The sequence below is a fragment of the Mesoplodon densirostris genome, chromosome 14 (assembly GCF_025265405.1).
Source record: "Mesoplodon densirostris isolate mMesDen1 chromosome 14, mMesDen1 primary haplotype, whole genome shotgun sequence".
In the NCBI taxonomy this organism is placed as follows: Eukaryota; Metazoa; Chordata; class Mammalia; order Artiodactyla; family Ziphiidae; genus Mesoplodon; species Mesoplodon densirostris.
This window is the reverse complement of record NC_082674.1, coordinates 49,208,922-49,281,010: the sequence shown is the minus strand read 5'-3', so window position 1 is coordinate 49,281,010 and position 72,089 is coordinate 49,208,922.

The window sequence follows — 72,089 nt, the reverse complement described above, 5'->3', positions numbered from 1 at the left end:
AATATCAATTAAGAGGCCATGTGGTCAAGGGGAAGAGATCATGGTAGCTTCATCTAGAACAATGAGACTGTCGGAGGAAAGAAGTGGAGAGCCAAAAGAAATTTAGGAGGTAAGACCACCAGGAAGTGGTAAACACTTGGAGATGGGAGGTGAGAGACAGAATGCACGGTTGCCCTAGGGAAAAGTAGAAGATTCTGTTTGGGGTGGGAGGGATGATGAGTTCAGCTTTTGAGAAATAGACTTTGCCTGTGAAATTTGAGGGGGGTTGGGGTGAGGGTGTCCCATATGAGTCTGAAGGGGCTTCCACGCTAGAGAAATACAATTACAAGTCATCACTGTAGTCATTCTATAATGCAGACCGTACTTAAAGCCAGGGGCGTAAGTAACATTTCCTGGGGGAAGAAACATAGCCTGCGAAGAGAAGAGGGATAGGACAAAGCTTTGAAACTCAAACATCTAAAGATTAGGGGGAAAAGAGTGAGTTGATAAAGGCAATTGAATAGAAGTATCCAGACTCATAGAAAAAAAAAAATCCAGAAGATATCGTGTCATAAACCAAGGGAAGAATATGTTGTTCATTTAGGAGAGAGGAATACCATGTCAGAAGAGGCTGAGGGGGTCACAAAAAATGAAGACCAAGAATTCATGTAGGTTATTGTCGGCCCTTCTGAGAGCTGAATTGATTCAATGATGAAACTCAGGTAGAGTGGGTTGAAGGGTAAGGAAATAAAGACAATGTCAAAAAACTTTTAGAGAGATGAGTAACTAACCTTCCCATAATATTCTGGCCATGTCTGGGAGTGTCCTAAGCTCCGAATCCTCAGGGAAAAACAAAAGTACCATTTCACACACTGTCATAGCCACCTAGTCCCCCAGCCTCTGTCTCCCCCTCCATCCTCCATCACCTCTCCCACTCCGCAGAAATTCCTGTTCCAATCCTGCCTTCCAACTTCGTGCCCACTCACCTCTCTCGCCTACACTTTACTCCTTAGACTCTGAGCGTCTGAGTAAGAGTAGACTCCGTTGGCAATTTCATAGGCAGGGGACACTGTTATAATGTGATTGTTCAGACGTATTCTGCAGACACATTTAACTCATGAGCCTCACAGTTCAAACGACTGATGGCTGATAATTTCTTAAGAAAAGGCGGAAGGACTTGATTTTTTAATGTAATAGGGAGTTAAAGAAAAAATGTCACCGTTCACTTGTGCTACCTCAACCATAACTGTACTGCATTGAAATTGTCCTTATCTATTCAATAACTAACTGTATCTTGTCATGTAAAGGCTCTGACATGACAATTAACATCTCTGTTATTCTGCAAGTAAAATTAAATCGCTCACTAGTAAAATAGAATAAAGACAACCAGAAAAGGCAGATATGTCACCTATCTTTTTACCCCCATTCTATCCCCGTGTGCCTTTTTCCTCTATAACTTACAGAGAGAATGGGGGGAAAGACTTTAGACATTTGTCCCATGAGGTAATAGAGGATTCGCCCACCAAAGCATATTCAGACCTATCAAGTTACCCTGCTTATTGTAAGGAGAAAAGCGTAGGCAAAATGCTACACATGGAGCCCAACACAGTTCACCTTTCCAAAAGCCCCTCCTGTGTCCTTCCCAGTATGTCTTCAAGGATTAAGTAAAGTGTATTCAGGACCTACCTGTGCCAGGCACTATAATAGGTGTATTATGTACATTCCCTCCATGGGTGATCGGTTGGTATTTCTGTTCTCATTTTTCAGATATGGCTAAACTAAAGAAGTTAAACAATTTGCCCAGGGTCAGCCAACCGTTAAACAGATAATGGCTAAATGTCTCCAAAAGTGACAGTCTTTCTACCCCACCATGCTGCCTTCCTAAGGGAAAGTTATTTTCAAACTGAAGAACTAAATCAATGTGAATTATTAAATTATATATACATATATATATATATATATATATATATATATATATTCTAGGATATATATATCCTAGTATGTATATATACACATTAGTGTATAGTGTGTATATATACACACACATACACACACACTAGAATCCACGGGTAGGCTGTATAGTGTCAGGTTTAGGAGACTAGATTCTGGAACCATATTCCTTGGGTTCAAATCCCAGCTTTACTTCTTACTAGCTGTGTGACTGTGTGACCTTGACATTGAGTGAGTTACTCAACTTCTTTGTACCTCAATTTCTTCATCTGTTAAATGGTGATACCAATGTTCCAAACTCAAAGAGCTTCTGAGGATTTTATATATATCTTTAAATACAGCAAATTAATAGTAAATATCATAAAAGTATTTGCTAATATCACCATATTATGAACCCAAATTAGTAGTCAGTACCTCTAGCTCCAATGGTCATAGGTTAAGATTCCTAGAAAGGTCCATTAGATTTGCAAAAAGAAAACAAAAACAAAACTTTCCATTCTATGCAGGTAAAATAACCATGTAGGCCAGAAACCTGCAACTCCAGCTGTGCATCCAAATCACTTCCAAAGCTGGGAATGTTGGCCCTAATTCTAAAGTATCTGATTGAGTTGGTGTGAAGTAGGGCTTTGAAAGGTAGATTTTAGCACTCTCCACCTGCTGTACCACCATGGCTGAGAACTACCGATATAACATTGAAAAATATCCACTTTCATTGTAATCAGGAAAAAATCAGATTAAAATAGCATGCTTCCTTTCTTTTTTTAAAAAAATCAAGAATGTGATCCACTAAAATGTTAACAGCATTTACCTTAGGGTGGTAGAAGCATGGGCAATGTTTACCTTCTATTTTATTTTTTATGAAGTTTTAAAAATTTTACCATTCACTTATATATTCATTCCACATATCTGTTTTGGTACTACAAGCTTGGCACATTTTAGGCACTGAAGACGTGACCCAGAACAAAACAGTCTCTGCACTTGTGGGCTTACAATGTTGGGACGGGGGAACGGATTAAATAAAGAAAAATAGAATATAAGGTCAGCCTGTGGTATATGCAATGAAGGAACAGAGAAAGATGATTGAGAGTAACTCCTGGGCTATGATATTTAGGATGGCCAAAGATCTCTCAGAGAGGTGATATTTGAGCAGGGACCTGAATGAAACTAAGGCCCCAGCCATGAGCATCACAGGGAGAAGAGAATGAATATTCCAAGGCCTTGAGTGTTGTAAACATACATTTCTTTTATAATCAGATTTTAAAACATAGGTTATTTCATTTTGCTGAAAAAGGAAAAAAAAAATTTCAAGACCCTAGAATGTTCCCAAGCCCTGGATGGACCTCCATCATCAAACTGACCTCCCTGACACTCTGAGTATCAACTATGAAATAAGGGGGTGGCCCTGAACGTCCACCCTTGGTTTTATAGCACTAGTTTCAAAAGCAAATTATACAAGGGACTAGGGTGGTTTCCTTCACTCACCAACATCTAAGATGAAAACGTGAGTCTGCGCCATTACCTTTCCACGTCAAGGAATAGCTGCTGGATGCTTGCACGGTGCCCAGCAACTGAGGGGTGTGGGGTGTGTAAGAGAAGCACGAAACATATTGCTGGCTATTGTTTAAGCAATCCCAACAAAAATGCTACATGCCTGGAATTAGACATGTAGAGACTGCGAAACTGAGTGCAGTTCAGGTCTAAACTGCTACATGTGCAGATGACCGCGAGAGAAAGGGTACTCGGACGGTGGGCTCCAGAGGCCATGAACTGTGATGGACACTAAGGAGGAAGGACAGTCACTGACCAACCCCTCTAGCCCCCTTTTGCCTAAATACATTGTTTTTATTTAGTCCAGGAAAAGCAATAGAAGTGTCATGGTCATGAAAATCCCAACAAGGACAAGTATCAGGCATTTTCCATTGCTAGGAATAGAGAACCCTCTCAAGGTCATGAAAGGAGACTGATGTCATGGACATTAGGAATCCAAGGACAGGAAACACAGCAGAGCTGACCCTCGACTTGGAAACCAGGATGCAGTCACAAAGACCACTCCTTCAAACCTTTAGGGCCTGTAGGGTTTCATCTTTACTTCTCAGCTCATTTGACCTAGCCCCGTGGCTCAGCTGTTTCCTCAGCCCTTTATGACTTCAGTGTGGGTGTGATATTGGGAAAGCAGTCCCAGCACTAATTCTGTACAACCCTGACCTTTCCTCTCAAGAGTACATCCTAGATGGCAAATTCTTTCTGTTCCTGCTTCAATTCTCTAAGAGAAAAAGTATGATTGACTTGGCCAGGCCTTGTTGTAGACCACTAAGCTGCCCAGGGTCAGGAGGCCACCTGTGTTCTAGTCAGCTGTGACAGAGGGTGGGCCCTGAGTAGGGGTACCTGGGTGTGGCAGTCTAAGAATCCTGCCTAGTTCTGATTAAAACAGGACCACAGCTTTTAGAATGTGTGAAAAGATCCACTGGGCCTACCAGGTATTTCTAAGAAAGATGAAGAAGGTCATAGTTTATGCTGTCAGTCACCATCTGCTCTGGTCTAAAGGGGTACAGATTTGCTGGTCAAGGATTTTGAGGGACAGATTTTAGGGATTCAAGGGACTTGCATGGAGAAGTTAAAGAAACAATCTCAGAGTACTAAAAAGTTCCCTCACCAGAGTTTAAACCAAATTTCCTCTATCCAGATGGCTTCCAAGGCCAAGAGGGAGGGAAGTCCTGCTGGCTTTTTATGTTGGTCTTGATTGTTGTTAATGATCCCCAGCTGTAAGGCTCCCACATCTCTTTAACCTCTCTCTGGTTAGCCTCACATCTCTGCATCTCTTGCAGGGAAAATGGAACACAAAACATAGCACCCATTTCCCCAGCAGAGCATGTACTGTACAACACAGGAGGTCAGCTCCCAAATGGACCCCAAGTACTGCTCAGTTAGCATTGCCAGGACCTTTCATCCATCCTAGAAGAAGCCAGCCTCAGCATTCTCATTCCTGGAGGCAGCGTGGAGCCATGCCAACTGCCAGCAGGAGAGCAGGGGCATGCGGTCACCTGAGGCCCATGCAAAGAGCGTTCTCTTTTGGATGAATAGGAATCACTGCCAGGCAAGAGCAAAATTTTCAGGGATGAGCTATGCATCAGGGATTCTGCTTCTGAAATGGGACCCTTGGCCACATAAATTTTCTGCACAGGAGTGTGCAGCTAAAGTAGCAATGTATTCTCTTATTCACTCATAAAAAAACCTTTTCCTCAGTTGGCTATGGCCTGCCAACACTGTAGAGGCAGTGAACACAGAGCTGAAACAAGTCACTGTGTGAAGGAGTTCAGAGTCTGGTCAGGGACACACAGTTTGCCTTCACTGCACTGTATGGAAGGTATGCATAGGTGTGAGTGTAACATGGAAGAGGAACACTCTGCTCAGGCTGGGGGCAGCTCTCTGGGAAGGCTTCCTGGAGGAGGTGACATATAAAATGCATTTTGATAGATAAGTAGGATCCAACCAGATTATATATGCACAAACAATCAAAGGAATAAAGGAAAGGAGAGAGGAGACTTCCAGGCAGAGGGAGCATATATGCAAAGATGAGAGGCATGAGAAAATGTGGCACAGGAGAAGAACTGTGAACCCTTCTTAGGGCACATATGACGACCTGAGAAGGATGGGTCAAGAACTGTGGAGAGGCGCCATCATGTATGCCATCCTAGGGAGTAACGCTTTATCCTGGTGTGAAATCCACTTCCAAGAACCTGTTTCTGACTGTTCAAATAAGTGCTGGTCATTGACCTCTCTGACTACCCCCGTACCAGACTGTTTACTGAGACTTATAGGCTAGCTAATTATTAAGTGCTTTATTCTGTTTTGTTTTGTTTTTAACTGTTTCCCATGTAAGTTGGTTCTGCCTAACCACAACACCAAATCCAGGAGAGAAGGGAACCCTTTGCTCTCATCCCCGAATAGTAGGCAATGGACAAATAGTTGTTGAAATGAATTGAAAACGTCCCTGAGGGGAGACTGCTGCCTCCGTAGCAATGACCAGCAGAAGCTTTGAACTTCTTTATTGAAAACACTTCCTTCATCCTCCCAACACGTACACGCTTTATAACACATCCACTAAATCTGCACAGTAGCATTCCAGGGGTCTCTCTGAGGGTCTTAAGCCCAGTCCAAATGAAATGCCCCCAAGTCCAGGTGAATCTTTTATTCTAGGATTTTAAGAATGGACCCAATAAAGAAAATTTGATTTGCAGGCATGGAAGCAAGTTTCCTTTGTTCTTTCATCTTATTCTGGGCCAGAGGGAGCAAGATCCTCCTGGTGCATTTATTAGAGTTCTCAAGAGGAAGAGAAGAAGGGACGTGGATCTTAACTCTGAAGACCCCAGTCAAGAGGGAGCAGCCCTGGTGGCAACCAGGCCGTTGGAAAAGGAGGCCGGCTTGCAAGCAGGCAGTGATGTTTCCTTCCACCCGGTGTGACAACGGGTCTGTACTGCTTGCCAAAGCATCACCCACGTGGCCTTGCTCGTCTCTTCTCCCAGCCCAACACCTTGGTTCTTCTTCCCCTAATTTCCTACGTCCTGATACCTCTCCAGTATTCTATTTAACATAGTTTTTCTGTCCCTCTTTTGTTAGAGACATAAATATACCTTTAAGTACAAACAATAGAAAAAACAGGATATCTCTGACTGTAGGTACAGGGATGGTTATGTAACTAATATATCTTACTTTGGGCAGTGCTTGTGTCCTGATTCTTGTTTTTTCAGTCAAGCCCTCTATAAAAAGGAGAATGGATTTTGTGTCTATCTGATTCCAATGCCCTTTTTCTTCCCTATTTATCACAAAGAAATTTCAAAAGAAAGGTCATAAAATTCATGTAAAAGTTGTGGTGAGGTTGCTCTATATTTCTAGCATATCTAGCATTTATCTACCAAAAGGCAGAAGCAACTAAAAGAGGAAAGGTAACTAACCTATTTCAGGAACTTCATACATGCTAGCACTTTACACATAGGCTAATTCACTTCCTTCTAACACCTCTAGGAAGAAGGTCTTTCAATAACCAGGATAAAGATGAGGACACTGACATCAATTCAATAAGTGACATTCCGGATTGACACCCAGACCTGTCTGACTTCCAAAGTCTGCTCCTTTTCCTGTACCACACAGCAAATAAAAGGCAGATCCCACCCCCATATAAACATGTACCTCCTCTCGGAAAACACTGATTACAAACCTATTGTACCCACCACTATTTTAGAGGCCACAGATACAAAGTGGGGAAGACAAGAAAGGAAGAGGGAAAAGTCCCCATTTCCAGGCCTCAGGAAACAGACCATTTGTATACAAAAGCCAGAGCATATAAAGTAAAATAGGAGTACTATTTCAAGTCACACATCAGCCCTGCCGAATGGACAGTTATAAAAATTCTGTCCCAAGAGTTGCTGAGATTTTCCTCAAATGCCAGAAGTCAGTCTGTTAAAAAATCACACCCCTGAGACAGATCTACAATCCCTCCCTGACTCCATGTCATGTTTCCTCAGTTTACTTCCAGTCAAAATGCATATTTTTTCCCCACTGCTCCCAGGGCTGGGGGTCAGCCCAACTAATGAACATCAAGCTGTCTTTTTTCCCTGCCATCAACAATGGACAGATAACAAAATGCAGGTTCTGATCCTGGCATGTTTATTGTTGGTGATGATGTATAAACTGATGGCCGACAGCTTCATTTTCTCTAACCTGGGAAGGCCCTGCTGGGAGAATTGGGGAAGAAAAAAACTTTTGATTTTGACTAGGAGTAAAACAGTTGGATAAACATGACATGACATGGGTGTCAGAGTGCATAATGTAACCGCGTGAGCCCAGATGGGACTAGAGAACACACAGGCAGGGATAGAATGCATGGAACAGAGATTCAGGCATGGATTTATAACCCTCTGTATTCTTACGAGATTGTGACATATTAGAATGGAGTTTTGACTGAAAGGCAAAAGTGGGAAAAGCCTTGAAAATGAACAGTCTTTCAAACTTTACTATGTTTTGATAAAATAAAGCGAGATAAAAACTAAAAATGACTAAGTAATTTTGGCTCTAAGGGCGTAAGCCAAGGACATGTAGCACTCAGGGTCATGACGGAAGATGTGGACTTGAAAGAGGAAACTGGGCTAGTGCGTGTTTTTGACACAGTGACAGCTGAATTAGAACATGAGGTGAAGTGCAAATGGACACTGGATTAAGGCTTTCACTGTAGTTCTGCCAGAACACGTGGGTGAGTTACTTCAACTGTTCTAGGCTTCAGTTTCCTTTAGATGTAAGTGGTCCTTCCTCACACTTAGCTCAGATGGCTCATCCCAGGCAAGCAAACCAGTGTCAGCCTTAGCTCTTGCTATTGGAGGAGCTGGGTTCCACCTTCTTCATTTATTATAAAGTAATTTCTGATCAAGTTTGGAATATAGAGTAAAGTACTAGATAGCACAGGCTATAGCCAAAATTTTCTTCTCGCCACAGTTCCTTAGAGCAGTGTTTTTATTTAGCCTTTTATAGATTGCAAACAACTTTGATATCCTGATCAAAGAAAGGGAACTTATTCCAGGGGGAAAAAAATGCTCCTATGTACAAAATGCCAGATATAATTACGAAGTTCAAGGATTCCTGGAAACTAAGGGAATATAGGACCTAGAAGCAGTAAAAATTCACTGAGTTTCATGGGTACCATCAGCTAATAGCTTCCTCTTAGCCCCATATACCTGTTACTGAATTTATTTCCATATTCTACATTACTACTACTTAGAACAGGATTCCATGGCTTTGGTTGTTGCTTTGCAACCTCTAATAAACATAGTGAATGAGGAAGGCTCCTTTCCTCCTCCCATTTTGGAGTCCTTGTGTTTCTGCTGGCTACAGCCTTTATACTCCATGAGGGAAATGTACACATTAGGAGAGGTTTCAAATATTCTCAAACCCGCAGTGACTATTTTCTTCTGTTTGTTCATTCTCTGGCCTTCACCAGTCCTTGTTCTTCACTCTCTGACCAGACATCCTAGTCCCATCTGCCTTCACCTAAGGTCTACCCACCTTAATCAATACCCATCTCACCCCTCCTCTGTCGTGCAGTGGTCCCAAACCATTGGCCAGCAGCATCAATGAAGACAGAGAAGAAAGAAGAGGGCTGCAGCACCTCTGCAGGAGAGCGAGGCTCTCCCTCAGGAATGTGAAGCTGTGGCCAGTGGAATAGTTTGAGACCAATTAAATCAATGTTGCTTTGGCTCCAAGACAGCATTTATTGCTGGAAGAAACTGTCAGCTTAATTTGTGGATGAAGTCAGCTGGCTCAGAGCCAGAAATACTAGCTCCCCAAGTGGAGGGTCAATACGGAAAGAGGTGAAATTAATCCCCTTTGCTGGGTGGTTTTCCTGCAGTTATGGCTCAGGGTTCAGGATGTGCTGAAGCCTTTCATTTAGGGATGAAGTGTGACCCTCAAGGCTGGTTAGATCAATAATGAGGCTCAGTACCTGTTAATGGAAATAAGAAGGACACATGCTACAGTAAACAGTTTTCTAACTGGAATCTGAACAGCCCTGGACTCCTCAGTATGTTCAACTCAGGGACAGGCACAGACCATCTTCAGCCATACACTTCCATGAGTTGTTTTTCAGACCTTGCTCTTCAAAGTGTGGCTTTGTTAGAAATTTAGAATCTTGAGCCCAGTCCCAGATCTACTGAGTCAGAATCTGCATTTTGAAAAAAATATCAGATAATTCACATGCACGTTGAAAGCTAAGAAGCACTTTATAGAACCCAAAGAAGATAAGACTGTGTTTTCAGAGAACTCTCTAGCAACCCAGACTAAGTCATTTTCTCATTTGATGGATGAAAACAAATGTAATTAGTTTGTTTCAGTGGTGAGAATATGGCTTTTCAATGAGGAGAACAGAGCCAGAAAAAATGTGGCACCTGGATGTTTCATCTAAGCACTGGATGCATGGGTGCAGGTAGTTGTCTCAGCTGCACAGAGAAGGCAAGAGGGTTCCTAGCTGCAAGCAGAAGAAGAATAAAACAGTAGCAGATCTCTCTGAAAGTGAAGCTTGTTGGGAGGTTGGGATTCAATTACTTCAATTATTTTCATCCCACTTTAGGCCTTCAGAAAACTCTCCTCTAATTAGTGTCTGTGCAGGGTTTCTACGTATGATCAACGGTGATGGAGCTGCGTGATCGAGGACCCTGCTCTCCATTCATCACAAGGCCCATAGATTATAGCAGATCTAATAGACAGTCAGACATGATATGTTGTCCATGGAACTGTCACTTGTGATAGATGAATTACATAAGTCTCGATGTTTTAGGGACTCTGGTGAAGTGTCAGATCAAACAAAGCCATCAAAAACTTAGAGAAAGGGGCAAAAAGAAATATATTAAGAACTGCCCAGCACTCATACAATTCTGATATATGAAGCAAAAAAATCCCAATTGTCAAGTTACTACACTTATACTAGGAAAATACTGTAAAATATGGGATCCAATTACAAAAATTCTTCGGAAATGTCTTGGAAGTCTTTATTCTCCTCATAATAACAGCTATAAGAATCAATGAAAATTTCAATCTCCCTAGTAGTTTAGAATTTTCTCCAAGCCCTTTCATTGTTCATAGCCTTGCAGTTATGTGAGCATCTCTAAATTAATTCATATTCAGTTGTTCAACAAGACAACTATTTATAGTTACAAGGCAAACGTCGGTGGGCAGAAACAAAGGGCAAAAAAAACCCACAATTCATCAGACTCTGGTTTTTAACGCCACAGATAATCTTAGGGAAAGCAACATAAGGAAAATGATAGACATCACTATAACAAGTGTAAACCTCAAATAAGAGAAAAACATCAGGCTGAACACAGCACCAGACTCACAACTAGACACTATCGAAAAAACAGTTGGTCAAATGCCAACTACTCAAACGACCCAAGGTTTTCATACTCTGCACTTATTTGGAGGGTCAACAGTCTCTCACGCAGACCTGCCCAGAGCATTGTGTACGTGAGCAGAAACACAAAGGAGAGTTGCTTTCCTAGTGCTCTTTCACTATATGTGTTTTAAGGCCTAAACACTTTGTAATTCACTTATTATTTTATGTATTTGTGATGCAGCAGAATGTTAAGATTGATATAAATACATTAGGGGCCTTCCCGAGTCCTGGTGGATGAGAGGAGGAGCTAGCCCTGCTCAGATCTATGCAGAGGGTTCCAGACTTGGGGTAATGAGCAAGTGGGGATTGGAAGGAGTGAGCTCAGGGGGCGGGCAGGCCCAGATGATGAAGAGTGTGTTGGCCATGGAAGCGAGTTTTAATTTTATTCCGAGTGGAATGGGAAGACTTTGGAGGTTTGTTGTTGTTGTTGTTGTCTGTTTGTTTAATGAGGAGAGAAATGGTTATATTAAAAATGTTCACTCTAGAGGGCTTCCCTGGTGGCGCAGTGGTTGAGAGTCCACCTGCCGATGCAGGGGACATGGGTTCGTGCCCCGGTCCGGGAAGATCCCACATGCCGCGGAGCGGCTAGGCCCGTGAGCCATGGCCGCTGAGCCTGTGCTCCGCAACGGGAGAGGCCACAACAGTGAGGCCCGCGTACCGCAAAAAAAAAAAAAAAAAAAAAAAAAAAGTTCACTCTAAAAAAATAATAGTAAATAAGTACATTAGGGGCCAATTATCTCTAAGATGAGGCCACAGCTAGAGTTCTTCCTTAAGTTTCATGTGTATCAGAGGTTCCCCTTTACTATTTTTTTTTTTTTTTTTTTTGCGCCACGCAGGCCTCTCACTCCTGTGGCCCCTCCCGCTGCGGAGCACAGGCTCCGGACGCGCAGGCTCAGCGGCCGTGGCCCACGGGCCCAGCCGCTCCGCGTCATGCGGGATCCTCCCGGATCAGGGCACGAACCCGCGTCCCCTGTATCGGCAGGCGGACTCCCAACCACTGCGCCACCAGGGAAGCCCCTCCTTTACTATTTTAATCATTAAATTTTCATTCTTAAATTGCTTTATACCAGTTAATCCATGAGGAACTCTTGCCCTAATGAAGGTCTATTTTGAAGGCCTGCTCTTCTCTCATCTGCTTGCTGATACACATACAGGAAATCCTCTCATGTCAATATTAGAACATGGTTTAAAAAACAAAGTGGTAGCCAACGTTTGTGTAAGAATTTAACACAGCCCTCACCCGAGGTCTTAAGAAAGTTTTAAAATAGACACATGGAGACATAACGACGTGTCTGTCGCCAGTCTTCCAGCTCTCAAAGATTCCAGTGATGAGCAGCATTCTTTTTCCCTGAAGCAAACTGAATAGAATGTACAAAAAAAGGCAGAATATATTCCCGATGCTTGACTAAGTATAAACACATGCTGTAATAAGATATGACCCTAATAATAATGTCTCCAATGGATCCTGCTTCACTCAATATTAAGGTATTCATTAAGTTTGAAGACTCATTAAAGAAGCACTCGAATACCCCTTTTCCAACGGAGTATCCAGGAAATAGGTACAGGAATCCAATGGGATACAATCACTTTTAATACTGAAGCCCAGTAGTAAGAAAAGACACTATGGAGAGCACAGGAACACTGGGAATAAAGAACTTATGAAACATACAAATCCAATACTAGCATTTACCCACTCTCTTGCTATTCTTACTGAGGAAGGTCACAGGAAAACCTGGCCTTTTCCAAGCTTATCAAAAGCTCCTCATTAAGGACGGATGCTAACACAGACACTGGGTTAACCGCTCATTGCAAAATACATCGAATTAATCCTTTAGTTAGGATTCCAGATTTCTATTCATCATCAGCTAGACATGGAAATTTTGCCTTCCTACCCTGTATGGGTGGTAGCTTAACTGAAATATGATAATGTAAGAACTACCAGAAAAAACTTCAGGAAACGTTCATGTGTCCATAAGTCAGAAGATTAGAAGAAAAAGAAATAATGTGAAATTTCGACCCTCTAGCTACCATATCAGAGTTGCTGGTAGTGACCTTTCAGGATAAGATGGCAAGTCATCAGCTGATGCCCCTCAAATCCAGAGCAAGGAATTCCAGAATAATTTTACTACATCTTTCTTCTACAGAGGCCATCAATCCTAAACTACTTCAACAGCTTCTATAACAACATATTCTATAGCTCTGGAATTACTAGACACTGTCTGAATTCTTTTTTTTTTTTTTTTTTTTTTTGCTGTACGCGGGCCTCTCACTGCTGTGGCCTCTCCCGTTGCGGAGCACAGGCTCCGGACACACAGGCTCCGCGGCCATGGCTCGCGGGCCCAGCCGCTCCGCGGCATGTGGGATCTTCCGGGATCGGGGCACGAACCCGTGTCCCCTGCATCGGCAGGCGGACTCTCAACCACTGCGCCACCAGGGAAGCCCCACTGTCTGAATTCTTAGTGATTTATTCTACAAACATTTGTTGATTGTCTATAATGGGTTAGACACCGTTCTAAGAGCTGAGATTGATGTAAGATATTAGCTTCAAAAAACATATAGTTTTGCTAGGGGATACAGGTCTATAACAAAGGAATTAGTGATGAGTATTGTAAAAAAAAATTTAAAGTTAGTTAAGATGGAAAGGCAGGAGTTTCACTAGCGACAAAGAAAGGGGAAAAACACCCTCAACAGAAGGAACAGAACCATAAAAGAGCCAAAAGAAAAAGAAATATCCAGAGACTGGCAAGCCATTCAACTGGTCTGTAGTACACGATATGCTGGAGACAGGAGAGGGGAACATAAGGCTGGAGGTAAAGGTTGGGACCAACCTGTGTGAAGCACAGAGAAGAGCCAACCCAGGTTTTCTGAGCAGAGGAGCAACATGGTATACTTGGTGTTACATATACGAGAAGCCGTGCTATTCCATTCAGTTTTTCTTTCCTTTAAAACTTGGACTAGTGATTTGTTTCAATTGCTGTATGCTGTATTGCTTGAAAGGAGTGGAGCCCAAAGGAGGTTTTGTTCAATAAGATCTGTTATGAAAAATAATAGGGGAAGGGTAAGCTGGGACGAAGTGAGAGAGTGGCATGGACATATATACACCACCAAATGTAAAATAGACAGCTAGTGGGAAGCAGCCGCATAGCACAGGGAGATCAGCTCGGTGCTTTGTGACCACTTAGAGGGGTGGGATGGCGGGGGGGAGACGCAAGAGGGAGGAGATGTGGGGATATGTGTATACGCATAGCTTATTCACTTTGTTATAAAGCAGAAACTAACACACCATTGTAAAGCAATTATACTCCAATAAAGATGTTAAAAATAAAATAAAATAAAAGTAAGACTCAAAAAATAATAATAATAATAAAGAATACCAACAACATAAAACCTCCCCAGAATTATAGAATTTTAGAAATGATAAACACTTCAGAAAGTATCTCTATATTTTCCCAAATGAAGAAACAGAGAACTAAAGAAGCTAAGGAACTTGCAGAAAGTGAATCTGAAAATTAGTAGCAGAAAAGATCATAATCCAGGTCTTCCAACTGCAGTCCTGTAGTACTTTCTAGTACGCTAAAGATGCTTCGTCTCTTTAATAGTTCCCTAATGTAACACTGGTCCCTTACAAAGCCAAATCCTGGACAACCTTAGCCTAAAATAGATAGGCTTGAAAAAAAATTTTTTTAAAACAGAAAATTATTAGGAGTGCTCATTTAGATTTAAAAAATGCATAGATTGGAATTTTTGTTAGTCAGTGGTTCTATGTACCCAAAAGTAATTTGGACTTTTATGACTTTATGTGCAAGAAAAGCAGCAGTCTCGCCAGTACACCATAAAGGAGACTGTAGGCAATAAAACTTGTACTAAAGCACAGAAGTATAAAACAAGTCAATCATTCCAAAGTGCCAGTTTTGAATGAACAAAACGTATATTTTAAAAAGGGGGTGGGGGAGGTGTGCGAAAGGCAAATTATTTTTTCAGAACAAAAATGAAAACAGGCACTGCCCAGATTTAGAACTCTTTTTTAATCCCAGCATGTCAATGCAGCAGGGTTTCCTCCACTCCCAATCAAAATTTTTGCTTGTATTGCACTTTGCCTTTAGAGACCATGGGATAGATAAGTATATTTTTGGCAATGTCCACAAGGGCTGTGTGTATATGTATTCCTGCTTGAATTATTTGGGAAGAACTACCTAGTTTATAATCCACTGGACAATCTGTGGAGAACATTAGAAATGTAATACATACTGGGTTCAACAGGGGTCTAGTCAGCCTGGCATTCTGCTTCTAGAACCAGCCTGGCAAGGTCTCAAAAGTGCTTCTTCACCACATTCTACTCGTAGTTCTTATCCCCATGCCCGCAGCCACTACCCCACTTGAACCCCCCATTTAAGATGACCCCCTAATCCGGTTAAATGCCAGTTGCTTGACTTTATGAAATCTGAAACCCCTGAAATGAGTTCAAAACTTTAAATTAGCTTCGAAATATACTATCTTTTAGGGTAAAGTTACACCATTTTAATAGCTATTATGCAAAAAATCTTCAATCCTCTTCCCCTAAATTTATTTTTTCAAGCTTTGAGAAGTCTCTCCAGGTTAACTTCTGGCATTTGTCAAGAAGTCCACTTTCTTGAATCTCATTATAATGTCCTTTTCCCCTTTACTCACTCTGGTTGCCTCCATTATACTTTTTTAGTTGTAGAAGTTTACTGACATGGGATGTGAGTAGAAACCAAAAATGAGGTAATGGTTTCTTACCTTTCATGATCACATACTTAACAACATGGTATCGTCAAACCTGAGTTCTTTCTTACCTAAAACACGCACATACCAAAAAGAAAACAAAAACAACAACAACAGAAACTTTCAAGAGAGAGATTGGTTAAAGAAGGAAAGAAAATTAGCAAGCTAGATAATGCAAATTGGTAAGTTCTAAAATATGTAAATGATGACCATCTTAGAAGCCACCCCTTCTTGAATCTTTACTATGTGCCCCTAATGAGTTAATCACTTTCCAAATATTCACAAAACACTGATCATAACCTGATGAGTGAGTTCTTATCCTTATTTTTCAGAAAAGAAACCGAAACTCATTGCTGTCAAGTAACTGACTCAAGGCAGACAGCAGGTAAGTGGCACTTTAGCAGGTTTGTCTGATGGCAAAGTCTGTGTGCATAACCTTTACTGTATACCAAGACCTTGGGCTCCAGACACCCTAACATCGCAGCTCCACTGTTACAGCAGAAGGCAGGATTCCATAACCCATAAATTTTGTGGATGCTACTGTTTATGACAAAGAGTGTTCATCATCACCCAGCCTTCTAGGTATATGATGGGATCACAAAAGATCAGTTAGCAACAATTTGTTAGGAAGGGTGACAACAATGCTCTGGCAGGTAAGTGGCTCAGCACCACTCATCCCCTCCCCTCAGAGCAGAGGAAGTTTTGATACGAAGAGAGAGAGCGCTGCAAAGAGGAAGATAATAATTCTCTCCATTTAGAAAACAATTTTAGTACATCTAGATTTTTTTTTTTTTTTTTTTTTTTTTTTTTTGCAGTTCGCGGGCCTCTCACTGTTGTGGCCTCTCCCGTTGCAGAGCACAGGCTCCGGATGCGCAGGTTCAGCGGCCATGGCTCACGGGCCCAGCCGCTCTGAGGCATGTGGGATCTTCCTGGACCGGGGCATGAACCCGTGTCCCCTGCATCGGCAGGCGGACTCTCAACCACTGCGCCACCAGGGAAGCCCCTAGATTTTTTAAAGCATGCGATCTCCTTAATTAGATGGGATGACCTCCTCTAGGCCTCTGCTGTGGACACCAAGAGGAATCACAAATTCTTATGAGACACATCCTGAACACTAAGAATCGAACCTATGCCTTGTAAACCTCAACAGAGATGCCAAGGATTCTCATGTAGATCAGAAGCGGTTGAGTCTGCCCCATACTTTCCCTTTTAAAGTTCATGGAACCTACATGATTTTTTTCTAGCAACCGCAATATCGAACTTTCAGTTAGTTCTTTCTCTGGGTTTAATATAGGGTATTAGTTATTATTCCTGCTACGATATGCCTCTCCCCTGCCCAGCACAACATTATCTATCTCATTATCTGCTCTGTACAATATTATCTGTCTGCCTCAATCATCCCATCTATAAAATGGGGTTAATAATATTGGCCCTCATTCACCTTGAACAAATACTGCTGGGGAAAATGAGAATATAAATTAGATTGCTTGCTGCTCTTTGGAAGAAAGTTGCCTTAGAAACACAGGCTTATTATTTCTCCATAGAAAAAGAAAATATATTAGAGTTTGCACAATGTTGCTAGCTCTTTGCACAATGTTGATTTTGCTCTTTTTTAACCCTAGGCAGAAGGACTACATTAATTCCAGTCCCTAGGTGAACCTTTTATTCCATTTTCCACTGGAGGAAAAAAAAAAGTTACTTTGCAAAGAAAGGAAAGAAAGAAAAAAATGTAGTATTCCCAAACCTCATTTACAGAACATTCTGTTCTCCAAATTACAGCACAGCAAGCAGGCAAGTGGGAACTTTTAGAACCCTGCATCCAAGCCAGTTCCACACAGCACCCACTAATACAAAATGGCTTTAATTACTTTAATATAAATCCTGGAAATGTGCAGATGGATTGTAATAATTATGCAAAACTGCGATGGTCCTTTATAGAAACACAGATCTTGCTAGCTTAAAAGAGAATGAAAGGAACACAAGTTCAACACAATATGTCAGGAAGCATATCTACTAAGAAGTCCTGTATTTCAAATGCCAAGCTGTACGTTTCATCTGATGTGGCAGTTGTTATGGAAACTATGCTTTTTGATTGAATAGCAGAATAAATACCTACCTAAAATCAGCATGATGAGCTAGTGCATAAATTAAGAACTCCCCAAGACAACAATTATTTGGAGTTCTTCCTTGAGATAAATTTGGAAAAAAATATTTATGCAATCTATTATAAGTTTAAATTTTTCTGACCTGAATACTCTTCCTTACCTAGAACAGTTAAACCTGCTTCACTCTGTGTGTGAGTGTGACTGTGTGTTTATTCCCCAAACACACTCACTCACACCCTTGTACATTTAAGGCTTAGTGAGTGAAAAGATCTGATGTTTTGCCAAAGAGACAAAATTTTTTAAAAAATCACATTTCTTCACTTTCCTTCTAAATTAGTACAGGAGAAGCCTTGGGAAACGAAGGTTGAGTTATTATCATTGTCATTTTAAAATCAAGTGCGTCATATATAAATGTGGAAAAATCCCCAGGCATGAGAGAAAGGTCAGTTAAACATGGTTTCATATTTTCACGGGTCTGATATTAGACTGTTGCTGATTCCTATTGATATTAGCAACCTTTCATAAATCATAATACAGATACTTGTAACTTTCTGTGGCGATATAATTCACCCATTTGCTGACTTAATTAAAGGCTCACTGTATAAAGTACGAAATAAATATATTGAGGTTTGTTTTCCTCTCCTACATTTTACATGGAATGATATGGCAAGGAAAAAGTGAGTGCAACAGGCACCCATATCACAAACTTCTCCATAATGGGCATGCATTCGCCCATTGGATCAACATCTTTCAATTTATTAGCATGACAAAGGACACAATTATTTTGGATATGCCTGAATGCAATTTTCATTAACTTTGCAATGATTTATTAACAAAAGTGTCAGGAATGTAATAAAAGCAGCAGGACTCCTCAAAATGCCAAAATAAAAAAAAAATGAAGAATACAGCAGAATTTCCCAACACGCCTTACGGCATCAGGTCAATAAGGTTGCCTGATTCCATCAAAAGCATCACCATGGTGAGTGAACTCTGCAATTAACAAAGAGTAAGCACAAAAAATGCTAATATCTCATTTGAATGTAATTATGCACAGATTACTGTTCACTGGAACAAGAAAAGGGATTTTAATTGTCATCCAAAGTTACATGCAAACCCTGGATTCTAGTTAACTTTTTTTTTTTTTTTTTTGGTTGAGGGGTTCATGTACGAATAAAGCATGCAGTTCACAAATTCTTATGTTCAGGGACATTGTAAAAGGCATTGCCTTTGTTCAAGGGATAGAACTTGCAAAGTTTTAAAATAACATAATTCCATGTATGTTGGCAAGGTTAGTTTGTAATAAGTTTCACCATCGTTTGCATTTTAATACTATTTGATCTCATTTACATGTTTAAATTTGTTCCTGTAATAAAATTCATTAGTATGTTTATCATAACCACATAATGAATATAGCCCTTATGTAAAATAAAAAATTGAAAGTACATTAGAGACATTACAAGCTGTTTGAAATTACTGTGCTTTGCATATTATACCTTATTAATTAAATTATAAATTATTTATTTATGTATTTCTTTAATCAGGGGCAAGCACTAGAACAATACTATATTAGTATAAGAAACAAAATACAACTCAAAGCTAATTCACACGTGGACCACTTTTACGTGGAGGCGCGCAGATCCATTTTGCCATGGGGTGGCGAATGCCACCCTTCCTGCTGAGCATCCAGGGGTGCAAAATCGCTGGTTAAGGGAGAGTGGAAGGCAACGGATTAGAAATGTTTCTTGGGCCAGTTAAAAACTTAACTTGTCAGTTTATCTCCCTTTGCCTTCTTATTATACTAGTATGGTTCGATCAGCTATGCAGATGGAAGCGAAGAGCAAATCATCATAGGAGTTGACACCTTGTCCATTTTACGTGGAGTCCATGGAAAGGAAAATGTAATCTATTCTTTTCTTTACTCTTTTGGTTTCCTTTGTCAGTCATAATAGACAAATGAATGAGACAGAGGAGAAAAAAGGAGGGGAAAAATAGTGGAAAACGAACCAAGTATCTGGGAAAACAGCACTAAGTTCATTTATCTTATTCATCTTTTAAAATTATTTTTAAAAAGCATATGCAGAATATCTGTGTTCTCTTTCGCATTATGTTTAAATGACCCAGATCTCTTTTCAAGTTCGTTTTTTAATCCCTGGTTTCAGTACCCTGGCTTGATTATGGGCTCAGTCTGTGTCTATACACACAACAGATTCGATTGTTTTGATAAGCAGTTTCTTTTGTCTACCTGGTCAAACAGGAGAAGCCTTGGATTCCGCCTTCAGCCTGGGGAGTCGGGGTGAGGGAGGAGAGGAACAGTCAATGAACTGCCTGCTGCGGAAAGTACATGGGTTTTAGAGTCAAAGAGGTCTGGATTTGAGTCAAAGCAGGGTCCTCTCCTTCCAAATAGCAATAATCCGAACTCACAAAGTTGTTTTGAGAATTAAACAACGAGATTAATAGTCCCAAAGGTTTTAGCAAGGCTACCGTAGTAGGTGTTCAGTAAATGTTAATTCCAGGTCTATGTTCCTGCAGAAACACAACAGAACACTCACTATACCAGAATCTCCTTCTCAGAATTCCACAAGCCTGCATGGCATACTGGAACTCATTTTTAGTAGATGACAGCCTCCAACATAGGGAAACACAAGCTAAATACTGAGCAGGATAATGTTCAAATCAACTGATAAAAGAGACCAATATAGTTCGCTATTGATATCTCCCTAGATAATAGAAACATTTTATTTTCTTCATCCGTTTTAAGTTTTGTCTGCGATTCTCTCCCATCTCACAGTTTCCCAAATTTGGTAAACACCAGAAGAGAAGAGTAGGTGGGGAAGCATAGCATTAAGAGAAACTGCAGGATGACAAAGAGATCCATTACTATGAGGGTTTGGATTGCTAATGTAACAGGTTCTTTGGCAGATTGCTAAAACTAAATTGCTAAGACTAGAACATATCTGTATTTGCTCTTTCTGGGCACCCAGCTAAACCTCGTTTCTGAGCTACCCCACAGTTAGATGGAGTCAAATAACTGAGTTCTGGCTAGATAGTAGACCACTGGATAGACAGAAGTGATATATGCTATTTCTAGAGCTGGTCTCTTTAAAAAAAAAAAAAAAAATCCTACCGATGTGCATGCTATTTCTTTGTCCTCTACCCTCTCAGTCCAGAAAGGAATGAACCAGCCAAGGGCACTGAGTCTTCTGAAGACAGGGTTGGGTGAGCCACTGGATGGAAGGAACCTGGGTCCCTAAATCACTATGTGAAGCAAAGCAGCCCCATTTTAATAGGACTGTGTCAAGAGGGGGACGTAGCACCTTGTTGTGTTATGCCACTGAGGAGTTAGACTTTTTGTCCAACCGTTAGCCTACCTTGACTAGCACATGGTCATCCTGAAAGGTAGGTGGCGTTTTTTTTCTGAAACACTCCTTTTATTAGAATTATAATTCTAGATATAATTAATTTGATTTGTGTCAGAAAAGATGCCTTAAAATTATTTTTTAAATTTTAAATGAAATTTGACAAGATAATACAATCCTGCAAGATTCTTTCAAAAAAGGAGTTTTATCAAACTCTTAGAGGAAAACATAGGCAGAACACTCTATGACATAAATCACAGCAAGGTCCTTTTTGACCCACCTCCTAGAGAAATGGAAATAAAAACAAAGATAAACAAATGGGACCTAATGAAACTTAAAAGCTTCTGCACAGCAAAGGAAACCATAAACAAGACGAAAAGACAGCCCTCAGAATGGGAGAAAATATTTGCAAATGAAGCAACTGACAAAGGATTAATCTCCAAAAATTTACAAGCAGCTCATGCAGCTCAATATCAAAAAAACAAACAACCCAATCCAAAAATGGGCCGAAGACCTAAATAGACATTTCTCCAAAGAAGATATACAGACTGCCAACAAACACATGAAAGAATGCTCAACATCATTAATCACTAGAGAAATGCAAATCAAAACTACAATGAGATATCATCTCACACTGGTCAGAATGGCCATCATCAAAAAATCTAGAAACAATAAATGCTAGAGAGGGTGTGGAGAAAAGGGAACACTCTTGCACTGTTGGTGGGAATGTAAATTGATACAGCCACTATGGAGAACAGTATGGAGGTTCCTTAAAAAACTACAAATAGAACTACCATACGACCCAGCAATCCCACTACTGGGCATATACCCTGAGAAAACCATAATTCAAAAAGAGTCATGTACCACGATGTTCATTGCAACACTATTTACAATAGCCAGGACATGGAAGGAACCTAAGTGTCCATTGACAGATGAATGGATAAAGAAGATGTGGCACATATATACAATGGAATATTACTCAGCCATAAAAAGAGACGAAATTGAGTTATTTGTAGTGAGGTGGATGGACCTAGAGTCTGTCATACAGAGTGAAGTAAGTCAGAAAGAGAAAAACAAATACTGTATGCTAACACATATATATGGAATCTAAGGAAAAAAACAAAAACAACAACAAAAAAATCATGATGAACCTAGGGGTAAGACGGGAATAAAGACACAGACCTACTAGAGAATGGACTTGAGGATATGGGGAGGGGGAAGGGTAAGCTGTGACAAAGTGAGAGAGTGGCATGGACATATATACACTACCAAACATAAAATAGATAGCTAGTGGGAAGCAGCCGCATAGCACAGGGAGATCAGCTCGGTGGTTTGTGACCACCTAGAGGGGTGGGAGGGAGGCAGATGCAAGAGGGAGGAGATATGGGGATATATGTATATGTACAGCTGATTTACTTTGTTATAAAGCAGAAACTAACACACCATTGTAAAGCAATTATACTCCAATAAAGATGTTAAAATAAAAAAGGAGTTTTCCCTAGTACTATAGGTATTTTCTTTTTTTTTTTAATACATGGGGTTTTTACATTAGTTTTTATTGAGATATAGTTGACATTTAATACTGTGTAAATTTAAGGTGCACAAAATGTTGATTTGATACATTTCTATACTGCAATTTGATTACTGCCTTGGCATTAGCTGACACCTACTACTCTAGCTATTTTCTAAAGGAATAAATGATCATTAAAACGCATGACTGTATATTGTGCTTTCAAGTAGCACTCTCTATATAACTACAGGACAGGAAAATTAACCCTTGAGAAAAAAATAAACCAATATACATAGACATTCATTATGGACAAAGCAGATTCACTCAACAAAAGGTCTCATCAAAAACATGTTTCAAATCAGTGTGCTCTGCTTTCCTGAGGGCAAATCTCCAGCCAGAATGCTTCATTAGCAAATAATCAAGACACCCCTACCTTTGTGCCACTTCTGAACTGGGAGCTGTCAGTAGGCCACAAATAAAGGATGGATATAGGAACACACTAATACAAAGCTCTGCAATCCATCAGTACAATAGAAACATAAGTATGTTATGGACCCACTCGGTCATGGAGCAATGTGGGATGCCACGTGGGAAAACAAGGCCAATAGAGACGAGAAACAAAATTGAATTTTATTACATTTCTAATAGTTCAATAGGTAGAGAATCTCCAGATGGTCTGTTCTATCAGTTACTATTTGTATCAGCACCTTTAAAAAAATCTTAAAATATCAGCTGCACCTGTCAATATTGGGCGTAATATAAAGCATCTTTTGTAATCTGTGTGCGTTTTCTCAGTATTCATTTAAGCACCTAACAGCTTTTATTGGTTATGAGCCTATTAGCATGTGGTTGAATGTTCTTCAAGGGTAAGGGCCTTAAGGTCCATTTACAAGTGTATTCAACTTGCTTTACATGATAGCACCCCACAATTCAGATGGCCTATTAATAAACACTTGTGAAGATAAGTATTATGATATACTCACCAGAAAGAGAAACAGTACAAAGACATATGGCTTAGTTCAAGTGAAGGTAAGTTCTAAAGTATTTTAAACCAAGGTGCAGAGCCTATGGCCAATAGATATAGAACAATACACCTTTAGAAGAAATGAAGAAAACATGCAGACATACAGTAAATAATGTACCACCTGGACCTATTTATATCTAGTTATATATTAAAAGGGGGGGGTGAAACATAAGACTGTCAATCAGAAGGTGAAAGAAAAATGAGGCTAGGGCAACTCATGTTTTGCTAAGCACCTACTGTGTAACAAGTGTTCTCATTCCCACGATCCCATGGAAACATCACTTTCCAGGGTACCAGTGACCTCGCAGTTTTCCACATCCAGCCTGGACCTCCCCACTGAGCTCCAGACCAACTCGTTTGTCCACCTACCGTGTCATAGCTTCACTGGGATGTCCTGGAGGCTTCTCAAATTTTAAGACATGTTAACCTAACCGAGGACCTTCCTGCCTCCCCACACATAGCTCCAGTTTAGCAAATAGCATCTCTCTCTTTGCAGCTTCTCAGGCCAAAACAGAGTTGATCCTTCTTGACTCCTCTCTTTTTTTGTCACCCTCCACATCCAAATCCAGCAGCAAATCCTGTCAGCTCTACCTGCAGAGTCGACGCAGGATCTGACTACATCTCACACCTCCACTGACACCAAACTGCAGTGGGAGTTCTCCTTTTAAAAACAGAAACTAGGGGCTTCCCTGGTGGCGCAGTCGTTGAGAATCTGCCTGCTAATGCAGGGGACATGGGTTCGAGCCCTGGTCTGGTAGGATCCCACATGCCACGGAGCAACTAGGCCCATGAGCCACAGCTACTGAGCCTGCGCGTCTGGACCCTGTGCTCCGCAGCAAGAGAGGCTGCAATAGTGAGAGGCCCAAGCACTGCGATGAAGAGTGGCCCCCGCTTGCCACAACTAGAGAAAGCCCTCGCACAGAAATGAAGACCCAACACCGCAAAAATAAATAAATTAATTAATAAAAACTCCTACCCCCAACATTAAAAAAAAAAAAACAGAAATTAGATCATGTCCTTCGCCTCTTCAAAATGTCCAATCACACTCAAGACAGAGTCTTGAGATTAACCCAGGAGGCCCTGGGTGATCTGGCCACACAGTTACCTCCCTATCTTCCTCCACTCTTCCACTCACTCACTCCTCTCCAGCCACACCAGCCCCTTTGCTGTTTCTTCATACATCCCAGGCACATTCCTGCCTCAGGACTCTTGCACCTGCGGTTCCCCTTGCCTAGAACACTATTCTCAGTGAGATTTTTGTTCAATGTCACCTTTCCTGATGATCTTATTTAAAATTCCCATCTTTCTACTTCTTGCCCTAGCATTCTCTATGCCCTTCTTTTTGGCCCATTTTTTTACACAGCACATATTACATGTGTCATTATTTCTTACTTGTCTGTCTTCCCCCCATTAGAATGTAAGCTATATGAGGGTTTGTTTTTCCTATTTTGTTTTCTGCTTTATTTCCAGAGCCAAGAAACGCAAAATGCTTGGAAGGACTATATTATCTTATTTAATTCAAATGGATCCTTTGGGTTAGGAATTATCAGCATTCTCACTTAATAGCTGAAAAAAAACCTGAAACTAAGAAAGAGTAAGTAATTTTCCAAGTAGCAAAAGCAGGAAAAGGCAGATGGATGAAAGAAGCCTCGGTCTGTCTTTGGAGACATATTGTTGTTCCCTCACACCACCTGCCCTTACATAAGAGAAATTACACCTTATTCACTTAAAGCTTTCTTGGGCTCTAAAGTCTGAGATGAGTTAAGAATTTTGTTGTTGTCTTGTTTTATTTTTCCCCTTCCCTAATCCATTTTGTTGTGTTTCTTGGACGTACCTGAGTTTTAAAAATGATTTTTTTGAAAATTGAAATAGAATTACATCAAATAAAAAAGTATTTTCTTCAAAGTTTACACATTATCTAACCAGCAAGAGACTCACTGATGTGAACCAACTTCCTAGGGGATAGCTAAAATTCATAAAGTGTTTCCTTTGATTTCATGCTATATAAGAAAAAAAAAGTTTAAAAAATAAGTTCTATGGGCTGACCATAATTTGGATTTTTTCTAATCTCCCTATACTGATAATTCATTTTTCATCTAACAGACACATAAAAAGAGAATAAAAAGAAGGGAAGAGAGAGGAAGGGAGAGGAGGGGCAAGGAAGAATAAAAGAAGGAAGGGAAGGAAAGAGGTATGGAGGAAAAGGGAGAGAGAAAGGGATGAAGGTCAAGAGTGTCCCACTTCACAAGTGAGTAATAGTCATTTGTCTCTCAAAATTTAGAGGAAATTTAAAGAGCTCTTCAAACAGATTTGAGGATCTTTATAGACTATAATTCAATTCAGAGAACAATTTGTAGTTGAGACTACATGCAGAATAGAAACAAAGGGCCAAGAAATTCAGACTCCACGCCCACAGAAATGAAATAAACTGTTTTGTTGATCTAATTTAGTTTCCAAATAACAACCGAGCGTGTGTCCACGAGTGCACACAGGCACCACGGATGTTTATTGTAAGCCATCTTGAATATTTGGGGAGTTCCATAGTTCTTTGTGATTCTGAAATTGGCATCCCATATCATTAACTTCTTGGATATTATTCTGTATAAAGAGTCACCCAACTAAATTAAAAGATGAAAATTAATTCCTTAAGCTTAGATGTTTAAGTAAAATTAAAGGTAATTTTTAATATAAAAAAGATGTAGAAATACTAAATGTTCCACTAACTTCTAAATATTCAGTTTAATACATGGAAACGCATATAGCAGTGAGTATGTTTAAGTCAGGAGGGTGAATTTGAAGCTGCATATATTTCTCTTACAAAAGCCAGTTGCTTCTCAAGGGATCAACCATAGATGTTAAAGCTTAAAAATAAATAAATAAACAAACAAGCAAGCAATACCTTAGCAAAGTTTCAAGTCAAAATAACAACTGGCATTATTACTCTGAAAATTTGAGAACAATTTTTCAATTTTCAATAAGGGCTAGATAAAATGATGTTAAGTTTGATTCACCCCGTTTGCCTCCTAATCATTTTACCCTCTTGCAACATGAAGTGTGAAGCGTGGACCAGCCGCATCTGTCTCACTTGGGAGCTTATGAGAAATGCAGCATCTTGAGGCCACCCCAAACCTACTGAGTCAGACTCTGCATTTTATCAGGATCCCTAAGAGATTCAGATGCACATTAACATTTGAGGAGCATCTGTGTACACTATTGTGCAAAACACTTTTGCTTAGTCAAGTTATGAGAATTAAACTCCCTTTGGACAAACAAAAAAAGGGAGGCATAGGAATAAGCTACTGCAGAACTGGTATATTTGGAGGAAGAGAAGAGACTCTACCTTGGGAACCCTATTTCTCTTGCTTCAGATTTTGTATAGGGAGTAAATGCCAGTGGGAACCTGTATGCAGTAGCTGTAGCTTCTTGAACATTTGATTCAACTGTCTTAAAAGTAGAGTTTTTGAGCTCGGCAAGAGGACCACCATTATCACCTGAATAAAAATAATTTCATTCTCAAGCCTAACATTTAAATGATATAAGATTCCAATTTAATTAGGACAACAATGTGAAGCCAGCTCAAATAAAAAGCAGGAACAATTTTCTAATGGACTTAAATTACAAGCTTGCGACAGGCTATGACAGATGACATGTTTACTTTTCATAGGAGCTAAAGGAATACCTTAGATAAAATGTGAGCTAAAAACAGCAAATCTGGAATTAATGAATTCATTGACTATATATATATAGTCTATTTTATATATATATATATATATATATATATATTTTGGCTGTCTTGGGTCTAGGTTGCTGTGCGTGGGCTTTCTCTAGTTGCGGTGAGTGGGAGCTACTTTGTTGCGGTGCACGGGCTTCTCATTGCGGTGGCTTCTCTTTGTTGCAGAGCATGGGCTTTAGGTGTGCGGGCTTCAGAAGTTGTGGCTTGCAGGCTCAGTAGTTGTGGCGCATGGGCTTAGTTGCTCCGTGGCATGTGGGATCTTCCCAGACCAGGGCTCGAACTGGTGTCCCCTGTATTGGCAGGTGGATTCTTAACCATTGTGCCACCAGGGAAGTCCTGACAATATATTTTTAAAGGACACTTTCTCTTGTAAAGGAAAATAGATATGTAAAGCCAAACAGTTAAAATGGCAAAATCCAATACATTATTGGAGCTTAGTAACGAGTTGGGTATTTGACCTTTCTTCAGAAATTGAAGATGTTCTAATCAGAATTAGCCAGGTGCACACCTGTGTCAAGTGCCATCCTGAAGTTTCACTAAATAGCTTCTATCCCGCCTCTGATCACAATGGCTTCAGATTCCAGGCTTTGACACCTCAGTGACTTCAGTATTGTGGCTAAGCAGTGCCACTTACTTCATTTTCAGTGCATCAAGTTTTGCATGCTTTAACTAGGGGTTTTTTGGCAAAATGTTTAATCTAATAAATTCATGATCTAGCATCTTGTCTTCCTTATCTCGGCCTCCGTCTCCTTAAGAAAGAGTGAATTCAAATAGGACTGCAGAAACTGAGTGGTAAATGAGAATATAAGTGTACACATGCTTGAAGACATCACGGTGAACTAATGACTAATTACTGTGCAATTGAATACTAATGGAGAGACTCATGAAATCAACATGAACAGGAAATGAGCTCCATATGACCAATGGTTCCACAATTAAAATCAAATAAATGCCTAGTAATAGAAAGACTTAAAAGATATTACTACAAGCAGTCAATTATTCTTCAGGTTACACTTTACTAAAAAATAAGCATAATGCTAGGTAGAAGTAGCTAGCTTGATATCTTTTGAAAAGTTAATGTGCATCTGAAATGTGAATTATAGTACTGTAATTATCTTCAAATTAAAGTATGTAAAACTAGTTCAATGGCAAGTCACTTATTAAAGCAAATCAGATAAACATGAATTTCAGGAAGGAAACTTGAGAGGTTAACTTTCTAGGACCCCCTAAATTAATTAATTGTCATTCCAAATGTTTAACTCTTTAAGTCTTGACAATCCAATCAGAAAACTGTCAATAGAAAGCAAGCTTGGGCATTGGGAAAAATAAAAACACACAAACGAAACAAACAAATTTATAAAGCTTTACCTTCATTGCCTAAAGGGCTCATGGCAATTATAAACATTGATTAATAAATTCTACCACCACTTTTAAGAAAATTGCACACATATTTCCTTTAGTTCTATTTCATTTACTTCCTCTTCCATGATCCAATGGCTGAGTGAGGCAGATTGAAATAAACTGCCATGTTTTCTCTTGAAAAGTCTACTCACTTATCAGCTGTGGATCTAATCAAGGACCTAATAAGTCCATAATGGTACATTTGCTTCCCAGGAGAAACCACTGTTTCTCATCATTCTGGAAAATACCCCCTTGCAAGGTGCAACCTAGAGCCAGGGACTCACTGCAGCAGTCTAATAATTTGATTGAGGGCCCTTAGGCAGGGGTAGCTTAAATTACAATTAGAGAGCCCTCACACTGGTGCTAACATCTGTGTACTGAACCACTGTATACTGATTAAAGGTTTTTAAAAGGAAACTAAGTACTTCCCACATTAGAGATGAGTCTAATTCTAATGGTCCTCGTCCTTGGTAGGTAATACTACAACATTCCCTGCTGAGCTTCCTGCTTATCATGAACCCAAAGACTGCACATCCTGGGTAATAACTGCTTAGAAATGTCCACTAGATGCTCAGGTGTAAGTGGACAGAGGGCAGAGCCCTGTGAAGGAAAAGAAGGCACTGTCCATTTCATCACTCTCCTAGTGTCTACTTTCCCCCTGAGTTTGCGTCTATGCAGTTGAGGTGTTTTTGTTATTCTGTTAAAAGAGAGATTCTAAGGAGAGGGTGGGAATTCAGAGAAATTGCCACGGGGGCACCTATTAATGAAAGTTGAAATGAATGAGGACCTGGGCACGGCATCCCTGAGTGTCCTCCTGCCTTGTGATTAAATGAATCGTGCGTGCGAGGAAAACAGAGCCAGAAGAGAACAGAGCCACAGAGCTCTCCCCCAACACCCTAGGCATCCCTCTCCTTCCCCCTCCATCCATTAGGGCCTTTTTCAAGCACATGGCTGAAGCAGATGTCCCTGAGAGAACATTTTGTTCCCCCCCCCCGTGCATCCAGGCTCAAACACCTGGGTTGTAATGTAATATGACGTCCGGTGGAGGCTATTTTCTTTTTCCTTTTTTAAACTTTCCTTTTATTTGGTTTGCATACAAGGCTAATAATGAGGTTTAAAAAAACTATACACAATCAGTATACAATTACACTCATCGGGGGCCTGACATGTAATTTCTGATAAACTCATATAACTATGAACAGCAAAAGGAACCACGGAGCGCACACAATGTGTGGGGTCATCAAAACACAATGCCAACACAATCTCTGCGTCATGTCTTGTTTCATAGTATTAATCAGTGCAAACATTGTTTGGGAAATGAGAGGGGAGAGAAAGAGCAGTTTCCCAGCTGCTAGTGCTTTGCCATCAAATCTGATAGTTGCATCTAATATAAGAGACTTCAGTAATAAAGCTTAGGACCAACTAATGACTCTTGAGGAGTCTACTTAAACTGTTCAAAATGAAATCAAATAACAGATCCTTGTATATAATCCCAATTCTCCTGATAATTTCACATCAGATGTCTCTTTAGCAATTTGTATATTTTCATAAATTTAGCAAATGTATTAGCATCTTTAACAGCTACAATAGGTGGGTATTGAGTATCCACATTATCTAACTAATCAGTGTTCTAGGCTAGTTAATCGCCGCCATTTTGATTTATTTCAAGTTTTTGAGTCCTACATGTTGAAACATAATTATTTTTCTGCTGATTGTATAGGTAAAGGATACAATACGGTTTCATTAAGAAAGAATTATCCAGGACCAGAAGATGACAGCCCAGGTCACTGGGGAGCACAATGCAATACTATTGTCAATACTATTGATATGTCTTAGGAAAAGTGAGTCTGGGAAATGCAGAAATGTCACAAGCTTTGTTTTACCTTCCTTTTACTACAGCATCGCATGACCTGTATGGGAGGGGTTGACTACTTCAAATAGGTTTATGCTATTTTCGATAGGACTTCCAATCGGTGCATTTAGCTGGAAAGCAATTCCTGACTGTATTATTACTGTCGTCATCCTTAAAATGCATTCTATTTATTTTTTTAATTCGCCAGGAGGGGCGAAGGGAAGACAGGAGCAATAAAGAAAAGGAGTCAGTAACATGCCCTTAGGGACCAATAGCAAAGGGAGAAGAATCACAGGAGAAAGGAGATCGGAGATGAAAATGAAAGACATATCTTATTAAACCATCATAATTAAGAAGTAATAGGTATTCATAAAGGGACCCAGGCCCAAAGGCCTGAAGATGTCTATAGCAGCAAGGGCAAGTGTTTTCTAATAGGTAATAATCAACAAATCATCTACATTAAAAAGCAAACCGGATAGCACAAGAAGAGTAGGCAGAGGTCTGCCTTCTCACAGTGTTACCACCTCCAGTCCAGGGCAGACAGACCAAACCGGAAACAAACTAAGCAACAACCGGGGACCTCTTTTCAACTACAGGTAAATTCTGGCAAACACAGAGGTAAAAAGCATTTTATAACAGAGCAGCTCACTCCCCATCACCTGTGGCTTATATTATAGGATGGTCCCTGGCTCTGAACCCTGAGATTACAATTGCTACCAGAGATCCAAGGGGTTGGGTCCTGAGGATGAAACTGATTTCACATAATTCATTTCAGCCCAAGACAGGAATTAATTGGATGGACTTTCCGTTCACTCCTGTGCTTTAAGTTAGCTGGACCTAGGAGTACAGAGGAGACAAGGCTGAAGGGAAGGAGAAATACATTTGGTCCTTGGACACCCCCTAGTGTCTATGTGAGCATGAAAGCATCTGGCAGGTATCTCCCTTCCTTTCCTGCTAAATCAAACGAGGGAGCAAGAGTGGTTCCTAAAGATGGACTCCCAGAACTCCAGCCCAGCGGGAAATCTGCTCTCCCCTCACGTTGAGAAGCAAGGTGTAAATCTCAAAACCCCTTTTGGATGCTTCCTAGAATTTCTGCTTGCCGTTACCTTTGTCTTAATGTGGCAGAATCTGTCTCAAGAAAATGTGGAAAATTATGGGTGGGGTCAGGAAAAGCCTATAATTTGCTTCCCAAAAAAAGTGTGGGGGGATGAACTTCGTACTTAATACACTGGATGCAAATGAAGAAGAGAAATGGAGGGAAAATCTATTTCAGAGAATATATGGTAGTTTGTCTTTCTATAGATAACTTGTGAGTGTTTGAATAAGCGCTGTGATGTATTTATGTTTACTAATGTGATTGGATGTGAATACTGAATAAAGTCTGGGACGACTGCTTGCCACTTCTCTCAGTCAGCGGTTCTTTGGGTGGTATTTCATTTGTGTGATGAAGATATAATTTAAAAGTGGCTTGGAAAAGCTTTAGTGTAAGCGCCTTTGAAAGTTCCCAAACAAATTGCATGTGATTCCCTTTCCATCTAGGTAAATTAATTTTTGTGTGTCCCAGAGTTATCTGTGGACCAGAGTTTCTCTGTTAAAACACTGTTCACATTATGAAGTGTTACCACCAGTTACATATACAGTCATCTCAGAAGTGTAAATGTGCCAGAATGTCATTACTATATTTAGCTGTTGTAAATACCCAGACAGTATCCACAGTTCTAGGGAAAGCATCCCTATATGTGACTTACTGGAACTCCAAAAGACACTTTATATTTTCCTAGTTTTTCTAACATAGCGCTTCTCCCCAACTGTTTGGGGGAAATACTCTTGTCATTCTAAACTTCGAAGCATATATTTTGGCAATATAGAGCGCCTTCTCTTGCTGCATCTGGGAGGGCTGCATTTGCAAACTATGCAAGATCTGATTCTTTAAGATCTGATTCTTCACATGTTCACAAAATTTTAAAGGGCAAGGGGTCCTGAGAATCCACCTGATTCATACCCTTCTTTAAGGATTGGGGAGTTCAGAGTGATTCTGTGACTTACCTAAGAGCCACTGGCAAGGTTGCTCCGAGGCTGGAGCAGACACTGCTCAGTCTTGCACACAGACATTTTTGGTCACTGATGTTTCTAAGTGTAAAATGACATAGCGGGAGCTTTATAAATGTGAAGGGGTCATTTGTGGCAAGAAAAGAGAAACCAGATTGCCAGGTGTGTACCCTGCATGTTGGGGACACGTTCCCTAAACAGTGAAAGTATCCAGCCAGTTCCTACAGTCCCCGCCCAGGAAGAGTGTGACTTTGGACTCAACAGCTCTTCTGTCCTTGGTGTTTCATCTGTAACTCACACATGAGACTTACGCTAGAAGGAGAGGAAGGAAATGAGGGGAGGAATGTGAGAAACATCTTGCTTGCCCCTTCACTCCTCACACCCCAGGTCTATGAATGAACAGGTTTTGTTGCTTTCCCTGCTGGAGACACCCCTGTTTTATTAAATACCAAAGATAGCACTTGCTTCTGGTTACAGCCCATACCAAACAAACTTATTTTTAAAAAGGAATCTTGGGGCTTCCCTGGTGGCACAGTGGTTGAGAGTCCGCCTGCCGATGCAGGGGACATGGGTTCGTGCCCTGGTCTGGGAGGATCCCATATGCCGCGGAGCGGCTGGGCCCGTGAGCCATGGCCGCTGAGCCTGCGAGTCCAGAGCCTGTGCTCCGCAACGGGGGAGGCCACAACAGTGAGAGGCCCACATACCGCAAAAAAAAAAAAAAAAGGAATCTTGGCATATGGTAACAAAACCTATATAATTGTCTTGATCTTTAATCTCTATGCCAATGTCTGTTTTACAGATTATGGCCTGAGCCCCTGACAAATCTGCTTAGTGAATTTTTGGCTGACAAATCTGGCAACACAAACGCTGTCTGAAATACATTCAAAAGGCTAAACGTTTTCATAATAGCTACTTTACATAGCCTAGTAGGTTTCCCTTTAGGACACCAATTTGATTTTTTTTTTTAAGTGACAGTGTTAATTTTTATGATTACACACAGAACTGAGATTTTTATTTAATACACTGGGCCTTCTTTTAAAGCTTTTCAAGGGGATCAACCACTTTGCCAACAGACGGGTGTTACAGCAGGGGTGATTATAGTAATTTTTCTTGTAATTGGGAGTCACCATTTGGTTGCCATCTTTCACAAACTCGTTGATTCATCATATAATCCCTTATAATGGGAGTTTGTTGTATGTCACAGGAACGTGCCAAGCAGCCGGGAAATAACAAACAGAGGAACCCCCTGGCTGGTGGGGACCACAAGGGGGTTTTAACATCTGCCCCGTTCTTTAGACTGAAGTACATTTTACTTAATAGCAGTGAGCAAACACTGAAAGAAGGGTTTTGGAGGCTTGGGGGAGAATCTGTGTTCTCTTTCAAGAGAAGTTGTCTCAAAACACAGATTCTATTACACACCATGACAGCACAGTTTTAAAAAGATAAGAAGGTATAAGTACTCATTAGAATTATCAAAGTCCCTTCCCATAAAACCAAGAATTTAAGACCAAAGCAAATGCAGCATGTTGTCCCTCGGGTGCACTTATCACAATTTTACTTTTCATCTCACCTTTTGAAGCCCAGTAGTTAGCAAAGTGCTTTACTGGAACAAATGCACAAACGAGGTTACAGGTGGATATTAGACGCTGCATAACATAAGGGGTAGAGGTCAGAGCTGGAAGAGGGAACCCCTGAGTTCTTGGCCCAAATCTGTCATCTTGGGAGAGTCCTGTGAACAAACCAAAGCCTCAAATTCCCTTAATATTACAAGTGAAGAGGAACGCGGCTATGACTCCCAAGACTCCCCAAGAAAGAGGTCGACATAAATAAGAGTAAGTCTAGAAATAATCTGTGAGTTAAAGTGCTAAGTACCAGGCCTCATAGTTTAACTTTATGATTTCTGTTAACACTTTGCCTTCTGTGAACCAGTGAAGTTGGCACAGTCATCTATAATGTGCCTTCCATCTGATGCCATGTGCATATCTCTTTTGGAATTTTCCAAGAGGTTTAGAACAAAGCCGCTCATTTTTATGAAAACTATCTGATGAAACATCTCACCATTTGCTTCTAACGGTTGAGAGGAATGACTTATTTTAACTTATTGTGACTGCTTTTTCTTCCACATAAAGCCCATGACTATTGACAGACACAGCACCTGAAGAGCATTTCAGCTGGACCCAACTTTTGAATATCGATTTAACAAAGAACCTGGATTTGCCTTTTCATTTAGTCATCTAAGTACTGTCTTATGCTCCACACACCATGTTGAATATGCCCAATCTTACTTAGTTCATAAGATCTGAGATAAAGGTCTTTTGTCTCACCAACCATCTGTTACAAATTAGCCACAAAATGAATTAGCCTTAGGTTAGATATCTTCAACAAATCCTTTTAAATAAATAAACATAAAATTCAACTATAAACAAAAAAACCTAACAACATGAATAAACAGTTTGTTTTACCATGCTTAACTCTTATGACAACAAAAATAAATCAAGAACATCCTATTATTGATTAGAAATGAGTATGTGTCATGTACTTTTAGACTGCTGCTTCTCCATGGCTATTTCCAGAATTTAATGTCACATACTCAATGCCTTCAAAAGGCCATTAGTGATACAGCTTTCTGATAGAAGCTATTTGAATAGCAGACCATCAAAGAAGACAGCTGGAAAAATTCAAACCTATTTGGATCTAATAATTCCTTCAGATAACCAAAAATAAAGGCAGGGTCCATCCATAGTAATGAAATCTATAAAAGTCAAACAGATAATTTTATGCTTTCTAGGAACCCCTAATCAGTAGGAGACTTTAATTACTTAGTCTTCAAATCTGTCCAGTGACACAGGAATTAATAAGTACATTATTGATTAGTAAATAAACAAGCTTTCAGAATGAGGATAAGAAGTTTGTTTCATAAATTACAATCAACTTTTAATTTATACAAAAGTAAAAAAAAAAATTTCTTTGTGAAGCTCAGTTCTACTATTTAGATCAGGAGGACATTCCACTGATACTGACTTTTATCCCACTCTTAATGTCCATGACTACAGAACCTACAACATATAAAATTATAAAACTAGCTTACAGGTGCTATGCCATTCTGATATGCCATTCTTTTCCCCAACAGAGGAAAATATTTTCTCAACTGAAGTATATTTAGAAATACTAAATATGCAAGAATCCTTGTCTCTCATGGCTTCCTCTTGTTGGTTACACACATTTCCTTCTGATGAACTACTTGCATCCAGCCAAATGACACTGATCAAATTACAGAGCAAAAAAATTATGCACTCTTTGTCACATCGCTTTATTACAGAGCTAACAACTTATTTAATCCCATTAATAAATTTGGTTTGGTAATGGTTTTATCATTTTCCTCTTTGTTTTCATAAACTTAGGAAAAGAGGGAGGTACATGAAGACAAGGGTGTATTAGGATTAATGTAGCTTCAGGTTTTCCTCTTGAGTTTAAAATCATAAACTATTCACTAATGTGTATTCTTAGGAGCAGCCTGTCAGATCCATTGTGATAATTAATATAATGGCATACTGTAAATGCCACTGTTGTTAAGGTTGTTATCTTGGTGATTGCTGTTGTTTCTGACAATGTTATTAATAACATTACTATGTTAATAATGATACTAACAAACAGTGTTAAACACAAACAACATGATGTCCTTTGTACTACACACACATACTGGAATACTGGAATAAGTGCATTTCCCGGCGAGAAGCTGATCGTCTAAATTGTAAGCGACATCCAAAGTACTTGTCTTCCAAGCATCTATATATTGGATGTGAGTGGGTGAGACTTTGCAAAAGAAGAGCCAGGAAAACAGTTTTACATAATAGCTCTTTAGAGTACAAATTGGAAGTTGGAGGATTGTGAGAAGATTTGAAGAAGAGGAATCTTTGGAGAGGTGAGACAATGTGAATTGAGAGGTTAGTGAGAACCTAAGATTTAGAATGCTCAAATACCAAAGAAGTATATATTATAGCACTGACAATATAATCACTGGACAACTTTATTTTCCTAATGTTTTTCTGATTATAAATGCAATATACTCAAATGTAAAAAGAAAATGTGTTCAATACAGAATCGTATAAAGAAGAAAGCAAGAAGCATGTATAATACTATCAATGGCTAGATAATTTAAATTTTGAGTCATTTATTTTGTAATGGGGAGAATCCTAATGAGATCGACCATTTAAGTGCGTTTCTAATATTGTATCACAATCCGTGAGTGGAAGGTACAATCAGTTTTTTGGTTTATGATCAGCATCCTTTTTAAATAATAGAATGGGAGTTTATGCAGTACAATAGAAGTTTTTATGAAACTTTTATTCATATATATGATGCGTGCAGGTACAGGGTCATGATGTGAAATGAATTTCTAAGTGTGGGTCACAGACAAACTGAAACTAACTGCTAAAAGCCTTCAATTGTCATGATTTTAGTTGATTTATTTGAAAAGGGGGAAGGAAATGGTATGGAGCTCTAAAAAATAATGAGACATATTGCACAATGAATTTAATCTTGGTAATGAATACTTTAAGATACTACTTTATTATGATACTGATGGAGACTTCACCTGGTCACATTCATATACGCTAGAGGCCACTGAGCAAAAACACACACTGTCTTTAACCTTATGGAGCTCACAAACTAGATATTAATCAAATAACCAAGCAAATACTTGTACAATTTCAGCTGTGATAAATGCCATGGTGCTCAGAGGGTCCATAACAAGGGAATGTAATCTAATTTAATCTAAAGGCAAATTCAGGGAAGGCTGCCCTGAAAAGGCAGCATCACTGCATTTCAGAGGGTAAGTATAAGGTGAAGAGGAGGGAGACATCCCAGACAGATAGGACAGCATCTTCAAATGTCTGGTCACCAGAAGGGTCCCAGGGAGCACAAAGACCAAATAGTCACCCATTCTAGACCTGCTCACAAAGAGACTCTCCCAGGTGCTCTCTGACCTGGATTTAGCATAGATGTAGGTCCAGTGGGAAGAGATAGCATCTTTCCTTGATGATATCAAAGAAAAAGAGCCCAACTGCTTCAAAAAGTTTGGGAGATTCTCTGCTTGAAATATAAACATGAGTGGGTTAGATGATCTTTTATGTAGACTTCCAGTTCTGCTTTTTATTTTGTTTTTGTGTGTTAAATTGTGTTGATAGTTCACCTGTGGATCAGACCGCTGCTGAAAAGGCATAAAATATAAGTGGAGATCTTGAGGATCAATGCTTATCTTTACGGACAAGTATTCACTTGTACCCCTGGTAATAATTTCCTCATAGAACACCAGTATACCTCTCACAATAATAATAGCCCATCACTGTCTCTGCTTAGGATAAAAAAAAATCTCCTAACCTTTTAAATATGTCTTCCATATACTGAAAGACACACAAATACAGTCTGATCAGCTATAATCTCGAATTCTAAAAACTGTAGGGTAGAGGCACATTTTGGACTCTCGGTTTCTTCTATTCTAAAATCACTTGGCAGCTTTCTAAGTATTTAGCATTAGGAGGCTTTAATTTAAAGAATGCCAAGTTTTCCAAAACAGAAGCAAATTTAATTTAAGCAGATAGTTCTGGAAAGCCCAGTCTCTTGAGGTAGAAATGTGTAATAGAGTAGGGAAAAAAAAAAAAGAAAGAAAGAAAATTAGGATAGGTGAAGAGAGGGAGTGGGCTGGGGAAAGAAGTTTATTCATTTAATCATTTGCAAAATGAAATATAAAGTACACATTTTGTCATTAGAACTATCTAACAACACTTTCTCAGAGCCATTTTAGTAGATAATTCTCTCTCCAATGTTGGCTACCAAAAATAATTTGTCTTTAAAGCATTGTTTCACATTTGGTCTGAAAATTCATTTATACATACATTCAACTAACACTAATTAGACACATACATAATTATGATTTCAAATATTTACTGACTTATCCTGATATGAAAAAAAATCCCTTCAATCTATTTCCTACATGACAATAGGAATGATTTTGTAAATCTCATTATGACATTCCCTGTTTCGATGGTATTCCTCTGCACTTTAGATAAAAGTCTAAATCCACCTCATGGCTTTTTATAAAGTTCTACAAAAGTCTGGTTCTTGCCTCTTTTCCAGCTTCATCTCACCAGCCCTCAATTACCATGCTCTGGTCACACTGGCCAGCTCTCAGCTCTCACTTACCGCTGAAATCGAGGCCATTTCCTCACAGAGAATAGAATTTTCTCCACTCTTCACTTGTATGATATTTCCCTATTCTTTAGGTCTCCACTTAGATGATGTGATGGAAACACCAATGGAAATTATGGCCCCACCCTGCACTTTTTCTTCATAATATTTACCACAATTTATAATCACGTATATTTTTGAATGAATCTTTTAAACATATATATTGTTTTCCTCCAGTAGACAGTAGGCCCCAGAAGGGCAGAAATCTGTCTGGGTTCTTCAGTACTGTATTCCTAGAGTTTGGCTCAATAAATATCTACAGAATGCCTTTGTTTCAATCCTAGATTCACCACCAATTATTTAGCCTGGCACAAGTCACTTAACCTTTCTGAAATCAATTTTATCATCTAAAAATGACTATAAGACTGCCTTCCTTTTGTATTATATTTAGGTTTTTCTTTTAAAAAAAAACACCATTGCCTAGAAGAGAATAGGGCTTAGTAAATGAATAAACTTCTCCCCCCCTCCCTGGTTTCACTTCCATGCATATCTAAGAATGATTCAACACTCTGTCCAAAATAAAGCAATGATTCACAAGTCTGGCATTTACCAGCCACTAGTTAACTTTTCCCTTCTTACTCCCCAATTAAGAGAAAGCTCATTTTGAGGTTTAATGGAGAGTGTCGCAGGTTCATCAGAGTTCAATTCAGCAGTCTGGAGCAAATCTGTAATAATCCATGACCACACACCAGTTTGTATTTTTCCACTAATAAAACTCAAGAATGGCTATGTTCAAATGGAATTTTGCAGGTCATTAATCCATTCTAAGGACTGACTCTTTTGGCTGTTTAATTGGGAAACAGTGGTGGTAGGAGCAGATTAAGAATCTGGATTTACCTAAAAGATAAGGTGGTAGACTGTTTAAATTTTCTTATTTTATACTTCCAAAGAATTTCTGAATGACTTAAACAGAAAAATTCTAAAAGCTACTGTCACTTTTTAAAATCAAACAGGATTTAGGTAAGATTTGCAATGATTCCATAAAATGCTAAGCTCTGGTGGGCCAGAAAGGTTCTTTCTTATTTGAACCTGAAGAAAAGAGCTTTAGAAAACTGTCCTTTCTCGTTCTGAACTGACCACAGTCCTCTATTTTGCTGCCTCGGAAAGAGACTTATTCCTCTTGTTAGTGATTGGTGGAAACACAGGCATGTGACACAGTTTTGGCCAATGAAATGTAAGCAGATGTCTGGGGTGGGGAGTGGCGCAGGGCAGGGGTAGAGTCTAGGATAGCATTTTCTCTCTTTAAATGGTACATTAGAAAGGGACATTCCCTTTTTCTGCCTCTGGATGTTATGAACTGCAAGATATCTGGTATATGGCAGCTGTTTGGAAATGGCAGCTCAAGGTATGTGGAATAAGAAATATTATTATCGCATTTTACAGAAAAAAAAGGAGTGTATGAACGCAGAAGGACTGGACAGAGTCCAATCTACTCAGGACACAGAAGCCTCAGTTGTCAATTATCTGATAATTCTCCACTGCCCCACTCCCCTTTTTCCCGCCCATCTTCCAACCAGTCCTGGAAGTTTTAATCTTGGCAAATGCCTACACCAATGCCCAATCACTACCCAAACACCATATTCTTAAATTTAAATTCTAAAGTACCAACTGGAAGAAAGATGGCCATTTACTAATCTCATACTTCAAAGGGGGATACTTGGATAGATGGATGGATAGATGATAGATCTCATATATGCACTTATTTAACATATATTCAATATATGTATAATTAACATATATCTCGCATACATATTTAACATATACACTTTTTTTTTTTCTTTTGCGGTACGCCGGCCTCTCACTGCTGTGGCCTCTCCCGTTGCGGAACACAGGCTCCAGACGCGCAGGCTCAGCGACCATGGCTCACGGGCCCAGCCGCTCCGCGGCACGCGGGATCCTCCCAGACCGGGACATGAACCCCCGTCCCCTGCATCGGCAGGCGGACTCCCAACGACTGCACCACCAGGGAAGTCCTAACATATATACTTTTAACAAATATATTTAACAGGTATTTTTACATATGTATATTTTACACATATATTTTACGAGTGTGGTATGTGTATGTGTATACAGAGATAGAAGAAACAGAGACAGAGACAGAGAGAAAATAGTTGATGGCTTATGGAAATCCAAAACAATACTGGGAACAATCCTTGATCCCCAGAAATTCATAGATTCAGAGGTTATGTGAATGACTAGCCTTGTTCTTTCGCCAGCACACTGATGAAGAAAGTTCAGGAAAGCAGTGTCAGTGAGCAGTTTCCTTATCTCTGAAGAGGTTTTAATGACTAATTGCCCTTCTCTCCTTTATTTCTCTATCTTCTATTAAATTGTAATGACTGGCCCTAAAGATGATAACTGAATGTCTGCAGTGATTTAATCCTGTCACACACAGTAGAGACACAGCTAGAAACTCTGTCGATATCAGGAAATATCAGATTTCTGTAAGAAAAGAAAACAACTGATCATCTCTAGAAACGTTCAGTTGCAGTTTAAAGTAGATGCATATGAAGCTAAAAACAAACAAGTCATGTACCACAATGTTCACTGCAGCACTATTTACAATCGCCAGGACATGGAAGCAACCTAAGTGTCCGTCGACAGATGAATGGATCAAGAAGATGTGGCACCTATATACAATGGAATATTACTCAACCATAAAAAGAAATGAAATTGAGTTATTTGTAGTGAGGTGGATGGACCTAGAGTCTGTCATACAGAGTGAAGTAAGTCAGAAAAAGAAAAATACCATATGCTAACACATATATATGGAATCTAAAAAAAAAAAAAAAAAGGTTCTGAAGAACCTAGGAGCAGGGCAGGAATAAAGATGCAGATGTAGAGAATGGACTTGAGGACACAGGGAGGGAGAAGGGTAAGCTGGGACAAAGTGAGGGAGTGGCATGGGCATATATACACTACCAAATGTAAAATAGATAGCTAGTGGGAAGCAGCCACATAGCACAGGGAGATCAGCTAGGTGCTTTGTGACCACCAAGAGGGGTGGGATAGGCAGGGTGGGAGGGAGATGCAAGAGGGAGGAGATACGGGGATATATGTATACATATAGCTGATTCACTTTATTATAAAGCAGAAACTAACACACACCATTGTAAAGCAATTATACTCCAATAAAGATGTTAAAAAACAAACAAACAAGTCTCCACTGACAGAGTCATTCCAGAATGACCCCCGTTCTGTCTCCATTTTTATCACAGAGCACAGCTGCACTTCAACCACACCTTCAAATGCTAAAGTTAGGAGTGGAATGTTTGATTTTGGTTTTCTACTTTGGTTGAGAAACTTGACATCTTGACTCTCTCTAAATGTAATAATCCTGTGCCTCTGTATCTAGTATTACACCTGGTAAACACATCTGAGGGTAGGAGTGGCCCCCTCTCTTGACCTGGGACTTGCAGGACGGCAAGGAGTGTGATTTAGAAAACCAAGAATTTGGCATGGAAGTAGCTGGGGTTTTTTTTCTTTTTAAAGAAACATAATTATTGGTACTTCTCATTAATTCATAAATTATGTGCCTCCCTTCCCATCTCTAAACCATTAAACCCCAACCAGTGATTGAACCATCTTATCACTAAAAGCAGAATAACTTTCTTTTTTGCCTGTTGGTGTATTCCTCTGGACTCCCCTCCCCCTTTTTTCCTACTCTTATCAGTGAGCCAGGAAGAAGTATATGATAAGTTTCAATGTTTAACAAACATCATGTCATACCACAGACCTTATAAATGTCAGCAGTAGGCCTTCAGAATTAAAAAGTATACTGATAATTTATTTTTGTTTTACTAGTGTCTTATTTTTAAATTCAGGAAACTGGTTTGAATAGGTAGTCTTTTTATGGGTATCAACACATTAACAATAAGAAATATATTGTCTATTATAGGAAAGACATTAAAACAGAATGCTCTGACATCTAGGATTATAATATTGCCAAAATATGTCACTAAACCCAGAATCATATATGTGCAATATGCTGCTTCAAGAAAAATATGGATTTAAAACTCACAGCTTATAAGACATTATAAGCTGTGATTATAAGACTACATTTTAAGATGACATAATAGAGGATATATTAGTCAGTGTTTCTCGTAAATGAATCAACCCATTGCATAATTACAATCATATTTAATCATGAAAGCAAAGTACAGAGAGCAACATAATCTCCTTTCTATTTGGACAATTCATCTCAGACTAGAGTTAGCCTGAAAGCAAATCCCATGAGGGGTGCTTGTCTGGTTATACCTGACCATTCAATAGAAATTAAATGTTTTTAAAATTCTGGGTTTGAACAGAAACGGCTTTCTAAAATAAATGTAGTTTTTTTTTAATGCAATCACTCAGTGTTTGTTTAATGTTTGATTCACTCAATAGCAATTCCACCCTTAAGCATTTGTGAAGTAGTTTGTGGACATGCTTGCAGTAGTATACTTATGTGCAAAAATCAAACATAAAAACTGATCACATGCTCACAGCTGGAAACCGTGTCAGGCTTTATTCAGGAAGGTATCAGGCATTATCATTTAGCGCTCCCACAGCGGGAGGAAAAATGGTGGCACAGAGGAGAACGATCACATCAGACACACTCCAGGGGTTTCCTTTCCCTACATTGTTCCTCTCCCAAATGTAACTCTTTAAATTTTAAATAGGAAAAGAACACACAGAATCATTGCTCAGAACAAAAAAAGGAGGAGGAGGAGTGGATATGGAGGAAGGAAGTGGTAAAACAAGAAGGAAAACATTTCTCATTAAATAAAGTGAATACTAGAAAGTCCAACAGATACTTTCATGTGTCCTTAAGACCTAAAGAAGCACACATATCAAAGAGGTTTTGAAGATCTACTTTAGTTCAGACAGACCAGTGTTTTCCTCTGCCCTGTTTTACTATTGTTGACCGAACAATTACTCCGTAGTAATCAAGTGCAAATGTATTCAAGAATAGCTAATTGATGAGGTTTTGCCTCATAAACCTATACTAAATGGATACAATATATAGTAATATTGTATTCAGGTGTAAATTCAGGTGAAGACACCTGAACTGGAGCACACTTTATTTTTCCTTTTCCAGAGAAGATGTCATCTTCAAACCCTGTTATCTAATTCTATTTCTTCATAGAAAATTATAATTTAGGAATGAATGTTAACGTTTGAAAATCTGAATCTTCACATTAGTCCTTGTTTAATACAATAAGACCACCATTATTTTAGAAACAATTATTACAGTACTAGGTTTATTTTTCCAGAAAAGCAACATTCAGTAGAGGTTTAGTTTCAGCAAGTGGAGAAATTTCTAAAGAAATGATTGCTGCTTCACAGCAATGGTAGTCCATGCCAATAGACAGCAGTGGTATAACCAGCTCCTGAAGGTCCACAGATGGATGACCCATTCAGTGTTTCTCCTCTGATCTATCTTCTGCACCAACCTCTCTACCTCTGGACATTGCAGGCACTCTTTGGATACTTTGTAGTGGGGACTGAAGAGTGGCCCTTTGAGCCCCAGTCACTTGCCTGTCTACCCTGCTTTGGGAATGGTTTGAGAAAGAAATCTTTATCAGCATGTAATAGCTAAGTAAAGGTAGAAATAGATCTCTGTCCATCAATCCTTTTGTAAATCCCCTACGATTAGAGATGAATCATCCTCATCCTTAAATTTCAATTGGCGAAACTCCAATTTGTCTTTCTTTCGACTCTGTCATAAATACAGAAACTAAGCTGTAAACAGATTAATTACATGTTTAGCCTAAGGTAAATCTTAAATAAAATTTAAATGTGACCTCTAGCCTCATGACTGCAAGGCTGTGCTTTCCATCAGCTCCTATTCTAAATCCTATGTGTGTGTGTGTGTAAGTATACAGACATATAAATATAGATAGTACATATACATGTGAATAAATGTAGTATATATATATATGTGAATACACACACACACATACAATACATATGTATATATGTATACATATGTATACATATACACACATATCCTTTTAAACTTTTAGTTTTTTTCTAAAAGGAGACAAATACAATAGATCCTTAGGCCGAAATAAGAAGAAAAAAGCTGAATATGTGCATTTTCTTTTTAAACAGGGAATCAGATCAGCCTAACAAGATGTTTCCCTGAAATATTGGCCTCAAATGAGTCCATTCAGCCATGGCAAGGAGAGGTTTCCAGCCAAAACATTTAATTAGTGCCCAATTAAGACAGCCAGAGTGATGTGAAGTCCGGGCTCTGGCCGCGTGCATGCCTCAGGATGGGTAAGCAGCTTAAGTGAGTCTAGTCTGACTAAAAGCTGTCAACTGTCAAACTGTCAGTGGGCCATATGGGTCAGGCAGCATCTCTCTGAAGAATCTGGCTTGTCCACTCATCAGGGGAAAACACCTCCTACACCTTTGGGTTGACAAATACCCAGCAGTTCCTCAAAGTGGGAAGGAATTGAAGTCTTGGTCAGATTAAAGGAAGAGCCATGTCACATCCTCGTTTCAACTTTCCTGGCATCTCATCAGCTAGAGAAAAAGGTCCAAACTCCTTCACATGGCAGACAACACCCCTGCCTAATTATCTGGCCTCATCTTTCATCCCCCCACCCCTCCCACTTTATCCTCAAATGACGCTGAACTGCTTGACATTCGCTCCATGTGCACGTGCACTTCTGGCTCCAAACCTTTGCTGATACTGTACCCTCTGCCAACAACAGCATTCTCTCTTCTCCCTCCACCTCAACTCATTCATCTCTTTCACTCATTTGCTCTTTTATATTAAATTAGGAGTAAGCTGCTACAAGAAGCCTTTCCTACCCATCACCTGTGAATCGACCTCAGGCGGTGTTACAGACCCCTCTCCCATGCTCTCACGAGCCCCTAGGTGTCTAGCCTCCATCTTAACACGTATGAGTCTCATCATGTCTTTATAAGCCCATTTTCTCCTCTTGACTGTACACAGTCTGATGGCAGGAGTGTTTCTTTGGTCTTCATAATCCAAGCATCAAGGGCACTGAATGTTCCTAATAGTTGTAATTGGTAAGAATTAACAAATTAATCATGAAACAATCAAGTTAAAACCATCTTTACTCCATGTGTATTTCCTTCTTTTGTTTCAAAATGTCCCCTTTAGGCAAGCAAATATCACCATGCAACTGGAATGATTTGCCTGTGTAGACATAGGAAGTCAACACACAAGTGAGTCACTGCAACCCTATTGCTCATCCTGGACAGAGGTCAGTGGGTATGCCCTTCCAAGAGGGTACACACAGGGCAGAGAAGCCTGGAATTGAAATTGATTAAGGTATTAGGATGAGTGCTGTCAAATGGAGGAATGTACTGGCAATTAAAGTCAAATAATCTTTAAAATAAATTGTTTTAATTTAGGTATTTTATCATAACCAGGAATCAAATAGGATGTGGAAGATTCTGGAGCAGTGGGGGGATATCTTGGTTCCTGGAAACACCCTAGTCCTCTTCCAGCCTCTTCATCACCAGAAATGTTTTTATGTGAATTTCGGAAAGAAGAAACTGTCAAAGGCAAACTTGAAAAGCAGAAAAGATGGGAAGAGATGCCACCAGAGTTCATTACAGCTTGAAGCCCATGTGTGCGTGTGTATGTCTGTGTCCGTGTGTCTGTGTTGGGGATTGAGGTACAAACTCCCCAGAAACTATTCAGTAAATATTAGGAAAAGATTCAGAAAAGATTGGGATCTTTTCATTCATCTTTCTACTATCTTCTTCAGTAAATGTGCTGCATTAACTCTCTCCAATACAGTCCTATCTCTTCCCCTAAAAACCCCTGGGACCAAAGGGTGTTATCCCTAACAGTTCCTTAAGGAAATGTACTGTTTTCTTGTTTTATTTCTAAGAATTAGTCTATGTCTTTAGAGCAGCTGTGTTAAAATTAGATCAAAGATTAGAAATCCCAAATGTCATTTAATAATGAAATATCATCAAAAATGAAAAAAAAACTTTAAGAAAACATGCATTAGAAAACAATAAACATTCTCATACTTAGTACTTCCTATGCTCAAAACAAAGGTAGAACCTGTGAATTAATCATTTGATAGAGTATCTTGAAAAAGAGCACATGTAAATGATGTCATTTTGCAAATGCCAACTGTTGGTCACACCTCCCAGTAAAGCTAAATCAGACTATAACTATTACCCAAAAAAGTTAAAGACACATTATTTTAATACATCGATGAACCATGTTGAAAACTAATGCTCTTACACAAACCTGGACAATCGCTTTCATGGCCTGTAAGGAAAGGAGCCTAAACACTGCATTGAGTAACTGCACGGAGATATGTGAAAAGTCACATATGCTTCTGCTAGGAATGGGGTTGTGTGGATAAGAAACCGGTGGAAAGAGCCTTATCCTGGTAAAGGTGGAAAAAGGACTAGAATGTAACTATGACTTTCTACCTAAAGTAATGTGTGTTACTACCAAAATGCAATTTTTTCTTCATTTGCAAAGGAGAAAGGCTTGTCTTGCTTCCACCTTCACAGAAAGAATACCTATGTCTGTCAAGAGGACACAGAATCACAAAGTCCATGAAGGACTCTCCAGAGCGCATGCAAACCTGCAGGAGGCAGCCTCTCACCCAGCGGCAGTGAGGGCTGAGTTAGCAGCTGCTTTCCCTCCATACTAATGCTAAACCACACCAGCTGATCTCATCCTCTCCACTCTTCCTGCAGGAGCAGAAACAACCAGAAGCCCTAAGGCTTCCTCCTGGCCTCTCTACCATCTCCAGGGAAAAGATTCCGAGCCTCTTCAAAGAGATATTAAGAATACTCAAGCGCAGGATGGGGCTACTTCACCCTTTGTCACCTGCCTCTGCTTCTTCCTTTGCTTGTTTCTCCTTCTTGGGAGGAGGCTATTTGGAAAGACCCAAGAGAGACAGAGAAACTGTGAGCATAAGAATATATAAGTCAGGCAACAAGAAGTGGTGAGAATTTGTGTGTGTGTGTGAGAGAGAGACAGAGAGAGAGACATTTGGTGGCTCGCCTTAAAAGATGCAGATGACATGCAAAACCTAAGAGCCCAAGGACCTCTGCTGCAATCCAGTTAACTGTATCCGGAGAGTAAACCAAAAAACATACTGACTGAGAAACCAAACTCAGGAGAGAAGCAGAAATATAAACCCAAAACAACAAAAAGACACTAGGAAGAAAAAGGGACGAGAGAGAGAAGGAGCCCTTTGATGTCTACCTGGATTTCTCTACCTTCTTGAACATCTAACGGCAAGATTTATTTTCTTCCTGAAAATGGACTGTTTACCGCTCCCAGGTAAAACTTAGGTGTCACACTTAGAATAAGTCCCTGAAATCTCTTTTGCTCCCTCCTGGAGAGAATGTGGGAGGAGATGCAGAAAGGAGCCTCTCCTCTCCCTTTCCAGGGAGCATTCCTTCCTTAACTCAGAAGGTAATGAACCATATTGCAAGGAATCCTTAATCTGAGTATGCTTTATCTTGCAATGCACAGCATAGGTCAGAAAGGAATCAGAATAGGGCTGTTTGCATAAGCAAAATGGAAGTCCTAGATATGGATGTTGTAAGGGGAAGTTCCCAGATTCTTGGTACTAGGTCTGTATAGTGGGTTAATCATAGTTAGGAAAGAAGCTAAGGTCATGTATCAAATCAACCTCCTACTCAAAGGAACCATAGTGATCAGGTCAGGGCAGAGTGTGGGAAAAACACATGGCATAAAAGTGACTTCAGAATCAGACATCTGAGCTAAGATTTAAAAAAAAAAAAAAAAAAAAAAAGCCAGACACGTGGTTATGGAAGACCTATGACTCAGATTCACAAAACTTCAAGAGCAGGACCACAGAGCCAGGTCACCACCAAAAGAACAATGGTATCTCCATATGTGCGGGTTTAATAGCAAGAGGTGAAAGAACAAAACTAGCAAACTCACATAGGTACTGTTCTAAGATTTAAGATATATCACAGGACCAAAAAGGTACCAAACTCCATAAGCCTTATGAAAGTAATAACAAGCTTTGTGTTGGTAATAACAAAGGATTATAATTGGTCATTAAATTATATATACTAAATAGAGGAAATGAAGCGCTGAGCTTGCTATTGACATATAAATGTTGAATTAGAAAAAAAAATAGCCAATTCCCTTGACTTAGATTAACACAGATGACAGGTCTAGTAAAGCAAACTGAATGAGAACCATCTAGGTGATAAGAATCACAAGGTCTGTAGACTGTATCTAGAATGAAAGAGAAAAAAAGGTGAAAAATGTCTAACGTAGAGAAACCCTGAAAATCAAATGGCAACTGTCAAAGTAGTGAAAGGAATGCAAATTGAAATTTAGCTATATCAAAATTATTCCGGGTTACCTAAAAATGACAGTACTCTTTATAATAGTACCAGAGACTATGCTCAATAAATATTTATATATAGGGCTAAAAATATGGAAGGAAATGTTAACATTAAAAAGAATGAAAGAATTTTAACTATTTCAAGGTATTAAAATAGGTATACAAGACATAAAAGCAATTAAATTTTTAAAAATCAATATTTCTGGTATGTAAGTTTCAAAAAAGTAAGAAAGAACAAGCAGTTAAATAAGTTGTCAGTCAACTAGGAAGAGGCATGAGTGCAGCTTCTAGGATACCTACTATGTTTAGTATCTTGATCTAGGTACATGCAATTTGTAAAAATTCACTGACCTGTACATTTTTCTGAATGAACGATATACTTCAATAAAAAGTTTTCTAAAGAAAAAAAAAATCAGTCATAATGTACGTTCCTAAACCCTTGAGTTTATCCTCCTAGGGTATTTAAGAGTAAGGCTCAGGCCAAAAACCAATAATGACACCCTAAGTTGTAAAGAATACAGTCCTCTAAAAGTGTTGAGAATACCTCACACTTGATCAATATATTTAAAGTCTTAAAAAGCATCTTAAGAGATACTTGTTTGGGCTTCCCTGGTGGCGCAGTGGTTGAGAGTCCGCCTGCCAATGGAGGGGACACGGGTTCGTGCCCTGGTCTGGGAAGATCCCACATGTCGCGGAGCGGCTGGGCCCGTGAGCCACGGCCACTGAGCCTGCGCGTCCTGAGCCTGTGCTCTGCAACGGGAGAGGCCACAACAGTGGCCCGTGTACCGCAAAAAAAAAAAAAAAAAAAAAAAAAAAAGAAGAGATACTTGTTTGACTCCTAATAAAATGGACAATGTTTGTAAGCAGGGAACTTGATACACAGTGATGTGTGAAGCTGGGTGTGCGTAACTTGAGTGAACTGATTTCAGGAATAAAATGTTCTGCATGTTCAAGTTTTTTGAGACCAACTTAATGACCTAAGAAAGTAGCATTTCTTCTGGTCCCTCATGTCATAGCATGTGTCCAGTTACAAAATCAGAATTCCCACAATCAAGTCCCAATTCCACCAGTTCTAATCTGCCACTCTGGGTAAAACATTTAACATCGCTGAGTCCATGATTCTTATCCACATAGACTGGGATAACATGGATTGCCCTATTTACCTGCTTGGGTTATTTTGAGTCTTATACAGACAATGTAAGCAAAAGTGCTCTGAAAGCTGTAAAATACTATAACACTGTGTTAAATTAAGTGAACAAGGAGGTCATTAGACTGGGTGGCTCTGATGCCTTAGCAGCCTACATTGGCAAACCAAACCAAAACCTGTAAATGCCTCAAGGTTAAGAAGTCAAAACCTAAGGACAACCAATCACAGCCAACTAGGCTTTCCCAAATAAGGCAACCTTAAACTATAGTCAATCGAAAGATTTCCTTGCTTTGCTTCCACATCTTCCCTGGGCTCCTGTCAGTGGAGCACTCCTAACCAATTCCGGTTTGGTGCTGCCTGATTCAAATTGATTTTTGCTCAAATAAACTCATAAAATTTGTAATATGCTTCAGTTTATCTTTTAACAAATGTAAAACAATATGACTGTTGGTTCACAACCTTGGGAGTTACCTGGGTGAAATCTGAAACCTGGCAGCCAGAGGGCAAGGAGATACCAAAAAAAGAGGCAGCCCACTCCACACCAGTAGGTGGCAGGTTTAATAAGCAAGGGAACTTATAAACGAGGTGAGTAGATCTTCACACCCACCCTCCAGAATCTTAAAAGTTTATATCGAGGCCTCGAATGGATTCAAGCAGTCTCAACAACTCACTCTCTCAAGGCTGCATACTTGAAAACAGCTCTCACTGTGGGAACGGTGGGCGAACTGGACATGCCATGGGCAGGCTGGGTCCAGCACTCAGCTCGGGTCAACCAGCGGTCACATCCTCTCAATGACTGACTCCAACAGATTCCCATTTGAACGGCTTAAATTTGATAACCCAACCTGACGGAGCTCCATTTAATTCTCTTCCATCTACTCTGTATACTACTAGCCACATTCAACTTCTTAAAAATATATATTTGATATATTTTGTTCTTGTCTCAAACCTTGAGCAACCTCCTTCTATCTGCAGCCTCAAATCTTTTTTTCTTCTTTTTTTTTTTTTTTTTGGTGATACACGGGCCTCTCACTGTTGTGGCCTCTCCCGCTGTGGTGCACAGGCTCCGGATGCGCAGGCTCAGCAGCCATGGCTCACGGGCCCACACGCTCCACGGCATGTGGGATCTTCCCGGACCGGGGCACGAACCCGTGTCCCCTGCATCAGTAGGCGGACTCTCAACCACTGCGCCACCAGGGAAGCCCAGTCTCAAATCTTTGATACTAAGGTCCCAGCCCGCCTAGTCACTCTCATCACCTGTGATGCCCCATTTGGGGCCCAGTGCCACAGGCTTCCAAGTCACACCATGTCCCTTCCTACCTCTACAAATTTGCTCCTGTCGTATCCTCCCCTCACTGTGTCCTTCCTGCTCCTCTTCTTTCTGTCAAGTTCTTTAAGGCCCATTTCATATCCTTCCTTTTCCATGAAGCCACCCCCATGAACTCCAGTCTATTGATCTATTTATCATCCCTGAGTTTCTATGGGTATTATATTCCACATCTAAATTTGCAGTTTGGCTATATGTTTCTCTAAACGTCTGTATGCGTTGACTCCTCTTCTCACCAAACTGTAAAATCACTTTAGAAGAGGAATCATCTCCTATATTTCATTCACCTTTCCCAGTAACTTTCACAGTATTGATAAATGGCGATGACACTGAGGTTCAATAAATATTGGGATTAGCAAAAAATATTCATGGAAGTGAATTAAGTTAGTAATTTTGGAGGGGGCATGGGACAATTACACTGATGTCTGTGTACCAAAGACATTATTTCTCTTATTCATTTCAAATATACCTTCTGAGAAGTGCTTTGAAACTACAGACAAAAATGAACCTACATTAGAAGGACCAGAGAACCAACCTATGTCACTGTGCCCGATATACAGGATTCAGACAAATACAAAAAAATTAATCCATACACAGGACTCAAATAAATACAAAACTAATGCCAAACAAATAAATACAAAAGATTAATAATCCAAGATGTGATTGTGCATCATAAATACCTAAGGAGTGGCTGACTTTTGACAAAGGGAGTTCTGCCAAGTTCTACCGAGGTTAGACTCAGCAAAGCAGGTCACTAAGGATAGAGGAGAGAAGACCCTGCTGTTTGTTTACAGAGTCAACAGACCACATGACTGACATCTTGCCCGGGTCAGAGTAAAAAGATACCCTTTTCCTGATAGCTTTTCTTTTCTTCTACTGTTGTATTTAATTTGAAGACTCCTCTCTACGCTTATGCCCATGTGAATAATCGGACTGCCCCATACATGATCTTCTCAGGACTCTGTCTGAGGGGACATTATATGAAAAGACCCCCTCCCAGCCTCCCTTCCATGGAAAACAATTTTGTTGCTGGGATTTCAATGGAAGTTGACATGAAACGTAATTCTACATTTGGAGGGAGGAAAAACAAGACAAAACAAAAAAACAGATTAAGAGCTCATGATTGTGATTTACTTTGGATTTTTAATATGAATATTTTAATTGCTTAATTTTCTTAGCTTTAAGAAAAAAAAAGGATAGAGGAGAAAGACAGGTAAGTGGTCCAAAATTCATCTGCATTTTGGACTTAGCCATTAGGTACATCTGATTAAACTCCTGCAAAGAGGTCTGACTGTAGGTGGGTGGTGGCACTGAAATTAGCAGGGTGCACACTGTGGAAGGGAGGGGGAAGGGAGGAGAAATGGAAGGAGTGGTATACGGAAGTCACCTCAGTTGGCAAAGCTTTGTGATTCTGACTTCTTGCTTTTTTTTTTAACCTTTTTTTCCCTCCACTTTGTACTCAAGCTCAGATTCAAAGCGATGGTTTCATAATAATAAATAAATAATTGTGGAACCAAGAAAAGATCCAAAAGATATCCCAAGAAGGATTACATACTGGGCTTTAGATCTCACTGCAGTGAGAGATAGAAAATAGGTTTGGGTTTGCCTGCCTGGGTGGATGGCTGGAAGGCAGTGACAGACATCCAGTTATAAAGCTCAGGAGGCATTTTTTTCTTGCCACCAGTAGATGTCCGGGCTGCCAGGCAATCATGTTTTAAAACATTTCTTTAAGGGATAGTGATGTTTTTTCTTTCCTCTAGGAGGCTTAAATGTACACATATCTTCCCATAGACATTCCTCTAGCTTCAAGAAGAGGCTGGGTTTGGGGAATACCTAGACTCCTACAGAACCATCGCCTTAGAGGACTATGGCTCTGACATCCCCAAGTGCTGCATGTCTTTCAGCACTCGTCTCTAGCCTTCAAGACAGGCCCAGTGAACAAAATGAGAGAAGAGTAGGTGCCCTACAGAGATGATGATTTAGCAAAGATTGCTAATATAAGTTCATGGACTCTTTTTTTTTTTTTTTTTTACAGTTTTTAAAATGTTTTCACAACTATTATCTCTTTTGATCCTCACACAACCTTATGAAGCCAGCAAAGTAAAGATGATCATCCTCATTGCATTCTCTTTGTGTGAACAAGGCAGAAGTTCAGGGATTCTACCTGCCTAGGCACAGAGCTGCTATACTGCCTGGTGAGACTGGAACCCAGACATGCCAAGTGCATCCGGATACATACAGGCCCCCAAAACAGAAGACTGAGCTCCTCGATCAGTGAGGAGCTCAGGAACTCTCTGGAAAATATGAGACAGACATGGAACCTCCAAACCACGGCTTGAAAGATATATCTAAGGACAACTTCTTCATTTTACAGGTGAAGTCTAATTTGGTTGAATGGTTGGCCCAAACCTATCCATCAAATTCATGTAAAAGTCAGCTCTCCTAACTCCCAGTCCAGTGCTCTTTTCCAGCCACCATGGTGACATCGCCTTCCATTCATCCTGGTTTAAACAAAAAACTCTCCATGTCGGGCTTCCCTGGTGGCGCAGTAGTTGAGAGTCTGCCTGCCGATGCAGGGGATGTGGGTTCGTGCCCCAGTCCGGGAAGATCCCAATGCCGCGGAGCAGCTAGGCCCGTGAGCCATGGCCGCTGAGCCTGCGCGTCTGGAGCCTGTGCTCCGCAACGGGAGAGGCCACAACAGTGAGAGGCCCGCGTACAGCAAACAAACACAAACAAACAAACAAACAAACAAAAACTCTCCATGTCAGTGAGACAGGGTAGGATCCACTTATCCTGACAAAGCAAACTGGAGGTTTGAACAAATACCAGAAGAAACTGGGACCTGCAAATGGATGAACTATAGTTAAAAGGCTCTCCCTTGTAAAATAAGAAAAGCTGAGAAGAGGTCTGAGAGGTAGGAGGAAGCACCAGATCCAGAGTTTGTAGGTCCTCATTTGCCTGCTAATCCTGCCCCTCCCTGCAGAATGATTCTGGAAGCCTGGCTGAGGGTCAGTTTCCTCACTTGCAGTAGGTCGGGTGAACAATGCCTGCTTCACTGGGCTGCTAACGAGAAGGTACTGAGATCATGAGTGGGAAAGTTCATTGCAAATGCTGATAAGGTACGTTCATCCTTATTTTCGTGGTTTTGCTTTCCTGAATTATCTAGCTAATTGTCCTTCCCTTCACCTGATTTTTGTTTCTGTATATGTGGCCCAGGCTAGCTGTCCAGTGTGAGGATGAAAGGTCATGGCATAATCACTCCCAGATAGACTTTAAAACTGTCCTTTAGCATCCAGGTGCCTCATTTGAGATAGTGAGTGTATATGAGAAGCCAGAATGTGGAACTAAGATACCTCTGAGATGCTGAAAAACAAGGCCTAATAAATAAGCTCAGCCACCTCTGAATATGTCACATAAGAGATTGTTCACCTACGTCTAATGAAGAAAATTTGGGAATATCCACTTTTCAAAGGAACGTGCATATTACAAACAGAGCTAAAACTGAAGAGGCAAGGAAAATGGAGAACTCCCAAATCAAGAGTTTATCAAGATGTCTCCAGCCTTGTCCAGGGTAGAGGACAACTGAACTCCAGGAGTGGAGACAAATCCATAAGGCTATCAGAACCTGAGGACACTGGCTTTTACGATCCAGATAAACTAAGTGGCTGTGAGGCCTTGCTCACCAACAAAAAACAGGGTTTAAACTCCAGCTTTTTAATAAGACTAGCTGCAAATCTTGTTTTAAGTGAATAAACTAGCATTAATTGTATATTAGTTTTCTGTGAGCTTGGGTTAGTCCTCCTGACCTTAGTTACCCTGGGAACAGACAGGAGAGGAAACCAGAAGACCTCACCTGTGTACAGGTGTCTGTGTTGAGAATGCCACAAACAGCAAGTTACAGACCCAAGAGAACCAGAAGGAAAGTGTGTAACTTGCTATTTGCAGCATCCTCACCAAGGCCACCTGTAAACAGGACCGAGTTACACATGACAGCAGTTAGCCTAGGTGGAGAAATCATGTAACTCCCTCTTCTCTGTGCTTATAATCAATGAGAACTCAACCAGAAATTATACCAACTCAATTTTCCTTGCAAAAAGACTTTTGGTTTCCAAAGTAGGCAAAGATATGCTGACAATACTTGCCTTTTTAAAAATTAGATTATGCTCTTTGTGAGGTACAAGTTAAGCCCAATTCTCCTTTCTTTCTGAGGCATTTTTGAAAATGCCTGATATAAGAAATAATGAGGAAAGTGCATAAAAGCAGAGATTTAATGATATTTTATATACCCCCTTGCTAAATTCAAAAAGTGAAAAAATATATTCAAGAAAAAAACATTCCAATTAAGGTAGTTGGAATTAAAAGAATTATATTACCTTTTGGTTAACCAGAAAACTCAATTAACCAAAGTCACTTATGCACTACGCTTTTCAGTTAGTGAAGATTTTGGAAAATTTAATAATATAATTATACATCAGAGTTTGTCATGAAGATAATATCTAGTTGTTACAGTACATAATGTGCAGAGAATTTCTTTCAACTGTTATTGTACTGAGTGCTCTTTATTTCAGAAATACTCTAGAGTTAAAGAGGGGAGACATTCTAGTTATTAATCTGAAATCCTTTCAGGATGGGAACATGGCCGTGGGCCAGCAAAATGGAAGGATGCACGGCAATAAAAAAATCAGCAATTCCTTCCTCAAACTTCCTAACCCAAGTGGCCAATTGTTGGTTGTCACTGCATTAATCTAATTGTAACTCTTTCCTATTGAATTTTAAAATACTCGAAATGACTGCGGGGAAAATAGCAACTTGTAAAAATCAAAGGGTTCTACAGTTAATGTTACATTCAAAGGTAATTACTTAACACACGCAAAGCCGAACTGCGCAACCTACAATTCTGCAACTTTCTATCAGCTCTTTTGCTTCTACTTTAAATAAAAGAAATCCCTTTCATTTTGTCAAGAAAACTTTTCTCTACCTCACTACTGCCTGACAAGGGAACAGATGGCAATTTAAGGGGAGAATTTATGAGAGCCACAATCTTAATGTTGCATAAAGGAAAGAAAAAGACTCGCATCAAAACCACTGACAAATGTACTTGCTAATATTAATGCACTCCCCATTCATCCAATATGCTTCCTAATTGCTTTTCTGTACATAATAATGTGGCACCTGCTGCTCAACATTGCAAACGCATCAGGATTTCTCCAAAGTCAAACAGCTCTGCAACTGGCCCTCTCCCAGTGATAAATGTAGAGCACTGTATCACGCACAGTTCCTGTCAGTGGCATAATTAAAATTTTATACTTACAGAAAAAGATAGTAAACAATCAGCTCTTAAATGGAGTCACAAGAGGAACTCTTGTTACAGCCAACTTTATAATTAGTATGCATCATGTACTGCTAATATATCCACGACAAGAAAATAGGGGGAAAATGAGAAACTTGAGCTGTTCCCTTAATGCAATGTTAAACTAAAAGGAAGGAAGGAAGGAAGGAAGGAAGGAATGGAGAAAGGGAGAAAAAAAGAAGAAAAGAAACAATCTACTGTTACTTTACTATTGCATCGAGAGCTTTCTCTCATGTTAGCATGTTTCTTCCCTATAGCTTGTCTATGTTTTCTCAAACAGTGATAAGAATAAGATTGGAGATTAGGAGGAAGAAAATTTTTGTGTGCACACACATCAATGAAAGCACACCCCAAATTCCAATTTTTGTGTAGTATGGGGCTCAGAACACTACAGCCTGCTGACTAAATCCAGCCCACAGACTGTTTTGTTAAGGTCTGTGAATTGAGAATGATTTGGACATTTCTAAATATTGGAATACAAATTAAAAGAAGAAGAATATTTTATGACACTTGAAATTATATAATATCAAATTTCAGTGTCCATAAATAACATTTTATTGGAACACAGCCAAGTTCATTCATTTACATATGGTCTCAGGCTGATTTCCTGCTACAAGGGCAGAGTTGAGAAGTTGCAACAGAGACTGTACGTACGGCCTGAAAGGCCTAAAATATTTACTATCTGGCCCTGTTCAGAGTTTGCTGGCTCCTGAGTGAAGGTATTTTTACTCTAGAGATCTATGCAAGTACAGTCTGTAGCTATTTATATGTGTGTGCACTCATAAACAACGATTAGTGATCAAGGAGACAAAAGTACGGTTCCAGCAAGCTTATATCTGTGTGTGTGCACATGAGCATGTGTGTGAAAGGTGAAAAATTAAAATTCTAAGCGTAATTAAAAAGTAATGTCGGACTTGTGATAAAAATCAAATTATATTAATTATCCATGTGGGCTTTTATTTTGGTTACAATTGTATCTTGCAAAATCTAGGTCATCACTTTTAAATCGAACATTTATGTTCCTATGTCTGTGAAGAGTCCACTTCTTAAACAGCAAAACAGCCAAAACAACAACCCAAACAGTAATAACAAAAGGTTTACTTTCAACTATCATAAAATGTTGAAATAATAAGAGATTTAGTAAAATATCATCACTGTTTAAACCATTTGGCTGTTTTATTTTGACAAGTCTATGACTAAGCCAAAAAAAAAGAAAAGCTATTTGATAAAATTTCTTAGAACTACACAGGTGCGCACACACAAACACACAAAAATACAAATGAATGCATGTAAAATTGGTTAAAGCTAATAAGGCCTATGAATAGTGTCAATCTCAGTTTTCTGGTGTTGCTGTTGTACTATAATCATGTCAGATGTTACCAGTGGGGGAAACGGGATGAAGGGTACACAGGACCTCTCCATACTATTTTTGCATCTTCCTGTGAATCAATAATTATTTAAAAGTACAATTTTTTTTAAGTTATTCGAGAACAAAGACCTTCTCTGGACAATGGGTTGCCTCCTCTAACTAATATGAAATTTATTGTACCTGGATTTTTGTTTAATTGACAGGGAAAAATAAAATAATGATAGAGATAAATAAATACATCTAAAGATTTACACACTCTCCGTATATGAAATAAGGCTGCAACAAATCAATCAGTTTAATTTTTTTTCTGGTGACTAAAGCAGGGGGTGGGGAAGGGGACAGAGAACCAGCAAACGGATTACTTGGTTTGGTGGACAAAGCACCTAGTTAGCTAGCTGACCATTTTGCTTTGCGTGGTTTGTCAAGCGTTCCTTCCCAATAAGTCCGGCCTGCAGGGCCTGATGACTCTTTCTCTGCCCCTCTTTTCACATCCCCCAGGCACATTCCTATTGGCCAGGACCTTTCCCTTACTGTACAATTACCATCTTTTACATCTAGATGAAAATCCTTTTCTTCACAGCTGAAAGCTGAAAGAGAAGGGAATTTGAATCTACAGGATTTTAACTTGCTTTGCTTCACTAGGAAAGCATGCCCCATACAATGTAGTGCCTTTTTAAAATTGCTTGTTCCTTTAAGCAAATAGTATTAATTCCAACACTTTTTAAAAAGAGGGAGAGGACTACCTGTGAATATAAATAAAGTGAGAAATTCCATAACTAAAGATGAAGGTCTAAATCAGAGGCACAGATGCAGATAAAATAATTTGTGTCATGAATGAAAATGTTACACACTTAACTCCTAAGAAAAACAAAACCTTTTTGAAGATAAAACTGCATAAAAATTGCTGATGTGAGTGAGAAATAAAGTATGTTTTTAGTTTTCATGCCAGGAAGAAGATGAGATTCGTTTTTATACCACTCCACAAAGGCTTGCTAGCAACCTGCTTAGAATACAATAGATGGGACTTAAATTTTCTTTTCCTTTACGTGGTTTGCTCATTTGCATGCTAGGCCCCAGAATGGTCTTCCCTCTCTCTGCCATTTCACAGAAACACTGGGATCTGAGCGCTGGGAGCAAACTGAAAGGTACAAGGGTGCTTGTGAGTTCAGCAGAAAGCTCTTTTATCAGTGTATATGCAAGGGAAAAATGTAGTCCTTTCGTCACTTCATTGGGCAACTTTTCCTTTGAGGGACAGCTTCAAAATCTCCTCCCAGAACACCTTTCGGCCCAGAAAAGTGCTCCGGATTCCTCAAAAACACAGAAGCAAGCTCACCATGGGGACTGCTAATGAACAAAGGTGAAATTAGTATTGGTTTAAAGGATTTTTAGGAGAAGGATCACTCTACCTTTCTCCATCCCAGTGACAGTTTCTGAAATTTCTTCATTTAAAATATCATACGTAGCTGTAATTCACACTTACAAGAAAGTCTAAGGGGGCCAGGACATTGGAGGAAAGGAATATGAAGACCTTCTATTCCATTTTAGGACGCTTCAAGTGTACACACATGTCACAACTATCCAACCCACTGACTAATAACATAAAAGAAGAGAAGGAAATAAACACAAGACATAAAATGTAGATGAAACAGGAAATATCAGTCCAGTTCCAATGACTGCAGTCAGCTTTTCAAACCTAGAAAGTACATCCTCATCATAAAAAGACATACTGTATATGAAGGGAAATGCTCCCTCATTGCAATATGAAGATCTCAGATGTGATGCCCAATGAAATAATAGAAGGACTATATTCATCAACAGACTTAAAACTGCATGTTATTCTCTGTTACTGACAACTGTTCATAGGAGCTGAAAGAGGTAGGGATGGCATTCCTATGTAAATAAGAGGGAGTGGTACTGGAGTGTTGTTTTTTCCAGCCTTGCAAGAGCCCTCACAGCAGGAAACGTTTTATTGTAATGCAAATGTATTTGATTTCCTCCAAAATCCCCTTTCACTGTCTTTCCTGTCTGAATGTATTATCACACCATATTTGCAATTCTATTAAGCACCATTTTATATTAGCCTAATTTACGTAACCTGCCTAATAGGAATCGGAAATGTTACAGTTATTTTACTGGATCCAATTAGTATTTCATTGTTTTAGCCTGAGCACCATATTGTACAATAGTCCTCAATACTCAGCTAAATGGAATAGGATGTACTCCATGTAATACGATAAATGGAAGCATATGTTTTAAGCTAATTAAAACGCAGTTAAAACCTTCCTGAACTGAAACCAATTGCATCCTTTAATATCTGGTGAGTGACTATTAAAAAAAAATCTAATAATGAAATGTCATCTTATGGTGAACTTAAGAAAAAAACACAAAAGTTAAGTAGTGAAAATAGCTGGACTAAATTACTAGTGAATTGTTTCCTGGAAACGCATTTTCTCTTTTTATGCCTCACACAGTGAAGAGTGAGTTTTCCCAAGTTAAATACGCAAATTCACAAAACGTGTAAAATTATTGGTTTAAATATATCAGTTAACAAGAGGGTGGAGGAATATTTTTAAGTATTCCTATAATTAAAAATATAGATTGCGATCCTATTTCTTATTTTAACATCTGTTCAATTTTAAGAAATATATCAAATGTTGCCTTTTGTGCATCTATGTAATAATATATTTAGAAAAAAAGTTACATGATTTCAAATCAAGAAGATTTTGTGACAGTGATAGATTTTACACGTGTACCAAAGGAAACACAAATAAATCAATGGCTTTACACGGGGATGCTATAGTCTGTGAAGACTGACGTTCTCTGTCAAAATTGTGAAGGTAGCAATAGCAATCACTATTTAACACTATAAATATATATCATATATAATATATACATAGTTCCTTATAATACAGGAAAATCTTTTTTCACTAATTTCAGAATTTTGCTACTGAATTCATACTGGGTTGTTATGCTTTTTTAGCTTGGTATTGTTCCCCTAAGAACCACAGGTTCTATTAAAATATAAGTAGGAAATAATCAACTTATATCCAGGAGGAGAAAATACTGACACATAACCCAATTAAAAGCATATTTGCTTCTTAGTTTTTATACAGACACATCTCAAACCCCATTCCCATGAAGGGAAAATAGTTTTTTAAATTGCAGCTTTGCCATAAATAACTTTCAGAAAAATAAAATAGGTAAAAGAGGTTTTTCATACCTTAAAAGAGAGGCCAAAAGTTTAATGTTTAGCAAGATATCAAATACAATATTTGGAGAAAAAAATCTCATTTTTCACTCATGACAATAGTAAGAAACAGTACTAAAGTGAACTCATGGCCGACTGGAGATTTTTTACGGTAATACAGGATGGTTGCACTAAACATGAGACTGTGCTTTATGTCATTTCTTTTGACTTTGCCATTAACTCCATAACAGCTGGCATCAAATATACTAAATTGTGAAATAATGAGCTTGTATATTGCTAGCAATTACAGAGTTAAGTTAAATAAATCCTTGGAGTACAAAATAAGTGTGCCTTCCACCTGACAATAAATTAAAGGTGACATCTGCCTTAATTTAAAATTGCCTCAGATCATAGATAAAAATCAACAACAACAAAAAATACTGTGATTGAAACCATTTCTCAAAATTTGCCATATATATTTGACTATATCCATTTCATATATGTTTATGACATCTGTCATCTCGATCTATTATTTAAACACTTTATGCATTGCTGAGTTATGAAGTATGTTTGTGATAACTATACTTTTGAATTAGAAAGCTCAGATTGTGAATGCTATATATCTTGGTTTCCTTGTCAATATATATATATTTAAACAGAAACTAGATAACCAATCCACAATATTCTTTTAGAGAAAGATACCAGAGGGCCTGTGCCTTTAGAAAAACAATACAGTTCCATGTCTGAGGACCAGATTTTGTTGGGATGCTGTTGGTTACCATATAAACATCACTTATTCAGTGAAACTCATACATGTCATGAAATTAATTTTTTTCTTTAATTTTGAAAAAGTATAATTTGAACTATAGATGAATGGACTATGTCCAAAAGGAATTCAGATGGCAGCTGCAGTTAGAAAGAGACTCAAACAGCCAGGAGCTTGATCTGTCAGAATAGAAATACCCTATGAAAATTAATCAGAGGGGGATGGGACAGGTACCAACACAGGACCCCTCTCTTTACACACACACACACACACACACACATACACACATATACACACTGCAAATATTAAAAGTTAAATAAGAGCCACAGAGCCTTATGGATTTCATAGAGCTGGAAGTGATTTTAAAAAGTGATTAGAGACAGCCTTTTGGTACCTAAGAGGGGAATAAAACTATCTCAACCGATAGTTATATGTTTCCCTTCTGAATATTTTCAGGGATGGAAACATAACTTAAGAGGTAGTTCCTTTTCTGAAAATGTAGCATCTTCCCATCTTGAATCTATTATGCACCCTAAAATCTTTTGGTGATCTGGAAGGTGTAAGGCCATCTTATAAAGACAATGCGAGCCTTAATATTTCCATCCCAACAAAGCAAGCTATCAGTTTGGAGACAATGACTGACCTCACCATTTCCCATAGAATCAATCTGTATTATTGGGTATGAAGGTACAGACTGACATAGATCTGAAGTACTGAAAGCAGACGAGCTCTCAAAGGAACGAAGCTTGTTGGCGAGCCAGAATTTGAATTAAAGTGGAAATTACAAAATATAATAATTAACCATTCTTTTCTTTTTTTTTAAATAAAGAATTTGTTTCTGCTTTATAACAAAATGAATCAGCTATACATATACATGTATCCCCATATCTTCTCCCTCTTGAGTCTCCCTCCCACCCTCCCTATCCCACCCCTCTAGGTGGTCACAAAGCACCATTATTTTCTTAATTGCCTAATTCTCAGACCTTGAGTGGGGTGGACACCAAGGTGAAAATCTGAGGGCTAAAAGAAATGTTTCTCAGCTATTTCTACACCCAAGGTCAAAATCAAAAGCAAGACACCCAATTCAAAATTCTCAACTCTTTTTCAGTTAGCTGTGCATTGATTCCAAAGGATTAGCATATATATGGTGACCAAAATTGATGGCACAGATGGCTGAAATGACCACAAAGTCAGATTTGAGGATATTTATCTGCAAAGCTTTTACTGACTTGGGTGTTCACAGATATACATATTTTGTAACCACAGAGTGACTGAGACAGGCTCTATGGACAAAAAAAGTGGGGATGGGGGGAATGCTGTTAATGAAAATTGTTTCGTTATCAAGTGGACTTTACCTGTTCACTACTGCAAAGAATTTTAGACCAACCTAAACTCTTCTGCTTGCCCAGAACATCTCAGAATTACTGCTAAGAACATCTCTCCTTTTTTACTCTGCACCTTTGTAATAATGCTATCTTATTAAAATAAAAATCATCATCATCATCATCAAAGACAATATTCTGGAGGAAAATGAACAGACTATCTCTAATTGCTTTGGAAACAAGAGGTCAGTGTTGGAATCTGAATTTATAAAAAGTGTACCTCGATGTCTTACATGATTAAATAATCTGACCAGTATGCCCACTAATCTCTTGAATCTGAGTAATATATGAATCTCTCTTTTACCCCTAACTCATAAAACCATAAGGTACCCCACGCACTGGCATTCCTTCTGGCAATGGCCAAAGCTTCAAATGAGCCAGGCCACTTTATTTTTGTTCTGGGTGGAACGTGGATCTGTGGGCAGATGACAAGGTGCTAATGAGGAGCTAATGTCCCTACAGCTGGCAAACTGCCAACCTCAGGATGAGAGGATTAGAGCATTTGTCTGCATTAGTCCTGGACAAAGGAGGGAGGGGCTGGGGGAACGCCAACTCCAGGTTGAATAACTTGACTCACATTGGATCCTGTGTCCCATTCCTAAGGTAAGGGGACCTCTCAGGATAATTACACACTTTTCCTAGGTGGCATGGCGAGCTCTTATGTGGATACACTTGACTTGGTTCTCGTTCTAGAATAAACTAGTTAGAATAGGCAAGTTCAGAACCTGTGGCACCTCATCTCCAACTCAGGATATAATCATATTAACGTGGAACCAGGTGAAACTTCTTGAATGCGTTATATTCATTCATCAGGAATGTAAAGTTAGTTTATACAAGTGTCTAGCCAGATCGCTTCTTGAATTCAAAATTTATTTATAAAAGAGAAGGGCACTTTATTTTCTAATTTTGCCATCAAAAATTCACATCATGAGTTTCTAAGCCAGGCGGCTGATTGGAAAAAAAACCCAGAGAGACTTGTAATTTCAATAGAATCATCCTGCCTGAGCACAATACAGCTGAGGTGCTTCCACCTGGATCACTTTCACCCAGGTCTCCCCAACATTGATTTCAATAACAATTATGCCCGTTACATTTTAAAGTCTATCAACATGCTAATTAATGTGGATTTTCACGTACATAAGGAAGTACAAGGAAAGTTTTTAATGGAGATGCAGGTTTGAAGTGATAAAAATAAATACTTTTTCTGGGAAAGATTTTAAAAAGCTTGAAATATGAAAGTAAATATATTTACACACTAAATAATAATCCTAAAGTGCATGCACATTAAGTCACATTATGTAATTTTAAGACATTCCATCTTTTATAAGGACATACAAATATACGTTCATAATAGCTATTTTAGATATATATTCTACATAAAATCATTGCTCCATTCACGGTGGTATTTTGAATTCCCTGCATGATTTGCTAAATAAGGATCATGGTGTGCACACTCCTAGCCACCCCCCCATCCGACACAGGAGTGCAAGTCGTGAGGCTCCCGCTGTAGAAGATGAACCACGTGGTTGAAGCATCCCTACCCTGCAAGATCTCTCCTGGCCCACTTCCCCACTCGCATCCTCTTCCCTAATCTCTACCCTGCTCACCAAGCTTCAACTCCCCTTCGGAGTCTTCTGAACGGGACAGTTTTCACCCCAGGACTTTTAGAGGTGCTGTGTGCAGGGTGCCTGGAATGCTCTCCTTCCCAGTCAGCCTAGCTGGTACCTTTTCACCCTTCAGTCTAAACTAAATTGTCCCTCAAAGAGTTTCCCCTGCCTGCTTTGATCACTCTGTCATAAGCATATTTCTCCTTGAAGTTCTCTAGTTCAACGCTCTATTTTTTCATTCACAACACTTGAACACAATGTTTATTTCCCTCACAGCTGTTTATTTCTGCTTCTATTTGCCCCACTAGGATCATGTGAGCCTTCCTCACCGATGAATCCCCAGGGCCTGGCATAATACTGTACTCGGTAGTTTCTCAATAACTATTTGTTCTAGCAACGAGTGATTTTAAGACGTTGAATAAGGTCTAAAACATTTTAGGATGCAAGTTTTAAGCATGATATCATCCATAAAGACAAACAATGTTTTTTAGATGTTGAAGAATAGGTGAGTTTTAGGCAAAAGACAAATTCTGTTTAGAGTTACTTCATACATGATTGATGCCAATTTATTGCCATACTGGCATCCAGTATTATACTGAGGACACTTTCTTAGCTTCAGAGTGAGAACTAAAACAACAATAGGTAATATTAACTGAGCATCTTTCAAAGCACTTGTTTTATCTCTCTTAGCCCCCACCTTGTAGATGAAGAAACAGAAGCATTGAGGGGATGTGTTGCCTGCCAGGGACATACAGCCGGGAAGTAACAGAGCTGTGTTTGAGTCTGGACCCTCTGGCTGCAGACACCATGCTTGGAACCACTGCAACGTGCTGTCGCCTACAGTCCCGAGTGCACCGCGGCCACTTTTGACAGACTGTCCAACAGCCAGAGGCTCTCATTCCATGTACATGTATGGAACAAATGGGAGAACAAAACAAAGGAGATGGACTTATAGAATCGTGGCACAGGTCCGGTTTGGGGTGGCTTGTGCATGGATTTCCCTCTTTCAGATGGATCTGAATTACAAGCTCCTTCTCATACTCTCACCCTATTTCATACAACATTTGCTTTGTCTGCAGCACTGATCAGTCCAGCTTCTGGTGTCTTATGATCTTTGACTTCCTCTTGCCCTGGCTAGACTTGAGCACTCACAGCTCTCTCTCTCTTTATTTCTCAAAAAGATTCTTATCAGCAAAGCAACCATTATATTGGTTAGGTTGCTACTACTGACCATATGTAAGAAAACTGTAAGCATGTACTAGATCAAGGAGACATAACATGGGGACAAGTGCCCATAGGGCTACATGGAGGTCTGTGTGTGTATGTGTGTGACTTTCAGAACATGGCTGACACCAGTTGAGGAGACGGCCTAAACAAACACAGACAATTAACTGAAGAAACTTTTGACAGATATTTGAGGGTCACAAAGTGCATGTGGTAAATCAACGCTACACGTCTTGAAGATAAAGGCTGGTGTGATCCCACATGAAGACTACAAAATATCAATATTAACCAGATTATCAGCCTCAGGGCATGAATTCAGTCAGCAGGAAATTTGTGAAGGTAGAGACAATCTGGTTCCATAATGATGCTGAAAACTGGTAAGATAAAAGGACAAGGGAAAGTAGCAATACCCCAAAGAAACTATGTGTTCAATGAAATTGCTGGTTTTGCTTTCATCACTCATGTATAGGATCTCATGAACAATAAATGAAGACTCCAGAAATGACTATCCTGATAAGGGTGGGTAATATCTGAGTTAGCTGATACAATGGGTGGCTAGTTTCATACACCATTTAAATTGTAATAGTGAAACGAAGCAGGACCCTGTGGTCCTTGCCCCCCATGCCCTCAGCCTGCCTTTTGTCTGTGGAAAAACTTTAGCCAAAGAATAAGTTTAATCAGAGAAGTAAGAAAATGCAGAAACAAAGGAAAAGAGTCCAACAAGAGTAAATAATAATAGTTTAGTCATTAAGGATAGTCAAGGACCTTTAGTTCCTCTTCAAGGGCTATAGATAATATTCTGAGCCATATCCTATGAGCTGTCTTATAGATACTAAAACCCTCATCAGGTGGAAGAAGTTAACTACACGATGACCATGACATAGCTGCCGCAATTCCTAGATCTGGCCTCAAAAAAACGGGAAAAAACCAACCCTGGAACTGAAGATTAACTGTACTTAAAATACTCAAGATGATGCTGATCAGACTAATGCATGACCAATTTCAAGACGACTGTCAGAGCTGACTGTGCTGTTTCTGCATGTAGCCCCCACTCTGTTCACCTATAAAAGCTCTTGCCCACCGGTTGTCAGTGGGTGGGAGTCGGCCTTTGGACAGGAGTCCACCCCACCCCCAGGTTGCAGGCCTCAGAAATAAAGCAAACTTTCCTTTCCACCAACCTTGCCTCTTTATTGGCTTCAGAGAAGAGAGCAGCTGGACCCTCACTTTCGGTTACGATAGTATCAGTCAACCTTTGACCCCAAGGTTGACCCTTTTCCCTAGACAGCAAACATTTTCTTAAAAGGCCAGTTAGTATTTTAGGCTTTGCAGGCCATGTGATCTCTGTCACAATTCCTCAACTCTTGTCATCATAGTACAAAAACTGCTGTAAGGCAGGAAAACAGACAACAGAAAAGAGCAGAAAATAAAGAAATGAATGAATGTGGCTGTGTTCCAATAAAACTTTATTTTTGGACACTGAAATTTGAATGTCATATCATTTTCATGTGTCATGAAGTATTATCCTTATTTTGATTATGTTTCAATCATTTCAAAATGTATAAAACATTCTTAGCTAACAGGCTATACAGAGATAGGCAGTGGACCAGATGAGGCCCAGAGGATAGTTTGCTGACCTCTGCTTTCTACTATTACAGAAAAACAAACAAAAACTCTAGAAGGGACTTTTCAAAGGAGGTAAGTCTTTTGGAATATCAGATTTTTTTAAAAGGAATTAACCATATTCTTTATATGTGAATATCATTTTAACCCTTTTAATTCAAGTATGTACATATAGAAAAGTGAGGAATATTCACAAACCAACCACAATTGTGTGACCACCATGCAGATCAAGAAACAGAACATCAGTCTGGCACCCAGAGGTTCCCCTCATGCTCCTCACCCGTCAGCCACCATCACCACCACTCCAAGGGTGGACTCTGACTTCTAAAGGCACAGATTAGTATGTCATGTGGGTTTTTTTGATATGGTCGTTTACTTACAAAAAGTTAAATAATGATGTAGGATAAACTATGGTTATACAATAAAAAAGACAAGTCGCTGCCCTAACTGAAATTTATAATTTTAAAACCACATAATCATAGGCTCTGGGAATGGAGGAGATTTTACACAATATCCATATTTACATCCTCGTATTACACCAGTTTCTCAGAGTAACATAACTAATGTATTTTAATTCAATTGTTCTATCCAAATATTAGTTCGATAAGCAGTATGCACATGTGTATGTGGTCAAAATCTATACATCGATAATATCGACACTGAGTAAAACAATAAATTAAATTTCTGGTTATGCTATAATTGTCAAAGCTCATATCTCCCTCATCTTCATTACATAATTGACAAAGCATTGAATTTTTTTACACTGAGCATCGAGGACTAGCCAATACTTTCAGCTATTGGCACTGCTAATGAAGATGGAGGTCTTTACTACAACTCACAAATGATTAGCCTTCCTGATAAGGTGCAAACTGAATAATATTTAATGATTTTATTAACTGTTTTCTTTTGTTATATATATATCAAGGTATCTCCATGTTTAAGCTTTAGTATCAACTAAATATAAAATAACCCTTTGCTAGTTTTACTGAAGTTACAGCAAAACTTTTTTATATAACAATACAGTAAGGTTGGGCATTTTAACAATCTTAGAGCAGAAATTTTAAAAACTATATGTGCCGCATTTCTAAACTATGATACAAATACAGGAGCAAAGTTAGATAAAAGGTAAGATCTGGAGCTGTTTTCTCACACCATTTTAGGCAGCCTCCTTTGCAATACTGTCTTATTTTTTCCCCCCAACAGTGAATGTTTTCACCATAAAGGAATTTTATGCCAGCAAGATATGAAAATGTTTGTCTTAAGGAGAAAAATTAAAACATGTTATTATTTAAGTGTAAATAGCAATGTATAATTTATCCTGAAATAAGCCATTAGTATTTCTAGGTATAAAAATAAACTAATTCCAAAGAGTTAAATGGGATTGGGTAATCCTGCCCAGTGCTCTTCTGGTCTCCACTTTGTGACAAAGCTCTTCCTTTGTGACCTTGACCATGGCAAATTATCTTGAACCTCGGTTTCCTCATCTAAAATGTGATACTGTGAAGTTTCTTTCCTGTTCTAGAAATGTAAGTATTCTCAGCACAAGAAAGTAATTAACGTCCAAGCAAAAGAATGTCTTCTTTCCTGAAATGACTGAATAGAGCACAGTTAAGAAAGAATTAAAATTTAAAAACAATTTTCCTGACATGTTACGAATTCCTCCAATAGTTCAGAGGCTAAGTGTTAAAACACTTCGACATTAAGAAATAAATGAATGTTTCAAATAGTAAGAATACATTCTCCACACAGGCAGTTAAACTTTCCAACTGCTGGCCAAAAAACGTTATCAATTCCACATCTTTTAAAAGTGAGACTTCTGTGGCTGGCCCATACTGATCAGTATAAATTCAGTCCAATTTAAAGCACGGTAACAAGGGGGGCAGTTTCAGACTATTACTTTCAACGGGATTGAGTCCCTAAGGATGACAACGACTGAGTCCCATTGAAAGTAATGGAGTAAGCAATCACATGCCATTACTTTCAAAGAGACACAGTCTCCACTACTCATAATAACATGCTTCTATAAATCTGCCTGACTCATCATCATGAAGAATGAAAATGTAAAAGACTTTCAAAGCTGCAAATGTGCACCCGGAGACCGAAAAAAAAAAAAAAATCCTCTTCTCTCTCGCACCCATAACTCATCAAAGTTGAAACCTATTTTAGTGGAGCTAGAAAGGTCCAAGAACCCAGGGCAGGGAGCATGACTCCCAGGAACAGGTTCCTGTCCTTCTCACACCTGCTTTTGAGCAACTGCTGACGTGCTGTTAACTGCTGTCTGTAATCACATGACTGTTTTGTGCCCTTTTTAGTTTTCAAGTATTGGCAACTTAGAGAAGAATAGTTTTGCACCCTCAGAACCACAATTGGTCAAATTCATTACAAATGAGCTTTTTCCTTCTGTTTTAATACATATGTGTTGATTTTCCCAATAAGCGGAAATATCCAATCTTAATTTCTTTCCATATGACATGTGGGTAAAATTCCAAGAAAACCTGTGTTTTAGACATAAGAGAGTTTGCCAAGATTTCCTCATTTCATTTCCTTTAACTAGAAACTGATTTTGAGCAAGAAGATGTTTGCTTTTCCAAACGTCCCCTCAATCTGAATCTCTCAACCAGTGTAGCTCAGGTTCCTTTTGTCAAAGGAATGATCAAGAAAATCACAATTAAACACTAATAAAGCTTTATCTACAGGTGTGCTAGTAAATTTTAACAGCTAGCTCTCAGGGAGGGAAAAAGGCTCTGATTGTAGAATTTGCCAATTTTCCTGGTAAAAATACTCCCACCATGGCTGATTTCAAGTTACCAACATGATGATACTAAATGGAGGACATGGGAAAAGATATGCAGTAGCAAACCACCATGTAGTAGCTTCACTAGAAAGATACAATAGACACAAATGACCTCAAGATCATAGACAATAGTAAAATGTCATAGAGTAGTTAAAAAGTGATGAGTTTTCAGTATCTATTACCTTTATCTTAAATATAATTAATTTATCTATAAGTTTAATTATTTGATTTATAATAATGGCTGTGTTGGACTTCCCTGGTGGCACAGTGGTTAAGAATTCATCTGCCAATGCAGAGGACACAGGTTTAAGCCCTGGTCTGGGAAGATCCCACATGCCACAGAGCAACTAAGCCCGTGTGCCACAACTACTGAACCCGTGTGCCAAAACTACTGAAGCCCGGGTGCCACAACTACTGAAGCCCGGGCGCCTAGAGCCCGTGCTCTGCAACAAGAGAAGCCACCGCAATGAGAAGCCCATGCACCACAATGAAGTGTAGCCCACACTCGCCGCAACTAGAGAAAGACCGCGCGAAGCAACGAAGACCCAACGCAGCCCAAAATAAATAAATAAATAAATAAACAAATTTATATATTAAAAAAAAATAATGGCTGTATTTAACAATGGGCTTACAAAATGCCTGACAATCTAACAACTGGCTCTTGTGAACCAGTCAGTACTAGCCAGCTGCAGCACAACCACTGGGTGTTTTTCTCTTCAACTTGGAGCAGTCAAGTTGACATTATGTGAAGGGTCACAAGGGACTTGCAAATAACTGAAGACTTTCCCAGACTGTCTAAGACCAGTAGGATTTGTCCTAAGTAAAAGATACACGTGGTCTGAAATTTCTGAAAAGTCATATGCAAACTGCTTGGTATATGACCCAACCTGTCCAATGTAAATGAATTAAGGTCACATCTTCAAAGATTTTTATGTTAAATTTTTTTTTTTTTTTTTTTTTTTTTTGCTGTACGTGGGCCTCTCACTGTTGTGGCCTCTCCCGTTGTGGAGCACAGGCTTCGGACGCACAGGCTCAGCGGCCATGGCTCACGGGCCCAGCCGCTCCACGGCATGTGGGATCTTCCTGGACTGGGGCACGAACCCGT